This window comes from Photinus pyralis, unplaced genomic scaffold, assembly GCF_008802855.1.
Source record: "Photinus pyralis isolate 1611_PpyrPB1 unplaced genomic scaffold, Ppyr1.3 Ppyr1.4_LG5, whole genome shotgun sequence".
Lineage (NCBI taxonomy): Eukaryota > Metazoa > Arthropoda > Insecta > Coleoptera > Lampyridae > Photinus > Photinus pyralis.
This window is the reverse complement of record NW_022170596.1, coordinates 27,405,009-27,475,419: the sequence shown is the minus strand read 5'-3', so window position 1 is coordinate 27,475,419 and position 70,411 is coordinate 27,405,009. Positions and strand designations below refer to the sequence as shown.

The window sequence follows — 70,411 nt, the reverse complement described above, 5'->3', positions numbered from 1 at the left end:
CTAAGAATTCCCCGGCTAAATAAGGAGACTTCTACGAAATTAACGAACTCGTTAAGTATCTTTCTCAAACACGTTTTCGGTTTTAACAAATTAGTAATACACCTACACGTTTCACGACGATTAGACCTGATGGCACGGCGATTATGAAAATGAACGTAAGCGGCAGGAAAACCTCTGCCCATGTAAGGCAAGCAAATTGGAACTGGGTTAATTATTAACACTTTCTTAGTGGCATTTGAGGATTTTTGGTTTATACAAACAGTACATGGAGTTTCCCAATGACTGCTTTCTCCGTAATTTCTTGCGCTTGAGCATTTTTTGGAATAAGCAGCAGACACTGAACATTCAATTATCAAAAATTTGAATCTTTAACATACATATAATCGAGCAGATAATCAACCATTCTTACCAAGTCTATTACAGTATTTTGTCTGTGCTATTCGAGGTGCTATTACTTACCTCCAAATGTGAGGCTTGTAGCCGTTTTCACAACTGTTGCAATTAAGGCACGGTCGTCCATCATCCAATTCCTTCACCTGAGCACCCTGAAAGAAGATACTATATGAGATATACTGTTACATATAAACAAGATCAGGAAACATCAAACAGCCCTCACAGATCTTGTGAGCAGTAAATAACTTTATTTTTGTCATCAATTCATCCCTTAAACCTGAAGAAGAACCAATCCAAACATTACTCAGTACGAAGTATGTATGATCGAAAGCATAAATTGCGTGTTAAGTTGGTCACGCAGATTTTGTTTTGAAAAGAAGAAAAACTCGAATCGCTAAGGTATCGTGTCAGGTGTATATTGTTACAAGCATCATAAATGAGTGTAACAAATAACATTTACGTGGTTGGGTATCGATTACCTCCTTCGGCAAATGAAACCCTCACATTACACCCACGGAATACTCAAGTTAAAGAAACAATGAATGTAGAAAGTTGTCTCTTTAAAACTCGAGATTAGTCAATTTGGTTTGCGGGACTGGTACGGCATGTGCCAGATGCGATACTTGTTACGAAATATTTACAGTAAATTAATCTATCAAGTAAATATGTGTAGAGGAACTTGCACTGTAATTATAATTTTGAGTTCAGGTGTCCCATAAATTATACTTTATAATTGGTAGTAGACAGGTAATAATTATAGAAAATTTGATTTATCAATCTAAGCTAAGCTACCTCAATTAATTTATTTAATTAATTTAATGAAAACACCATTAAGTGTTAGTAAAAAGGTGCACTTTGGGATCATAAAGTAGGTTTTGCCTAAAATCCAGGGTTGGAGGCCGCAAGTCAATAAGAATTCTTCAATTTTTTCTGCAACTCTTTCGTTCGCCCATACTGTTTCGATTTTAATCTTCGAAATCCATGTAGCAATCGCCAGTAAATACAGATAAATGTCTTCCGTGCGGTTAACATTATGAACTAGTGGCTCTTCAAAACCTCCGATGCTCTTTGAGGAAGTAGGTGTTACTTTGTTCGAGCTCCCATTAGCAGTATCTTCGGACGAGGGCATACCAGTAATATTTTGGGTCTCATATGATTTATTAACATCTTGTAATTTTTTTCAGTAAATGATCATTTACTAGAACAATTAGTTTTTTTGCATCGCCAATATATGTGTCTCGCCTAGACGATCTTTCCGCCCTTTGAGAGTACCCTCCTCCGCGAGCTCCTCCGACACTCCGTTTTGACAGCACCAATAGTATGTCTAGTCCTGACCTTCCTCTTGCCCTATGAGTACCCTCTTGCGACAATACGTTCTTAAGATATAAGGAATTATATCCGATCACGATAAGGGGTCGAGGAGAAGGACTATGGCTCGGACTATGGTTGATAGAAATTAATTCCTTTCGTTGAAACCTTTCATTCGAGTACCACTCGGAGTACCATGAAGGATAAAACCAGTCCCCCCCACCCCTCTCTTTTGATGAAATTTAATCCTTCTCCGTTCGGTCGAATTACTCAAATTATTCAATCGTCTGAAGATCAGGTACTTAGACACTTCCCTCAACTTAAAAAGTAGGTAACCTATCGGCGAACTTATCGACAGAACGGATAATAGTCGCAATCTGTCATACTAGATGGCGCCTCTGTTGACAAAGATGTACATAATTGTGGATATAATTTATTAATCGATGCGGCGGATCAGGTTGAAAATTCGACGAACATGCCCGAAAATTCCACAAAAAATACACAAAAATTGCAAAAAACGATAGTTCTAAAAAATTCACGGTACACCTTGTACATTTTTGGATTCTACAGACAGTTTTACACCTAAATAAATAATTAATAATTTACCGATTTTATTTTACTTATTACTTATTTTTTTGTTTAATCGTAGATTATCTAATGTAATCATTTGAAATATATACACGGTGTCCATTTTTCGAGTGCCACTATGGGGATCTCGCTTACCTGAAGAGATAGAGAGTTGGTTAAATGGGGGCAAAGTTGCGAATTTTCGTGCTGAATAATAATCTGAAAGGAAATTAGAAATATTTTTAGTAGTTTTGAAAATATCGCAAAAAAAACAAAAATGTCTGACCTTCGTTTTTAATTTTTTCATGGTAAACTAATCATACTAGACATTTCTAATTATCACATTATTCAGACACTTTTTAATTTTTTGGGAAGAGTGCTTTGGAAAAACAAAACGTTCTTTTATCGTGAACAAAAGTTTGACAGTTTGATCCATCTGTCTGGTTGGAGCGTTGGCAGGGAACTAGTTGTGTTGAGACAATTCGATTTTCATCTGAATAGAATTGAACCTTCGTTTTGCAAGCAAATTATAATTCAAATTAGAACAAAAATACATAAGAATAAATAATATTTTCGCAATAAATCTAGCACAAACGTAAATAAGTCAACCTTTTGTTCACAACAAAAGAACGTTTTGTTTTTCCAAAGCATTCTTCGAAGAAAATGAAAATTGTAATTTTAGGAAAAATGTGTTACTGAACCACCATGTGTGATATATCGTTGTAAAGAGAAAAAAAGACCTAATCTCAAAATGTCAAAATCCAAAACGGCGCCCATAAAAAAATTAAAGTTGCCACGTGTTTCTCCGTCCTCTTAAAAGTTATTGAAAACGGGTTGCCAGATTCGAAATCTCCATTAAAAAGTGTCTGAATTCAAATGTGTTAATTAGAAATGTCCAGAACGATTAGTTTACTATGAAAAAATTAAAAACGAAAATCAGAAATTTTCTTTTTTTTTTGCGATATTTTCAAAACTTTTGAAGATATTTTAAATTTCTTTTTAGGTTATTATTCATCACGAAAATTCACAACTTTGTCCCCATTTAACCAAATGTCTATCTCTTAAGATAAGCGAGATCCCCATAGTGGCACTCGAAAAATGGACACCGTGTATACAGGGCGCTTCAAACTCCCCAGGTGAGACACTGTAATCCTATTTGAAAAATTGACTTACGGACATTAAAAAATAGAATTTGACTATGTTTTGGTCCTCGTAGTCGTATAAATGACCGAAAACAGCCTCGAAAACAGCATATTAGGTGTAAAATTTTGGTTATACCATTGTATAAATTGTTTAAGTATTTAAACAATGGTTATACCAAATTTCATGGAATCGGGAATTTGTGTGTAGGATGCCCACATCAGGAACGGTATTCTATTTCCATATTTTTTGAGAATTCTATGTAACGTACCAACCTATTTAAGGGGATATTTTTCCGTTTTAGTTTCGTGTGACTGTGGCATTTGAACGTACCTCGGAACTTACCGTTTACTTAATTTCAAAGTAAGCGCTTGATATTTTCATTCCGTGAAGTATATAGGGGGGTTTGTTTTCTTTGTTTCGTTTTCCTGTAGCTAGTATGTAGATACCGTTAATTAATTTGTGCTTCCGCGGGTTCCGCTCCGATTTGGTAGGCCATCTTAGAAATCTGCATTTGCCTCGACCCATTAAGTAATAATTGCCCTCGAGATTGCCCTTGAGCTTGATAATCTGGATGGTCTCTATTTACCACTAAGTGACCCATTTATAAGGAAAATAAAATCCTTTTTTTTTCGTTATTTAATAATTCCACAACAGAATTTCTCGATATTTATGCGCATTTAATCACTTATAATTGCACAAGAGGTTTGTATTTTACCGAATAAATTTGGGTTGTTAAGGTAATGAAAATCTGTTGCCTAGCAATTAGACGAGAAAAACTGTCAACTAATAAAAATGCGACACCGAAGGTGGAGCATTTTTAGTTTGACAGTTTTTCGAGTTCAATTGCTAAAAGGAAACAGATTTGAATTGCAACAACCCAAATTTACTCGGTTTAAATATAAACCTCGAGTGTAATTCGGCAGGACAATTTAACTAACAAGAAATTCACCAAACTAGTCAATTATTGACAGACGTCAAGCTAATCATATGGGAAAGGATAATGCGATAATTGTTCCAAAATGAAAAGTGAAAAAACCACTAGTGCATTTGTCGCTGGAAAAGTTGCAGGTAACTTTTGCCGCTGTCAAAGTGACAATTGCACTGCGGCTTATGCGATTTTTTATACATGAGTTGAATTGTCTCTATAATTATAACGGTGTCTGCGAGGGTGTCTCTATGAGCCCATCTGGACTTGCACCATGGCCAGACTTATCGAGCCATATTTCATTTTCATATTTTGTCATACCTTCCGGTCGAGAGCTCGAAACGCTCATTCCTGCAGAGCGTGTTTTTCATTATCGCGACCCCATTCAATACTTTTAATCCCGTTTTATTCCATTCTAATTACTTATAACGTCCTACAAACGACAAAATAATGAAGATGCGTTTACTTCCAATTCAATATTTCGTTACCCCTCAAATATGTAAATGATAAAGGGAGATATTTTTTTCTTCTACATGCTTGTAATCTCGCTTGTAATTATCTCAAAACGGTTGGCGCTCGGGTTGGCGTTAACCTGTTTTTGCGTATAAACAGCAAATTTTCATTTTCTGGCTGACCTTTGGTTCAATTTTTAACAGACACTTTGTACGAAGCAATTTTATTTTATTTGTGGCAAACTCTCAATGCTGAGATCTAAAACGTCTAAAACCTTTTACGAACTATATCACATAGTTTCATCGAGATAGCCATGGAAGGTACAAAGTCTCGGTACAAATGTAGGTGAGTGAAATTAACAGTATCATGTGCAATATGATATTATACAGGACATTAGAGCATGGAATTAGGATGGGATTTAAGTTAGAATGGCAGCAAGATTACTAAATTTACAATGGTATTAACTAGGGATTAATTATGTCATTTCGTTGACCTCTAGCTCTAGGTCAAAACATTTATTGGGAGCCCAATTTTGGCGGGAAAAAATCATTTCATATACGTGTAGCGCTAAATAAATAAATGCAGACAATTTCATTTTACAACAGCTGACCAAGTCGGTTTACAAAATAATAAATAAACCGAAATTGTCCTCGTCTGCAAGGCCAAAATTGTCACTTTTCAATTTGAACAAGTTTTTGATTTAAAATCAGGCACGGGATAATTAGTTCAACGACATTAAACTGAACAGTGTAATAAACTAACCGAGCAATATCGTAATGGACTTCCTTTAACAGGAAGTAAAAATGTCACTCAAAGGCTATAGAGGTGGATAAATAAATAAGTTTCCTGGTTTGGCGCAGCTTGACTTTTACCCAACTTCACAAGAATGTTAAAATGCACCTCAAAATATTGAGGGAGTGGGTGCCTTTGCCTTATCAGAGGGATCGTGACTTTTCATTATTATCCCACTGAGAATAATCCAAGGCAACTATCGACTACCACAGCGACTTGATTTGATTAACCGATTCATCGTCATCTGGACACGGCATAACCGGTAGGGTTAAACGTGTGGGTGCACCATATGTAAAATATCGAAATTCATCAATATGGCACTTAATCATCATACTTTAATATAGAAATGATATCATGCACTCTTCAAATGAATGCAGTTGGATAACTTAATCCCGAAGTTTAGTCACGAATTCTAATTAACCCCGCAGACAATTCTCAGACGAGCAAACGTTAGGCGCCTGCCGCTTTAATTTATCACCTCACTATTTAATAAATTAAACGTGCACTGCACGGGCCTTACCTCAGGGTAAAATCTCTCCTCGGTCATTCGAATATTAGTGCCGTCCATCTCGGAGGGAATCAAAGAACACAGATGTACACGACACAAAAAGCGACACACAAATTAAGGATTCAATCAAAATGAAAATAATCGGCGGTATATTATTTATAAAAACATGTTATAGTTAAAAACAAAACCAAGAACAGTTTATAGGTTAGAATAAACGGAAAAATTAAACCTACCACATTCTACACACGCACCAACACAACTAAAATTCTAAAATCAAATTCGTCGCCTGATACCGGCGAATACCGACATTCGAACTGCCCTGCTCAACCGCTTGCATAACTCGCATTCGTAATCATGAAATGATAAATTCCAAGACGATAGGAATATGAAAAACTGTCATCAATTATTTGCATTGCACATTTACGATTAAACAATGCGCTATTATTTACTATATGAACTGAAAGAGATCCATCGCTTAGCCCCCTCCCCAAACTTTTTCCGTTTTATGGGCTCAGTTCATGGGAGTAGGCAACTTCCCCAAATATCAATCCCGGTGTTCGCGTTTGCACAAACCATAGCTTTTGAAACGAGAGTTATAGAAGGGTGAATTACTAAATTATCGTCAATAACTACCCTTCTTAAAAATAATTTCAAATTGTAACCTCCCCGGCCAATTATGGGTTGTTCTGAAAATCACAAACTCAACGCAATTAACAAGCTGGATCAGCAAAGTTCTTGTTCTATGAACAGGTGGGGCGAAGTTCCCTGGCTGCCGAGTTTTAGAGGGCGAGAATTTGCATTCCTGCATAAAGAAATGCCCGAAGCGTCGCAAATAACAATAGATACATTAACATGCGGATGCCCTTGCAATAGACACTTATTACAACCCCTTCCTAGACGAGTTTCTATCAAAAACACTTCTTCATATGGGTAACATACAGTTATTGCGCTTGCCTGATGTTAGAAATAAGAGATTGGAGTAATATAGGTAGGTACGTTGAACCACCAAAAAGCTTTGGTTGAATGATAATTTCTAAAGTCTCTTGGATCCTTCGCGAATAAATATGCCATTTCCCTATGGCCCGTTCTATCTGGGACACACTGTATGTATCGAAATGAATAAAATCGGATACCGAGCTACCTTAGAAAACAAGGAAAACCTCCAAAAAATATTTTTGAAGAAATGTTGCCTGTATACGGAGATGATTGCTCTTCTAAGTCAACTATTTGCGAGTGGTCAAAATTGATTAAACATGGTCGAGATGTTCCCCATCTAGGGTACCCTGTTAACGTGATCACTTGAGATGTAGAAAAAAACCAAGTCTTTGGTATTGGAGGATGTAAGACCAAAGAAACGACAATTGGCAGCTTCCCTAGGAGTTTTTTTGAGTTCCTTATTGACAAGTATTCCGTGTCGTACAACTGACGCTCGAAGACATATTGAAGATGGGTCAACCTTTGTTTTCGCCGATGATGGGAAGCCCTAATAAGTACCTTAAATTTTCGCGTGTCACTTGCGAATCCTGTACTTTCGAGGTAAAAAGGTAGTGTATGAGACGGATCACAAACCCTTATAGTGGCCTCCTTTGTGCAAATTTTTCAAACAATAAAGAGCTTGCTTTCCCCAAGATTGCAGACTACTGTCCAGTACACCTAGGAAAAAATCTTGTAATACTTATAAGTTGTTATATACCTATATTTTTGCGTTTGCGTAAGGGACAGTTTTATAAATTATATCATGACTTAAAGGCCCATCTGAAATAGTATATTACGTATTTGTATTTGTATATTTTTATATTGCCAATTGTAACAGCAGAAATTACATAGAAAAGAATAACAACTAACAAGATTGACAAATTACCAATATAACATAATGTAAATATAAATAATATGAAACAATATAAATAAAAATAAAATTATCTACAGATACCTATACTAACATGCCAACATAACTACGGAAAGCGTTTTCTTTTTTTTTTCAGGAAAAGGCAACGACAACAAAGGTCTTACGCCTAATTTATTCGTGTTAATCGTTACTTCTTATTTATAGCGTTTTAAATAAATTGATATTTTTTAGGAAATTTCGATAACGAGATGTAGTCACTTAAGCAATAAAATGTATATTGGAGTAAAAACTGTTTGAGTTTTAACCTAAACTGTCTAAAGGTAGGGATATTTTTAATTGCGTCTGGTAATACATTAAAAATTTTGCAGCATTATTGATAAATTAAATTATTCTGGAATAATGCTGTCCTATGTTTACCAGGGTTTAGATTAGTTTTATGTCGGGTGCTATAATTATGTACAGGTTGAATAAAGCGAGTCTTATTTTTATACCCGAAGCAGCATATTTCCAAAATGTACGTGTCTACAACTGTTAGTATATTTAATTCTTTAAAATATGATCGGCAGGAAGTTCTGAAGGGTAGATTGCAGATGGTTCTAATCGCCTGTTTTTGTAGTATCAGCACGCGTTGTACTTGAGCACTACCACCCCAGTTTATTATATTGTACATAATGTGCGAGTGAAAGTTCGAATGATACAGGGTGAGAAGCGTAGATCTAGTGCAAAGATTTTTAAAGCATTTAGAGAGTAGCAACAATTTCGCAATTTTTTACATACGTTATCAATATGCAAGGACCATGTAACATCCTGACAAACAGTCAGGCCAAGTATTTTTGGCAGTTCCAAGATTGGGCTACTAGTTCAATCGAAAAAGTACGAATTGTTTTGGATTCTACGCACCAAAATTAATAAGAAAAAGTGTTTTCCCGAGAAATTTTGGTGCAGTCGATTTTTGGTAAANAAAAAAAATTGTCTCAGATCGACCCGGGAAAAAAATTTTCTTATAGAATGTGGCCTGTAGAATCCATAATTTCAAACAGTTCCAAGATTGGGCTACTATTTCAAAAGTTAAAGCTCTATGAATTTTCTTTCGAAATTGGTTTCTAGTCTATAACTTTTGATTGAGAAGTCGGATCGAAAAAGTACGAATTGTTTTGGATTCTACGCATCAAAATTAATAAGAAAAAGTGTTTTCCCGAGAAATTTGGTGCAGTCAATTTTTGGTCAAAAAGGAAGGTTATACACTGCCTTTTTTGGAGGCCCGCTCAAAAAATTGTCTCAGATCGACCCGGGAAAAAAATTTTCTTATAGAATGTGGCCTGTAGAATCCATAATTTCAAACAGTTCCAAGATTGGGCTACTATTTCAAAAGTTAAAGCTCTATGAATTTTCTTTCGAAATTGGTTTCTAGTCTATAACTTTTGATTGAGAAGTCGGATCGAAAAAGTACGAATTGTTTTGGATTCTACGCACCAAAATTGATAAGAAAAAGTGTTATCCCGAGAAATTTTGATGTAGTCGAATTTTGGTAAAAAAGGAAGGTTATACACTGCCTTTTTTTGAGGCCCGCAAAAAAAATGTCTCAGATCGACCCGGAAAAAAATTTTCTTATAGAATGTGGCCTGTAGAATCCATAATTTCCACCAGTTCCAAGATTGGGCTACTAGTTCAAAAGTTACAGCCCTTTGAATTTTTTTCTAGTCTATAACTTTTGATTGAGAAGTCTGATCGAAAAAGTACAAATTGATTTGGATTCTACGCACCCAAATTAATAAGAAAAGTGTTTTCCCGAGAAATTTTGGTGCAATCGATTTTTGGTAAAAAAGGAAGGTTATACAATGCCTTTTTTTGAACCCCGAAAAAAAAATTCTCAGATCGACCCGAAAAAAAAATTTTCGTATTGAATGTGTCCTGTAGAATCCATAATTACAAACAGTTCCGAGATTGGGGTACTAGTTCAAAAGTTATAGCCCTTTGAATTTTTTTTCGAAATTGGTTTCTAGTCTATAACTTTTGATTGAGAAGTCTGATCGAAAAAGTACGAATTGTTTTGGATTCTACGCACCAAAATTAATAAGAAAAAAGTGTTTTCTCGAGAAATTTTGGTGCAGTCGATTTTTGGTAAAAAAGGAAGGTTGTACACTGCCTTTTTTTGAGGCCCTCAAAAAAAATTGGTCTCAGATCGACCCGGAAAAAAATTTTCTTATAGAATGTGGCCTGTAGAATCCATAATTTCAAACAGTTCCAAGATTGGGCTACTAGTTCAAAAGTTACAGCCCTTTGAATTTTTTTCGAAATTGGTTTCTAGTCTATAACTTTTGATTGAGAAGTCTGATCGAAAAAGTACGAATTGATTTGGATTCTACGCACCCAAATTAATAAGAAAAAAGTGTTTTCCCGAGAATTTTGGTGTAGTCGATTTTTGGTAAAAAAGGAGGGTAATAACTGCTTTTTTTGAGCCCCGAAAAAAAAATTCTCAGATCGCCCCGGAAAAAAAATTTCTTATAAAATGTGGCCTGTAGAATCCATAATTTCAAACAGTTCCAAGATTGGGCTACTAGTTCAAAAGTTACAGCCCTTTGAATTTTTTTTCGAAATTGGTTTCTAGTCTATAACTTTTGACTGAGAAGTCTAATCGAAAAAGTACGAATTGTTTTGGATTCTACGCACCAAAATTAATAAGAAAAAATTTTTTCCCGAGAAATTTTGGTGCAGTCGATTTTTGGTAAAAAAGGAAGGTTATACACTGCCTTTTTTTGAACCCCGAAATAAAAATTGTCTCAGATCGACCCGGAAAAAAAATTTTCTTATAGAATGTGGCCTGTAGAATCCATAATTTCAAACAGTTCCAAGATTGGGCTACTAGTTCAAAAGTTACAACCCTTTGAATTTTTGTTCGAAATTGGTTTCTAGTCTATAACTTTTGATTGAGAAGTCTGATCGAAAAAGTATGAATTGATTTGGATTCTACGCACCCAACCCAAATTAATAAGAATAAGTGTTTTCCCGAGAAATTTTGGTGGTATTTTGGTAAAAAAGGAAGGTTATACACAGGGGCGGACTGGGTACTTACGGGCCATTAAAGTATTAGTGTAGTAATGAAGGTGGCGAGGGGGGGGGGTAGCTCTGAGGTGCACCACAAAAACATTTTAAAGTACTCCTTTTCTCGAAAATCAATTACCATGCAGTTTTTTTTTAAATTGCAACTGATAATTAAAAGTAACAAAATATACAATCCACACGAGGTGCGTCGCCTATCATTGTATTTCAGCACTTTCAAAATACTGCGACAAAAAATGATAAATTCATTGTAAAACACTTCAATTAAAACAGAATTTTTAAACAACCCAACATCAACCCCAATTAGAGAAACGTGTTAATAATTTATTAATAGTGCAAGAAACTAGATACAGCACATACTTATAAATTCCCAACGGGCCATTATGATCTACAGGCTAGAGGTGACAATCGCCACCCGCCCCCCCGTGCCAGTCCGCCCCTGAGTCACTCTACATCCATGGAAGAATCACTTTTCGCCATTAAAAATAAGTAAGGAATTAAATGTGTAGCACAAGGGAATAAACTCAAGAATAAACTAATCGCAATGTTAGCGAGTTTGACGTACGCCTACTACGTTGATGTTACAAGAAGATTAGACTACTACGAAAGCAAAACGTAACATGCGATTTGCTTTCTACTATATGGTAAACCTTATGAGAAAGCAAATCACACGGGTGCGTTTTGTTTTCCGTTACATTTTACCATAAGTGAGCGAAATTGTCAATTTTCAAGTTAACATAATTGTACGACATATCACATATGTCATTTTCAATGTCTAGGAAAAAGTGTTTGGTTGCCCGGATTTGCAGTTGCGTGTGCGCGCGTTTCTGTTTGAGCCCATGGTAATCATCTGGTGCAGCCGAACTGAATATTGCATGTGGGCGTCTTTAATTTCAAAAAATACAATTTTTTTAAGATAATATTTTGATCTAGTACTAACTAATCTTCAAAAAGGTTGTAAAAATGTCAATTAGATTAAACGGTCGGTTCCCGTTAGCACCTTCTATGGGCCCTTTTTTCTTAGAATCTGAATCTGTTACCAAGATTTCCATAGCACGCTAGATGTAGAAGCTACAGCCTATATTTTCTTATGGACGCCATACTGGAGTTTTACGGAATTAGAGGACAAAAAAAATGATGACGTGTCACACTCTGCCTTTGTCATTCCGTAAAAATTCAATATGGGGCCCATAAGAAAAGGGTAACATGTAGCCTTTACATCTAGAGGGCTATGGAAATTCTGATATCAGATTCTCCAAAAAAAAAGTACCCATAGACGGTGCTAACAGGAACCGTCATTTAAGCTAGGAAGTCAAAACGAAATTTGACATTTTCAAAGATTCTAATGTTTTTTAGTCACAAAACGGGTTAACTTTGCCCCCATTTAACCTACACTGTGTCTCTCATAATTACCAAGATCCCACTGGTGAGCCACAAAAACCACCCTATACACCAGAATTCAAAAAGCAAGCAGATATTCTTAAAAATATAACAAATGACCTTTAGGCACATTTTGCTAGCTTTTAAGTCTCTGATGGAATCCTATCGCATGGCACCAAAACTCTTATTAGAGAACTTGCTACATAGAAAAGAGGGTCCAGAACTTAACGGGGGTGGGGTGCACAACACGTTACCAAAGTAAAAAAAATTATGCCAATACAGAATCGTCTTTAATAAACATACTGGATCCAAACTGTACAGAAAGAAATACGTATTGTTTGTACAATAAAATAAGTAATATAAAATCAAAACTATCTATTTGAATTGAATGTGCAATGTACCTACTTTCGATACATTAACTCGACAGGGTCAGTAATTTACGGAATGACAAAAAAAACTTACATCCACACATAAAAACTAATTGTACAATCAAATTACTAGAATCAAGTAGCAGTTTTCTCTTATTATAGCACAATATTTTACTCAGATTTATCACTGGAGTTCAGCCTCTTCATTGACTTAAGAGCTTTTTCTCGCAGCTTCTTTTCATCTTCGTTTATTATTTCTAAATCGCTATTTTCAGACTCGTCGGACTCTACCTTCTTTTTCTTATGTTTCTTGTGCTTCTTCGAGTGCTTCTTTCGTTTTTTATGTTTCTTATCCTTTTTTCTTTTCTTTATCTCTAACTCTTCTTCCGAGTCGGAACCCGACTTACTCGCTTTAACCTTCTTATGCTTCTTCTTTTTACTAGAATCGTCTTCGCTATCGGACGACGATTCTTTCTTATGCTTCTTGGACTTCTCTACCTTTTCGGGTTTCTCAACCTCTGAATCAATGTCGGAACTGTCATCTCGTTTCTTACTTTTCTTTTCAACTCTCGGCTCGTCACTATCACTCGAGTCATCTTTACGAGAGCGCCTCACCTTCTCAACCTCGGAACTGCCGGATCTACCACGTTTACGTTTGTATTTCTTTTCCTCTTCCGTATCTGAACTAACGTGCCGTTTTCTGCGTGGCTTCTCCTCACTGCTGTCGCGTTTTGATTTTCTGTCTTTCTTTTTCGTTTCTTCTTCTCGATCTTTCTTGTTCCGCGGAACTTCAACCTCGCTTTCACTACTGCTTGTTTCGCGTTTCTTAGATCGCTTCTTAGTTCGTACCTTTTTCCTGCTCTCTTTCTCCCGAACCGGCTCACTTTCAGAGCTGCTTGAATCTGTATCCGACTCGCTTTTCTTTTTTGTGACTTTTTTAACTTTAGCTTCAATTTTGCTATCAGATTTCTCTTTGACATCTTTCGATTTCTTGATTTCATCTTTGGCGCTGGCGGATGATACTTTCGCAGACTTTGGCGGGAATTCATTGGCTTTTATAAATGGCGAGGGAGTTCGTGATAAACTTCTAGAATATCTAGGGGGCCCGTAAGGCGGAATAAGTCTTTGTTTATCCGCACTTCTACTTCTAGATTTAGACTTTTTCTTTTCTTTAGTTTTAGATGTTTCGCTAATCGCATGGATATCGGACGCACTACTTTTGCGCTTTTCCTCAATTTTTTCCAGCTTTTTATCGATTTTGCGGACTTCGTCAATTTTATGTAAATCGTCAGTTTTGCGCGACTCAACTATTTTTTTACTTTCTACTTTTTTAACTAACGGTTTCTTTTCTCTCGATTCGTCAGGGATTTCCTTACGTTCGGTCCGTCGCACAGGACTAGGGCTCGGTTTCGGTATGGGTTTCTCTCTCGATTTTGCGCGGACAATAGAGCCTCTCGGGATATTTATTCTATCCTTCGAAGGTCTTCCTTTCTCCATCGAACGGCGCTCCTTAGATCGTGAACGGCGATTGTCACGTGACGGTCTGGGGAAATTTCTGCCTCTGCTACGACTTCGACGTATTGGTCTACAAAAGAAGAAACAAAACAGTGTAACGCCCGAAGAAAAAAACGATCAATACAAAATAAATAGGTATCAATATAAATTGCAATGAAGACCAAAGGTTTACAACAAAATCGTAGTAAATTACAATCTGAAGAAGCAATTTAGCTTTGGTCAAGAATAACGGGAATATAAGGAAAAGGAGAGGCGTTTCTCTAAGTAAAGCACCAACCTATCTCTGCTTCTCCTGCGACTAAGACTACGCCTGCGCCTGCTTGGACTGCGACGGCTCCTGCTTCTGCGACTTCTACGCCTGCTAATGCTTCTTCGCCTACTTGGACTGCGCTTCCTACTGTAGCTTCGTCTTCTCCTGCTTTGACTTCGTCTTCGGGACATGCTGCGACCGCTACGTCGTCGCGTGGCGCTGTATCTCGTTCGGGAAGGGCTGCGCCGCCGTCTGCTTAAACTACGCCTACCCCTGGAAGGACTTCGTCTGCAAAACAATCTTTCGTCATCTCGCAAATATGAAACAATTTTAATCTAAAATTAAAGAATAAAGAAAAAATATTACTTTCTTGAAAGACTCCTTTTACGACTTGTACTCCTTTTAGAATAACTGCGTCTGCGCGATAAACTTCGTTTTCGCTTCACAAGTCTGTCGACACTTTTTTTACGTTTAGGCGATCTAGAAATCGATTTTCGTTTCTTAAGTTTGTCATTATCGATATCACTGTCAGACGTGTCTTTGTTAGAGCGATAATGACGCTTCTTCTGAACACTGTTCTCCTTCTTGTGAATTTCGAAGTCACTTTTGGAACCGGATGACGATCGCGATCGTTTCTTTTCCTTTGCTTCCTTGATCCGCGCGTGGATGTCACGGCCCTTCGAAATAGACTTGGATCGGCGAGAACGACTTGAAGACCTCGATTTGGACTTCGATCTAGATTTGCTGTGTGACTTTGAACGCGATCGAGATTTGCTTCGAGATCGTGAGTTGGATCTTGAACGCGAACTCGAAGCCGACTTCCTGGCGTTGCTTCCCGACATTGACATTAGCTTTGCTTGCAATTTTGATACGGACTGAACAGTATCGCTATTAAAAAGAAGCATACTTATAATTAACTAATACTACTTTTGACCCCCCCAAACCCCTTCCATACAGTACAACTATTATTCTTATCTGAAACAGTACTATACAAACTAACTTAAAAATAGTAAAATAAAATACTAAATCCTTACTGATGTTTTAGGCTTGGAGCGTTGTCCGACTTGGCCGAACTAGACCTTCCATTCTTCTCCCTATCCTCATTGACTTTGTCGCCTTTGTCGCTTGGGCTCACATTGCCATTTTCTTCATTACTATCCATCTTCATTTTGTCAATACTTTTAGTTTGCGATCGCCTGTCCTTCAACTTTTCAGGTTCCTTAACACGATCAAGCTCTTTCACCTTTTCCAAAGATCGTCGACGCTGTCTAGACCTCGACCGTGATCTTCGCGATCGTGATCTATCGCGATCTCTATCTTTATATTTTTTCTCCTTATCTAACTTATCCCTATCCTTCTCTCTTTCTTTGTCACGCTCTTTGTCCTCTTTATCCTGAAATCATGAATGTTTGGTTGTGTATGGACCTACAAATTATGATGCCTGTCACAATATATGGCTCACCGTGTAAGAAAATTACTCATTAAACATTAAATTGAGATGTCCACAATCAGTATGTATCTTGGTAGTGATGCACTAAAAATAAAGTCAGGCATAAACTTGAAGTAGGTAGTAATATTGATAGAATGGAGTAATTTCATCAGGTTAATGTAGGTAGAATGAGGTAGATCACATGTTAGGTTTTACTGAAATGGCGGTGGTATCTGTCGATAATTAGTCTAGGGCCTAGGCCCACGCTTCTCACACACCTCATTACCTACATTGATTTTTTTGTATTGTATCCTTTTTAATAAAACATTTTTTCAAACCAGAGCTGATAAATAAATTGACCCCCCCCCCCTTCCACTAAAGCTAGGTGGGCCGCCAAATGCTGCTGTTTTATCAAGTGGGTCGCGCTTCCAAAAAGATTGGGAAGCACTGGTCTAGGCTATATAATATTTTTTTTCTATTTCGGTGTCACAATGATGATTTTGTACAATTGTTTTCGGCCGAAAACAGTTGGACAAAGACAGTGATTATAGTCGTTTTTTTTTGGGAACTCATCTCTTAAGTTGGCAGTTACTATTTAGTACAAGTAGGTACTTCGTTGGGTACTTCCATGTTTAAACTTCAAAATGTCAGTCTTACTACTCTGCCAACCTAAAACTTAACGGCATAAAAAGTGTTCCCAACATAAAACATGTTAGTTCTAATGTTTCCTATAGTTTCTGATAATGATTTTTTTAATTAAATTAAAGCACCGAAATAGAAAAAATAGTATGAAAAACGCGTGTTACAATGCTTGATTGTAATACTCCTATCTTGCGGACACTCGTGGCTACGCTTCGCGTCGCCACTCGTGCCACAAGATAGTCGTATTACAATAGGTCGCATTGTAACACTTGTCTTTCAATATACTATTTTCATCGTTCAGAGGTGCGCGGGGTAGCAAAATTTTCGGGAAGACTTATATTTTAATAAATAAAAAAATATTATTCCGATAGCAAAAAATCGAGAAAATCGCCAAAAACCGGAAAAACAGTTTTAAGATATACACGGTTTTTGACTTGATAAATCAACATGTTGGATGTTAATAAAGATTTTTTCGAAATCTCTCTTCTTCTTTCCCTTTAATGTTTGCCTAAATATTCTCTTTTGTTATCTTATGCTCAACTGTTTTAGTTAAAACATCATTATTATTTCTTTTTTCTGCATTTTTACCGCAATAAAAGCAATTCGCAATAAAATCGAATTATGTATCTTGCTTCCTGATTCTTGAACAATTTATTTTTGTTCACTGACTCTTCTTCCTGCTTGTTTTATAGCTGATGCAATTGCGTTGGGCCTGTTGATAAACTTGCAAAATCTGTAATAAGAACGTTGGTTTTATCGGCCAAAAGCAAATGATTTGAGATGTCAAACCTGCAAGAATAAACTTTATGAGGATTTTATTCATAATTCCTGTAAATTAACGATCAACAGGCCCAGCTTAATCCCATCAGCTGTAAAACAGGCAGGAAGAGAGAAAGTGAACAAAAGCATATTGTTCAAGAAGCAAAAAAATTCGATTTTACTTCGAATTGCTTTTATTGCAGTAAAAATGCGCAGAAAAAAGTAATAATAAAGATGTTTTATTAAGGCAGCTGGGCACTGGGAAACAAAAGAAAATATTTTAGCAACATTAAAGAGGAGAGAGAAGACAGATTTCCAAAACTTTTTATTAACGCGGATCCAACACGTTAATTTATTTGCAAAAAAGCCTACTGTCAAAAACGGTGTATCTTAAAACTGTTCCCCCCGTTTTTGCCGCTTTTCTTGAAATTTGTCTATTGGAATAATATTTTTTATTTTTGATTATTAAAATGTAAGTCGTTACGAAAATTTTGCTACCCTGCGCACCTCTGTACGATGAAAAAAAATAGATTTTTCATCACCTTGAAAAAGAAGTGATTTTTTACAGAAATCGTGAGATCTTGGAAACGGTTCAACTTTATGGGCCCCAACAATTATCTTCTGTTTTATCATAAAACAGGTTATGTTACCTCCAAATTTCAAATCCCTACATTTTTTCGCAAAAATAAGAATAAAAAACGAAAAAAGCAGTTTTTCCGGTTTTTCTAGGAAAATTGGAGGTTATGTGAAAATAGTGCAGATACAAAATTTGCTCATTTTTTTAATCTCTATAACTTTTACATTCAACATTTTCGTCTAAAATCAATAGTTTTGCCACAATTTGCAAAATACCACTTCCCACCCCCGTGATTTCACCCGCGGAAAAATTCAGCTGTTTTAATTATTTTTTCCCAATTCCAGCTGCCTGAAAAACCCGGTTTCGCCCAGTAACTAATTTTTTTTGAAAATAAATCATTTTAGAGCTATTTAGCCTGGACTAAATGTAGAAATTCATCTAACATGTGACGTTACCTTGTACTGATTATGTGCCAATACAAATCCGTCTAAAGCGCACAATGGAGCAGTCACAGACACATAAGAAAGAAAGAGAAACCACTCCTCCTTGTACAGGTAGACAAAAGTCAGTAGAAAAGTAATGGCGTACCGAAGAAATATAATTTGCATGTAACCAATGTGAAGGCAGAATCTTCACTGAAAGGAAGTGCAGCGAATCCGTATGAAAAAAAAAGGGTTGGCATTAAGTGCAAAAAGGTACAAAGCGTGAACTCCAGGGAAAAGACAAAGATGTATTGTAAAAGAAACCATTAACACTCGAATGGTCTCTAGCGGCGTAAAGAGTGAACTAGGGTAATAACAAACTTACTGCAGGGAATACCTAGATGGCGTAATAATTTACATAAGAAAATCGAAAGGTTACTTAAATGGAATTTAAATCGAGAATATCAATTGGTAAAATTTATATTTACAAATTCTCGAATTAACGTTTCTGCTTCCATGTAATTAGCTCATAATTTCTACTTAATACAATACAAATGATTTGTATCATAAACATGTGTAATTCCACTTTACAATCGTTTTCAAAGAAATTTTAACACACCCACAGCGCGAGTTTTTGAGGTCACAATCTCCCCGGAATTATTCACCTCATTTCCGGAGAGATGCATGCGCACAAAAATCTAAACTATTAAAGATAATGATTTAAAGCTGTGGCTTGAATGTAATGGAGTTCCTATTCCAGATGAACATTATATCGTCCACCAATCCCCCATAGGGCATTGATGACCCATTAGAACATTGAAATCAAAAAACCACTTTTTCCCAAATAACTCCGCAGACTATAAAAAATTGTCTAACCTCAATGTATGTTTACAACTTATTGATACCGACAAGTCTGCAGAGAAAAGCGAGGCACCTAAACACATGCCAATGGTAGGTCCAACTATTCAGACATGTTTTTAATAAATGTGTGATTATTCGCTGGCCAACCAGAGTCCACTTACCTGCTAATAATACATTTGTACAAAAGGCACATAAGATGCAAATATAACTCGACAACAAATTCGTTAGTAAATAGTCAATTCTTATAACATAGCTATAAAAACAAATAAATAAAACAATTACAAAGAAAAATAAAAAATATCTATTCCGTCGCATTACGAAAATGAAACAAGCCATATATTGTGAAAAGCAATCCCATGAATTTGAAACTTACGCGCTTCTTTAGCAGCTCCTCCTTTTTTAATTCCAGCAAGGAATCCGGTATGCCAGTCGGATTTTCCTGCGCCGATATCAGCAACTTCCACAGCTCCGCCATAAACTCTCGAGCATTTTTCCCATGCAGGAAGCCGGTCAGATTAATTTGTATCTTCTTCGGATCGGGATACTAAAACAAATTTTCCCAATGCAACTCTTTGTACAGTAACAAACAGTTTGAAAAAATTTAAACTTCATCCATTGCAATTCTTAAAACTTTACATTTAACAGTTTAGAAAAAAAAAAAACAAAAGACAGTGTAAGGCAAACCAATTCCGATGGCCAATGTTTGCGTTGTGGGCACAACTGTCCATACTTCCGCTTTGAAGGTCGGGTGGCAGTTGGTACCAGCAAAGCTGCAAAAAGAAAAAAAGTAATAGAGTGCAATAATACAAATGTTGAAAAATGAAGGTTTGCAATACTATCGAACTGCTACTGATCATGTGGCTGGAGATGATCCATTTGGTCACAGAATGTTGTACGCTGTACTAGGACGCTTACATTTCAATGCAGGATCTTGCAATCTATACAGATGTGGCAGGAATTGTTGATTGATTGGATGAAGTAGACGACTGCTTGGTATGGTGTAGTTGATCCGTGATGGTGACTAACTTGTATGGGTCTTCTCTCTTCTTATTTCGTTCTTCGCAAATTTGAATAATTTGCAAGCAAAGGTTCATTCTTGGTGCTGTTAACCGAAAGCAGGTAACAGTTGAGTGATGTTCCAGGAGATGAAGGTAGGCTGAGAGATGTTTGGCCCTGCGGATGCTGTTTCAGCGTGTATTCTTCCTATGCAGCTTGAGAGGAGTCTGAACCTGCAGTGCTGTTGATTTGATGTCTGCTGGAACAGGCACAATGACGGTCCTCGACTGCTCAGCTTAGATGATGGCACTGAAGACATCACCCAAACGCGTTGCAGTATGGACAATTTACTGAAGGTCTCTAGAAGCTACTACATAAATTATAATTTTAAGAATTGCTCATGGAAGAATGCTGTTTAATTACAGTAGAATCCAGGTTATTCCATTTTTTGATTGACAGAATATTTAGACTGATCTGATTGCAATAGTTGTGCTATGTTTACTATAATCAAGATTCTACTGCGCGCAAAGTACCACAGTGGCGATGTATAAATATATCACACACGTAAAAGATTTGCGTGACAGTGGGCGCTCCAGGGATTTGTTTATTATGAGATCTGCGTCGTTCATGGAAAGGCAAAGCACATAGTACTCATTTTCATTGCTATTGCAACATGTTCATCAATACTGATGATTGTTCTTTTTCTGTTGATATAGGTACTCTAATGAACAATCAAAAGTGGTATAAAATGCTAAAAGAAGTAGCCCAATATAACTTCAGATATACAATTGGAACAACCATGAGAACCAAGCACAGGAGTCTCTCGGATGTACTAAATCTTTGACCTTTGATTTTTGCGCTTTTAGATCAAAAATTATTAGCCCTGCAGAAAGCAATATTCCAACAATTTCTATTCTCACAAGTTTGCATCTATTATTGCTCTCGATTCATCTCCTGCAATTTGCCTATTTCTGATCACTAACGTAAAATTGTGCGCTCAACATTTCAAATTTACTCTAAATCAAGTGAAGATGATTTAAATGGTTTTAAAATTATAACCGATGACACATAAAACAGATTTGAGCAAGTAGATCGCCAGATTTGACCATTTCTGATTTTGATTTGTCAGGCTCTGTCACGAGTAAAGTGTACATAACTCAATCAAAAACTGTGGACAAATTAAAACGGAGTTCAGGGTTAAATTGGCAGTATTCCAGCTGAAATGTTGCAGAGGCCGATGCCCTTTTTCAAGATGTACGTCATCTTTCTTCTTTGAGGCACCCTGTATACTACAATATTTTTACACTATGCGCGTTTAAAAATATGTTGTACAGTATTTTTTTATTTTGCCTTTATTTTTGAGTGGAGAGATTTAAAAAAATCATATTTGTGAGTGTATATGGGGCCCCAATTAGATGCACTACTCGCAAAAAAACTGTTAATTATTCACGACAGAAAAAAAGGCAAAGAGATATACGACATTGCTCTTGGTTTTTTTCAAGGACCTGCTAGGGCTTGATAAACTGTATGTTAGCGATTTCATAACTGTCACAGTTACACTGCCATTGATACAACCAAAGAAACACGGTGTGGATCAACAACAAGAAGTTAATAATATACACTGTGTCCAAGATAGAGGGGGGGGGGGGATTTCCGAAACTATAGAAGATACGACGATGGTCAAACTAGGACTGGAAAGAAAACCAGAAAATTCCGATTACTTCCGAAGATGTGCCAAAAAAACCGTAATTCGTCGATTTTGTTTTTGCTTTCTGCTGATGTTATTTGAACAGATACAAAAAAGTTAAAAACACTTTCTTATTGCTAGTTTTGAAGCTCTACAAGACACAGTTGCGAGATTTTCAATACAAATCAAATCAAATCATTTATTGTCAGAGTACCAATGTGGCTTTGACATGTCAATAATGCAACTGTATTATATATTAAGTAGCATTTTTTATTATGAAACAACGATGTACGGCGCAAAAAAAACAAAAGTTGGAAACTGTTGGTTTCAACAGGATGGTGCACCTACGTACATCATCAAAAATCATGCGAGAATACCTATAGGACAAATTTCCTGGGAAATGAAAAATATGTTCGGTAGGTATTCTCGCACGATTAGGGTGTTGTGTGGGGTGCACCATCCTGTTGAAATCAACAGCTTCTAACTTTTGATTTTTTCTGTGTGCCGTACATCGTATTAGTAATAAAATCTGCCACTCAATACAATCCAAAAAAGTATATAGAGAAAATTATAACCGATTTGTGAAGTTTATTTATTTCATTTGGCGATGCTTTTTATTGCTGTTATAGACAGTTTAAATTCATAATAGTCAATAACCCAATTCTAAAATTTCAGAAGGAATAGGTAGACTGACTGCCAGGCACAAGACTGAAAGTGAAAGATTCCCTATAAAAAATTCGCCGGGGCTAGCACAGAAGCCTACTGCCCCCCCTCGCATACTGGATTCGGCCCAAAATCTTTTCAGTGTCTCCTTTTATGTCTAACAATGTGTGCACCAAATTCGGTTCTGATCGGTTTGGCCATTTAGCCGGAACAGTACAGACAGACAAACCGACAGACATCCAGATATTGTTTGATTCAAATTCTTGGAACTCTAAAACCTGTATTTCCGCCAAAACGGGGGGGGGGGGCATTTTTTTACCTGCGGATGGTAAAAATATGGCAGTTTAAAAGATTTTTGAGGAACTGTTTGGGAATATTATTAATTTAAATTAAAGGAGAGTGTAGGTACTGGAAGACAAACATGCAATACAAAAACCCGTTGTTCTAATATCGCACTCATAATAAAAAATTCAGTGTTTGAAATTTATAATGTTAGATACTTACCTTATACCACCCATGTTAAGTTAGGAACACCTCTCTGGCAATAGATTTGCATATTTACACTAAAGTTAGTAATAACTATTGAGCCCTAAATATACAAAAAGGTCCGAATCATAATCCTTTTTTTTTATTTTTTAGAACGTTGGAGTGGTTCAGGTAAGATACATAGAATTGTATTTGATCTCCCAATCCCAAGACTTTTATTAAACACCATGCAAAGCAAACATTTGAAATACTTTAAAGACAAAATTAGTATATTAGGAGTTGGGGTGAATTACATTTTATAATCGTGTTAAGGTAGAATAAATTAGAAGATTGTATTTGGAAAGGAAAAGTTGATATTTATGTACTATCCAACAGAGCAGACATGTTACATATAGAAATATAATCATATTGTGTGCTGTATTTTGTTCACATTTTTATTGCCTTAAGCCGGCCCTACATTACATGGCAAACTAGACTAACGTTGGTGATGTAATGAATTTGCCACATAATGTGTACAAGTCGCACATGGCCAATGTTTGCCTGGAAGTCGGTAAAGGAGGGGGTAACCTTCAAAGGACATTCAGCAGAAACATTTGCAATAATGTTATCAAGTATACAAGTTCGACACGTAATGTGTATGAACCACTTGACAAGCTTTCATTTGACAACGAAACTTGTACATATCGCAAACATTGGCGTTTGCTTAGTGTTCCATGTACCTAATATAGAACCAGCTTTACCCGTACTCCTTAAAATTTCACCTCAATATTGTGAAACATTAAACCTGTGATAACAATTTCTGTGCCGCCCTTTCCTAGGGGCTATGCAAATCTTATGCGTAGTGTAGCACTCAAGCAGGTTTGTCAAACAAATTGATATAACTTGTCCTTGTATTTAAAAAGGCTGTAACGCAGATATAGTGCACAAGGCTACAACTTCAGCTGCTTCCGTGATCATTAATGTTTGGTATATGCAACTAATGCAACATGTAATTTTATTTGCAATAAAACAAGTGGTAAACATAATTCATTAAAATGAGAGTAGGTACTTGTCTTTCCTTATCTCAAACAAATCCAATGCAATTGGGAAAAATTGATTGTAGAAAAACCTGTTTTCACACTTACTTCAACTTTACAAATGAGCAATTTGTTTTGTTCTCATTCTCAATTTAAGTATGAAGGGAACAAAGTATAAATCTCATTGCAAAGTTTTCCTACAAAGAATGTGTACTTCAAAAGTTATATATCGCAAAGATGGTTAACTAAATAAATACGTAACAAAAGAAACATATTCACTTAGAAAACCGTTTACCTTCTCGTCAAGTTGATTATAAACAAAATCTACGACCACATCGTCGTCGATCTTCAAGATTTCTGTGATTTTGTCTTGAATCCAAGGTTTGATTACATCCAATTTTATCTTCGACATGTCAACCTAGAACGAATGTAATTACGAAGATAATCACTTTCGTCTTACGAACCCTTTGACTTAGACAATCGCTAAACTTCATTTGTTTAAGCAACTTCTTCTCCTTGTCGCTGAAGCGATTGTCCTGTTCGGTGTTCGTACCCTACAAACAAAGGTGATGGTGACGACAAAGTAATATAAAGCAGTGTTAGTACTTACAGTGTACATCATCATGAAGGTTTAAATGTAAACTTCAACCTTTCGAATAGAACTAATCCACCAAAAACACACACTAAGAGAAAAAAGTTAGGGGGGGTAAGAATTCCGACGTTAACGTGCCGGTTTCACACGTCCACAAAAGTTAGATCACCTTAGGTATTGAAATACATTATAAAGTTAGATTGAAACTTAGAAACGAGATAACTAAGTATAAAAAATGATCATATCTTAACATCATTCAATACACACAATCTCGAAAATCCATGCTACGGTACAAAATGGCGTGGCGTCAAAAACAGATAATGAAATTGGCGGACTCTACTTTATCGACCGAGTTATATCTTGATTTATTTATACAGGATGCGAAAATCGTACACACTTATTAATCAACATTCCATTGATTATACACTCATTACTTAGGAAAGCGATTACTTATAAGCCGAGATTTCGTAATTTGACGGAGATTTTTTATGGCACGAAGCGATATTTTTGGGTGATGTTTTGAATAAACGGGAAGCTGCAAATAGTGGGATTCCGTTACGTATTTAATCAGAGGGTGCATTCTAAAATCTTTCAAGAGCCTTGTAAAACTCATCTGCAAAGCAATCTCTAATAACTTCTAGGTGCTTTAGTGAACTTTATATCGCCTCTACTATCGCCCTTCCACACATTTTCACACCTTTTACAGTTTGATAGTCAAAGATATCTAGTTTACGGTCTTTCGAAGAGACTTTACGGCCTTTCTAGAGCTATTTTTACTTTTTCTAAACTTTTCTTGATTCGATTACCTCTAAAAATGATTATGACCTATAAGTCGTGGAAATTAAGGTCTAAAATACCCTGCAAGAGACTAGACACATTTCATTTGAACGGATTAAACAATTTGAAAAACTCACTAAAATGCTTTTCAGCGTACCTATAAGTGCTTACAAGAGCGGAGCAATTAATTGGTTTGCAATGCAACAAAAACCTTCCAAAGCTTTATCGTCTTTACAGAGCACATATACCTAGCTATACTTTGATTAGAGGTAGAGTGGACAAACTATACCAAGAAGTACCTATATGGCAATTTTTCAATTTTTTAGATTTTCGAAATTGCCGATTACTATCATAGAAGGTGGTTTTTGGGGGTTAAAAATTTTCTAATTCATCATTGTATCGCTAAGAATTTTGATGTTTTAAATTTATTTACGAGGAAACCCTAGGCGGAAGAGGTTCTAAAAGCTCTTTTCAGAGATGTTAAACATATCTTTCCAGAATATTTTACGTTATTCCGAAACGACCCGGGTGCTGTTTAGACAATTATTTATTTTTATTTGTGTGAAACTTATATGCATACCTTCTGAAGCGTCCCAGAGCATTCTCAAAACTTTCCAAAGTCAGAGTCAGAGAGCCTTTTATGCGTTTTTTTAATGGATTTTCGGTGACCTACCAACTTATTTGTTTTATAATTTAATATTTCCCATAGAAGCAAAAGGTTCATGTATTTGTTAAAAATCTTGCCACTAAATTTATGATCTGTCCCCTATTTTCAACTTCCAGTTAAGTATAATCATTGAATAAGCACCTTATCTATATCAAAACACTCTTAGATTATTATTTATCTATAGATGTACCTATATATTAATATTTCCATGTTTCATATCTTATACATATACACAGTGTTTATAATTATATGCTTTTCACAATTATTTATCCAGCTCGGACTCAAAAGTAATCATTTTTCTATAGTAATCTCTCTCTCTGTTTTATTAAAGAAAACATACTTTGTATCTATGATACCAAATAGGTACAAACCCATAAATGAATATTACTTTCGAAAGAGCGGTGCATTATATTTTGCATTGAGGTCTTCTTTTAGTTAAAACAAAGTAAAAAACTTTAGTGTGGGGTATGCTATTTTAACCAGAAAAAAACTCTCTCCCTATTAACCATTCCCAAAATACAATTTGGCCACCACTAAAAGCTATTTGCCATAGTGTAGATGTGCAGGTTTTAGTCTATTTTGAGTTAGATTACTCGCGAGATAGATAATTTTAAACTTTGCTGATTTACAACTTGTTTATAAACGTATGGCATTGCCGGCTTCAGTGTTGTAAGTCCTAAGAACTTATGGTAGGCAAAGCACTGATGAGAATTAAGTTTTTACCTAGAGCAGATTATATTGATTGGGTTCCCACACGTTTCCCAGCCTCACTTTTAAAATAGGAATAGCTTTTGCAACAATGAATACATAAGTTACAAAACTGAAAGGTAGGTTATAGTAGTGTTGCCTGTTGGAGATGCAGTCAAGAGCACGGACGTCCTACACCAACTACCAAGTTCCTGACTACACTGAAAAAAGTTTGAAAATTTCCTAATTTTTTGGGATTTACTCATGCGTATGATTATTGAAAAAATGTTTTCAAAAAATGATATCTGAATCGTAGTGTATGCGTGGATCAGAAAGTTGAGTTTAGCATTTGTACTTACCAATTCTGTACATTTTCGTTTCTCTTACAAAATTATCCAATATTTATTAATAAATACCTAAATACATAGAAATATCAATCACTAAACTTAAAATTATATACATTACAACAGACAATTAAAACAATATTAGCACTTTTAGACCATGACACATTATTCCAACTTCAAGATAAACTATAGTACAGAAATAATTGTTTACAGTCTAGGTATCGAAGTCATCGCGTTGGCTTCTTGATTTGTGTGAGAAGCGTACTTTGGTCTACATACACAACCGCTTTCCACTAATACATAATCCTGGCCCGTTAGTGTGACTGGTCCCAGTGGAATGACCAAAAATAGATATGGTACATAGGTTTGGGTACATTCACCTCTCACCACGTCACATTCCGAACTTTCGCATACCTAAAAAATATCTCAGTTTATTGAAATTGTCCCTTTTGAACACGGTTGAATCTGCAATTATCCAGTCAAAAAGGGGACAAGTTGGTTGAAAAATGGCAGAGCATTTTTGGAAAAAGAAGGAGTAACAGAGATGTGGGGATGCAAAACAAACTGCATCAAGAAGACATCAGAAAGAGGGTTAATAATAAGCTTATTAAGATATGGGAAAGATTAATTTACAAATTATTCAGTGTAAGCGTTGAATATTGCTAAAGAGGATACAAAAAACCTCGCAAAAAACGTAGGTATCGTTGCAAATTGGAGAGTTTGTATGGAAAGCTATATGGATCTGAGACCACACCAAAATTATGCCACCACAACATTAATTCCTATCATGGTATTGAGCGATGGAGTTGAGAATGAGATACTTGCAGGTCTTCTTATGACACAGTTTACATTCGCAGTATACCTAACAAGTCCGCTGCATGAAGAGCCGCAGAATGGGCAATTAGTGTAGGTAATTACAAGCCATTAAATTTCATGGTTTTCTTACCTCAAACACCACCTGTTGCAAAAGATCTGGAAACTTCTGCACAATGGTAACCGGTTGTCCTGAAGTGAGAGAAACTCCATACAGTGGAGCAGTTGTATTATATCGCGTCTTACATAGACGGGATGGCGTAGAAAAACAAGACGTTTGTGTAGTCCCAGCAGCTCTCGCTGTAAGACAATAGGAACATTAGACTAAATTAACTGTGAGATTAATTAACACTGTTCATTTTTTCACATAAATTAGCAGCTCTTAATAACTGTAATTGAAAGAAACAAGCAAGATTCTTTCATTGTTAATTTTACATTATATAATGCAGTTAGATAACCTACATTTTACCGTAATTTGACCTTTACCTTACTGGAATTATCTAATTTAAGTGCACTACTTTACCACCAACTCGAAATGTGAAAAATCTCACCTGTCCGAGAAATGGTCGACGGCTCTCCTACGCCGGAATTGAGCTCGTAGGCCGACAAAAGTGCCTTTCTAGTTATAAAGGGGTCAATTGTCTTCTGTGATCTACCGGTCCTCGAGCTTCCCGACCACAAATTTGTACTTCGAAACGATCTGTTAATTGCCGATCTAGAAAAATAAAAGCGTTATTCAGATATGGCATAGATTTCGCGGTTCACTTACGATGGATAGGGTAAATTATTTGGACCTATGCAATCGTGTGAATCAGACAGCGCGTCACCCCAGAGGTATTTTAAGCCGGAAGCCCCTTCGCATTTCGTTGCATGCGTTGCGTATGTATAAGTAGCATAACAGACAATTACCTGGAAACAAATTTGCATGCATCATTATTGAAGTTCAGGAATTCGAAACGATGTAAAATCATACAAAGTAAAAAAATTTCAAATTAATTGGAGCGACCTACACCTACTTTTATTAGAAAAATATGTGTACCAGTTTTACTTTAATGAGTAATTTTGCAAACTATACCAGATCAAAAGCTGTACTGTGATTCAGCACTATAACAATAATATTAACTTGTTTGTTATTAAGAACGCGTTTAAAAACTATTGTATATGACAAACGACCTAATTAAGGTGAAAATCGTGACTATAATGCAAAGGACTAGCGATTTGCAGGTACCTACCTACTGAAATACATTCAGAATTTAATTTCACCTGGATTCTAAAGAATACGTAACATTACAATTACCCATCGATCAAAATATGTAATTTGTATCATTATCTTTTGATCAAAATTTAAACAAGTGAAGTATTACCATTGTATTTATATAAATAAATGACCATTGTATTACCATTGTTTAAAAGTATTTATAAACAATGGTAAGCTTTTAAAAAAGTTATAGGATTCATCGATGTCCGCATAGCCAATAAGGGTCATTCGGTCTACTTTGCCATTTTAGTAGAGTAATAAAAATTGACACTTATTTACACAAAATTTGAACTATGTTACAGTAACAATGTTTAGTTAGCAATCTAAACAAATTGTATGGGTTTTATGTTTTTAAAAAGCGAAGGGTATTTTGAGACATTTTAATAATTGAACAAATTAGTCCCGTAAACCATATACAGTACCTACAGTATATATACAGTACCAAAAATAATGGAAACATAACCGAAATGCGAGCCGAAAACGAAATGTCATCTTTTCTTCGAATTTTGACTATTTTAACACTAACAAAAAAAGCAGTAAAGCATTCGCATTAAAACCATAATAAACGCGAACTCGATCAACTTTGAAATGCCGTATTTCTGAACTCCGTTGGTCAACAAAAAGGTCTTAAATTGAATCTAAGATTCTCTAAATTTGAATCAATATCAGAAACAACTCATCAATCAGGTATACCGCATCTGATACAAAGGCAACCGTCCTTTAAAGGACATAGCGTTACGGAATTATACAATGTGGCGGTCAAAATATGGAACAAATTCATTTAAAAATCAGGTGCTATGTTTCAGAAAATGCTTACATTTTGTCAAAAAAAGGCTAATTTGTGTAAGAGTATCTATCTACTTGAATAATTGCTATCTAGCAAAAGATCCATAGATTTTGGTATTTACACGATATTTCATTTAAAATAATATTATGTCTTAGCATAGAACTAGAAAATAATATTACAACCAGTAATTACATGGGCTCGAATCAGAATCATCAATACATACGATTTTAATGAGGGTAGGTACAACAAAGACTTCTGTATGTGAACAATATTTAGTGGCAGTTGCGTCCCAATTAAAGAGTATAAATGGTAGGACTTTTTACATTCAGTCTTTTGGTTAACTTATGGGGTTATGGATTATTCCAACCAATCCCAATGAAACACTTAATACCGAACGATCCTCGTGTTCGTGTTTGGGCTGTAAATTGTTAGCCAGTTAGTCTACGTACCTGAAATAACACCCTTTCTTATATCCTTAAGAACGTGTGTACCGATTTTCGAAGCGACCTTTCTAAACAAAGTGTTCGTGCGCACGAACAGACAGACAGACGAACTCGCACATTAGAATTATTTGTTTCCATGGGGTTAATTGGAATAAACCAAGTTAGCAAATCTGTCGCGTAAATGAAATTCAAACAACTGGAATATCACATGTTCTTATTGAATTAAAGCGATATGGAAATCAAAAGTAATGTAAGGTCCGATTAGTGAATTGAATAAACTTTAAAATAACGTCCATGTGCCACCAAAACTATTTTGGAAGGTGGGTACCAAATCTAAAGGGACGAAATATAAGCAAATGGGTTTACATTTGGTCCCCTTCGACATCTAATATCATTGAATATCCAGAGTTGGACATTCATTGCTAATATCCACAAATTCCTGCAATTTTTAGTGCATTTTATAAGAATTAAACATTTAGGGGAATTGTCCTAGTCTCCTGAAATGTTTATACCTTGAAAGTGTGCCACATGGCCATCAAATATCGTTGTCTTAATTTCATAAGAAAGAAAATTATCCACACGCCATTCCTAAAGAGTCACTTCTACATGAATTTATGTGAAATACATCATTACAAAAGATTTTTTCAACTTTTCTATGAACATTTCATGATTTACTGCTACAACAGTTACAAATAAGTTGTGTGGTTTTACCAAAAACGGGTGTAACAAGCCCTTTTAGCGCTCACCCTATAGGTACATCACAAGGGTAATCAGCGGTTAGTTTTGCGAGAGAACAAAATGTATGGAAGCGAGGGGCCTAGAGGAGTTACTTATTCAATGATACCACCAAGTAAAGGAGAATTCTATGATCCACTTTCGAAAATCATTATTATCTTTGCTCAGACGAATGAAATATGATGTGATGCTGGAGGTCCATCCGGCCCTCTGGTTGTATGTTTTTACTATAAACGGGATAACAGTCCCTTATAGTGCTCACCCTATACATCACGAGGGTAATCGGGGTTAAAGTTTTGCGAGAGAACAAAACGGATAGAAGCGGAGAGTCTGGGGGTATGTATGCAATACCACCCAGTAAAGGAGAATTCTATGATCTATTTTTTACAATCATTATAAAATCATTTGTATACTGAGACGAATTAAATATACGTATGCTGTTGGGTTTTCTATACCCCCAGAACCCACGGTTGTATATGACTTTACTCGCTGAAACGAAATGCCAGTTCTATTGGCTTACGTTAGTAGCGTGTAGTTTCGAAACCCATTTATCTAACGTTAAAAATATCATAAAAAAATGTGCGATGGCAGCGCCATGTTTATTAAACACAGGAGGGGCGTTTGAGGAAATTTCAAAGAATATAGATATACAATGTAATTTTTTACAAGAGAAATTGAACACACGGTTCATGACGATCAGTAAATGGTAGGTACCTACTTCAAATTGTCTTATACAACCAATGTTAGGTACCTACCTACTTCCGGTAGAAACAAATAAGAACACTTCTTTTTCAAAAAAGAAAAACGATAGTCTTCCTAAACATTGCGTAATCATAACTAATTTACTGAACTACATAAAAATTAAAAAAATCAAGAATGATTGGGTGAAGAGAGAAGACCATCTTGAACTTTCCTTACCGGTACCATTGAATAAGTAATTAGGTATACTTATTCACAGAGACCACTAAAAATTATGGGAACGCTTTGAAGAAGAATTAAGTTTAGTTATAAATTCAATGGTCATAGTTCCTTGTGAACATTACCTGATTACTCTTTCAGAAGTGATATTTGTGAAATAAATAAAATCCCATGTTTTAAAAAATAAACGGGCGATTGGCTTGCATAGATCAATTTTGTTATTCTCAAATTGTACTGGTATTATCAATGGTTAAAAGACGAAAAATTAGTATTCTGTAAGTATTTTAAAGCTTGAAAACTATGAGAATGTCAATGTTGGTGCAAAATAAATAACACAACATTATAGATGCAATGAAATATTTGAACCAGTTCCCGCTTAGATCATACGGTACATTGGTCAAGAGTTTCACTTTAGTAGCGGAAGTGGCAAATCCTTAGGAACTTTTGGCGAATATTAATTAAACCGCGTCTTTGGGAACAAGTTCGTTTATATTTGGCCAGGGTCTACAACCCCTAACTTTCATAATAACTCTATAGGTACCTGAAGTGCAAAAGCGTATCCTCTGGTACACCGTCCAGTTCCCATAAGGAAAAAATGTTAGGTTGATGACTTTGATCTATTCTTAATCTAAAGAATTTTTTTAATAATTACTACAGCACCTAAAACCATATAATTTCGGCATGTTAATAGCGCACAATGTCTGTTGTGGAATTTGCTGCATCATTGTTGTATTATAGATAGGCAGTAGTACCTATATATTTATATAGGTACCATGTAAGTGCCTACAGAGGGGGGACGCTATTTAAATCCAATTTAGTGAAAATTTTCCTTAAAATCCGGAAAATTGGTCTTCGTAAATGGTGTATAATGTCGCGTTCTTAGACAGATTGTCATTGACATCTTTTTACCTGACATCTCTTAATCTGATGGGAATGACCTGAGTTTAGAAGAATGCAAGTTTTTTACTCGCAATTGTATAATTCTGCAGTTTAAAAAGTGAAATATTTTACACTTTCAAGCTCAACCACCTTATTCTTTAGTAAAATGAAAATTCACTGTATAACGGCATCGCAATCATTTAATTTAGTAAATTAAACGGCAATTATTAATATAACTCGCAGTACATTACCTATAGTGACTTATTTCTTTAGTGAGGTATTCTGAGCATTGACCTCACATAATAACTGTACTTCAGAGCTCGATGTGGGCTCCTGCTTTAAATTTACATATTCATTTTGGTTAAAAATGCGCTTGCAATTGTGCATAAAAATTATAAACGTTTAAAAAATCAATGCAGAAGGGTAGGTATATACTTACAGCTATCAAACATGAACATATATTTTTATCCATAGTATTTTGAAAAATGTTATTAGGATGATGAATGTCACTTGAAATGTATCTTCAGTTTAACATTATCACCAACTACTAAGCACCGTATTATTATATCGTTCTAATTATTAGACAATTAGTGATTTAATGTCTTCATATAATGGACAAATGGTGTTTCAACAACTAACAGTTCTTAAGAGAAATTTGCGAGTATTCTTTACAGAGGAAGCCGCTCAAGTATGTCACAGTACTAAACTCAGCCTTGTTCTTGAACTTGACAGAAATTACTGTTTACTTGGAAGGAGAATCAAGTACTACAAACAGGTGTAACAAGGTAGAAAAGTAACCACTTCCTATCGCATTTTACTGTAGGCAGGTACTACCGTACCTATATTTATGCATGCCACATTTTCAATAAAACAATAAAAAAATCACCAATACTTAATTTATACCTTTATATTTGAATATGATAGGTCTACATTTAGGTACAAGATTTTTCATCCCATCAGTAATATTGCTGGCAGAGAAACAAATTTATTCTATCCTTACAAAAAGAACTGAATCCTTGCTGCCTTTTGGAATACCTATATCCGATTATAATTCCCTAAATTTCGATTACAATTTATGTTTTCCAACTGTGATTCACGAAAAGAATATCTACTAAAAAATCAATACTTCTTTAGAGTGATTTAGAATGACATTACTAAGACATGCGACTTAATATAACACCCAAATGTTTAGTAGGTATAGGCTTTGAATATAATATTCAAAGGTACCTATAGGTACTCGTACCTAAACCTAATAGATGTACAGAAAAGTTTAAAACCATTGCGAAATTGTAGATATGTAAGCAACTCGGAGTAGCCCATATAGGCATCCCGTTTTTAGCGCATTTTCACAAAAATAAAAAAAATGCGCTATTGTGGCCACTTTGTCCGTCCGTTCGTTCGTTGAGACGCTACTAGTTCTTTGTTCTACTTTTTTCGCTATTTGGTTCGTTATGGTATCGAGGCTTGCACCAAAAAAGGAATTTTTTCTGCGTTTAATGCTAAAAAAGTTATTGTATAAAAAAACCGTTTTTTACATGTTCCATAATTTTACACTTTTGCCGTTTATTAACGATCCGAGAGATCGTTTATAATTTTGTATTGCTGTCTGTCGTCTGTTTGTTGGTCTGTTCCTCTGTCTGTCTGTCCCTCTATCTGTCCGTGTGAACGATAATTTTGTTTAGAAATGTCCGATCGCTTTTAGATCTCCGTTAGTTATGAACTCGGTTATGAACTGAATTGCATGAAATTCAATATGGGCATAGCTTTACAGTCCATTGAAAAGTTACATTTAGGGTTGCGTTTATCAGAGGAGGCAATTTTATTTTTCAGATATCAAAAGGGGGGCTAGTCTAAAGTTAAATCCGAGTTTGTGGGGTTGCAGCCCTTGTCCCGCGGCCGCCATCTTGAAAAAAGGGGTGCAAATGGTTTTTATGGTTTATCTGACAAACTATTGGTCCCACAAAAAATTTATTCAGACATTTTTGAATAAAAATAGAATTTTCTACATCTTTGGTTCGGTAACTTTTAGTCATAGAACCAAAAATAACAAAGCTATAAACGAAAATTGATGAACATTTTGTAAACAATTTTGAATTGGTCCTTATAACTTTTTTTCTGGTCATTTTACAAAAAAATGACTTCAGATCATTTTTATAGAGGGGTTTTCATGGAATAATTTTTATAACAAACTTTTTCAATTTTATACATTAATTAAAATTTTACAGCGCTGCGAAACTAATACAATTTTCTAGTATTCCTAATCAGAAATTTCTTGGTAGAAGAACAAGGCTAATTTCATTGTACTTCTCAAAACTTCATTCTCAGAGGTGGGTTTCACTGTCGACCAAGCACAATCCGATGCAGACACTCTCATTATTCATTCTGCTTTTGCCGCATTCCAATCGTTTGAGTTACTATTGTAGCTGAAGATATCCACATACTTGTGTTGCTCACAGCTTTTGGAGCAAAGAGATCAAATATATATTTTTTGAAACCGTCAAAAAGACGTATAGCCGAACAATTGTATTCTCCGTCAAGTTTATGCACGAACACGTCATTGTGGATAATTTGCAGCACCATAATGCACATATCAAAATTAATTGAAGAAAATGATTTTGAAGATGAACCGCCGACAATGACGCCATTTTCTTCTCTGGTTTTCCCTCAACTATTTGATATTGAAAATCAACAAAATCATGATCTGCAAAAAAACCAAGGAAGTAATAATGTCATGTCATTTAGATTTTAGAACATTAGGAAGTTACGTTAAATCATTAATATTTATGTACTTACAGTTTAATACTGGAGCGCTATAAAATCTTAATGAATGAGTAAAATTGAAAGTTTGTAATGAAGATTATTCCTTGAAAACCCCTCTATTAAAATGCTCTGATGTCGTTTTTTTGTAAAATGACCAGAAAAAGTTATAACGACCAGTTGAAAATTATTTACAAAATGTTCATCAATTTTCGTTTATAATTTTGTTATTTTTGGTTCTACGACTAAAAGTTCAAAAATGTCTGAATAAATTTTTTGTGAGACCAATAGTTTGCCAGATAAACCATAAAAACCATTTGCACCCCTTTTTTCAAGATGGCGGCCGCGGGACAAGGGCTGCAACCCCACAAACTTGGATTTAACTTTAGACTAACCCCCCCTTGATATCTAAAAAATAAAATTGCGTCCTCTGACAAACGCACGCTAAGCCCAAAAAAATGTAACATTTCAATGGACTATTAGCCATATAATATGCAATGCCAAAAGTTGAGTCGAATCGATTCAAAATTCACACTGCCCTTTTCGCATCTCGACCATTTATAAACCGAATTGCAAACTTTTTTATTTATAAAAGTATTTGAATGAAATTTGATACATAGACACTTGGAATAAATGGCACTTTTTCGTAAATAACTAAACAGTGGCCCATACCAAAAAATGTTGTTATACTTAAGTAATCTACATAAAATTCTCCACGAGAAGGGGTCTATACACACTATTTTGCTGGCATCAATATTTAAAAAATTATTTAAGGGGGGAAAATTAATTATAATCAATTCTACCCATAATGTTGCATTAATAAGTCTAAAAGAAAGACACAAGCCACATGAAAAGAGAGCCTGTTTTTTAAAGTGGAGAACAGCACCTATTTCCGGCTATCATGGCAATGGAGATTCACAAATGGATCTGCCGCAATCCTCAGTACTTTTAGTATGTTGTTTACAATACCTTCACCTATACCAAAATTCACATTTCTACAAATTATTTCGTCTATGATTCCTTTGTTGAGTGGACTATAAAGCACCTTTAAAGCCCGCTTGACATGGAGCAATAAAAATTGCAATTGCATGCAAGTTGCAAGAAAAATTGCGAAAGGCATGCGCAGTTCAAAGCCAGCTGATCAATTGCTGCAAGAGACTTGCATGCAATTTTTATAGGACCGGTGCTATGTTTCTTGCATGAATCGTGCAATTCTAGGGATAAATCAAGTTGTTTTTGTGGCACCAACCTAGTAAAATACAGCGGCGGCAACTGTGATGCTGAGAGACGCACTCATTACTTGTTTTTACTAATCTTATTTATTCTTGTAATTTTCATGTTTCTTCAAGCAATCAGAATTTAATTTTCATTTGAGGTTAACAACTTTGTTGACAAATCCATATGTTTCTTCTGTTGGCAGACATGTGGCAATTGAAATAGAATTGGACCATGTCAAATACCATGCAATGCTTATTGCATGCAAGGATTTGACCTTGCAATTTCTTTCTGCAAGTTCTTGCGCGTAGTATTGCTCCATGTCAAGCGGCCTTAAGCTTTTTATAAAACAAGATTGAAGTATAACATAGTGTATTCTTTACACTATGGAAAGTGTCAGTTCTATTCATTAATACAGTTTATGCTGTTATCCTATTAATAATGTAATTACACTATTCTTAAGTTAATTTGAAACAAATAAAATACAAAAAGTTTGTTCACTTTAATTCAATCATAAACAGAAAAGTACTGTTTAAACGTAACACTAAATGACACATAAAATATGCTTATATTAAAACTTATAACTAATCATCGAGCTTCATTTTTTTAGCTTGTGGATGTGGACTTGGAAACTCACGGCTATTCCTATTGTTAAAATTTCCTCTGCCACGGAAACCATCGTGCCCCCTAAATCCTCCACGGCCCTGCCCACGTCCACCACCTCGCCCACGTCCGCCACGATTGTCGTTAAACCTACCACGAAAACCTCCCCTGTTGCCGCCTCTAAAATTCCCCCTGAAACCCCCACCTCCTCCCTCGCCCCGTCCACGCCCGCCACCTCTATTGAAACCTCCTCTGCCTCTAAATCCTCCCCTCCCCCTTTTAAAATCGAAGTCGGCTTCATGTTTAGGTCCCGAATTCATCTGGAAAAAAATTACCGAGTAGAAATGCAGGTGGTACAATTTATTAATGAATTACCATGTGTTTAGCCGGTTGTTCGTCTGGTTTGTCATCAGAATCTTCTTCCTCTTCGTCTGAATTGTCCCCTTCTGCATTTAATGTGTCTGCTTTCGCATTTAAACTATCATCTTTGGCATCTGCCTCGTCACTCTCATCATCTGAATCGTCACTTTCCTCTCCCAAATCTGAGTCTAACTCATCAGCATCATCATTTTGTTCTTGACCTTGACCGTTATCTTGTGTATTAACATCGGCATCTTCATCATCAGAATCGTCATCTTCCTCTTCGCTTTCATCATCATCAGGCTCGGTTATTGACTGTGAACTTGTGTTTGCTTTTTTATCCGGAATGATAGGTGAACTGACAACAGCATGTGCTTTGTCATCACTGATGTTATTCGACTGACGTTTAGCATTAGCTTTTGAGAGGTTTGATGTGAAACTATTCTGCTGTGCTTTCTGTACGTTCTCATCACTATCGTCATCAACTGCGTTCAGTTTGAGTTTCTTAGAAAGGGGATTAGTCTTAACGAAGTGGTTAAATATAACTTGAATTTCCGGTGAACCCTTTGAAAGTGTGAGCTGGAATTTTAAAAGGGAATCCGCACGTGAATTGATGTTTAGTTTGGAAAGCATTTCGAACTTACCGCATTTGTTTTTTTTCTAAACTCCTTCGCCAATTTTCCATCTACTTTTTGTAAGTAATTTAAAACTACGGAGGAAATGATAACATCCACCGTGCCCATGTTAGAAGTCATTATCAATCAACGAACACACGAGGACGGAAAACACAAAATGAGGGTATGTAAATCGTGACGCGAATAGAGGTTAAGTTTGTAAACCACATGTGGTAGAGATGCTATATACATGGTCGGGCATTTCATCATGTCGTGACCGTTTTAGAGCTAACTTCATATAACTAACTAGGTATACTTGGATGTAATTAAAGTATATGTACTTGCAAAAATGGATTTATGGATCCATTTGGGGGTAGATAGGTACTATCTATAAATAATTGATACCTACTATCTTGTTTTCCCAAATTATATGTAAATTGAAGTTTATATAAATAATTTAGAGAGAGACAACATTGCATCTATTATTTTCCTGTAGAGATTTCATACAAAACACAACAATAAACTGAAAATATTGAATGAAAAGCGTTATGAAGGAACGGTGGAACCACGGTCGTATACACAGGTCTGGAAACTCGAGCCTGTTTCCTATGGAGAAATAAGTCTAGGAATGCTATCTGGCAACTGTCATGGCTGACTCTGACTATATCTCTGGGAGCACTGCATAACGGTTACTTCCGGTTATTTTAAGGATCACTTCCGGCCATGTTTATTATAAATTTTACCTAATAACGCTTTTTTGTTTGAAACATTTTTCGATAACAAACGTCCACAAACGGAACGGTACTGGAATATTTGATTATATACTACTAATCAGACTGGAATAATTGTGGCCATTTTGGATGACGTCATACTGACGGGGGTAGAGAATGTCAACACAAACTTTTTTGCTTCCTATACACCCAAGCCACATTAGGCCAATGGACTACTCTACAAAGAATTTTCTCTATACGCATACTTGCACACAGAAATGTTGTGAGCTTCAAGGACTATGGCCGTTTGCACCGACAAATTTAAGTGGAGCTTAGCTTAAGCGTAGCTTAAAATCCATGGCAACGATTATTGAGACATGCCATGGATTTTAAGCTAAGCTCCACTTAAATTTGTCGGTGCAAACGGCCATAAGACAAGGAATTCAGACATCCAGTTAAGGCTGGTTTATAATTGGCCTAACCGTATTCTATAACCGTAACTGTAAAAATTCAAACATGACAAATCAATGTATCTGTTCCCAATGCTAGGGAATAATCTCTTAACTTATTCCATAACCGTAAAATATGGTGATATTTTATAAATTAGGGAATAAAGAATACAGACAGCCAATAGGAACGCTTCCTGATCACGTGTGTGCTGTCGCAAAGCAACGCTAACTTCGTTTCAAAACTAAATTATCATAACCCAACTTTAACTTTCCGATCCCAACATGATAAACATGAAAGAGGCTACTGCTATATCTTATTATCTTCCTCCAATACATCCATGTTCGACGATTTTATTTAACAACTTAATGAATAAATAGGTAGAATTTCAACAATTGTATACAAAAACCAAAAACTTCACTTTGACATGGTTATTTTTTGGAGAGCCAATAGTGAGAATGAAATCCCCCAGAATCGTTCGCAATTTTTAGGTTGATTATGAACCGAGCATGCCAGTTTTACGGATTAAAGATTGTAGATTAAAGTTACAGATTACGGTTAGGCCAATTATAAACCAGCCTTTACTCTATTTACATCCGTGTTAGGGGAAGAGGCTTCAATCAACTAATACACACATAATTTGATACACCTTGTATATTAAACGATAATGTAGTCAACTGTTTTATAAGTTTTTGCTTTTGCGCCATAAAAATCTTCTTTCTTGTAAACATGGCGAACAACACAGAGGTGCTAGCTTCAGCTATAGTGTATGATTTCTTATTAAAAGTAGATAAAAACATAGCAAATAATTTTAAAAAGAAAACAGCAACGGTAAGAATGTAAATGGAATTAACATTTCAGTTATAACACTTTATTGGTCATGTTTGTTTAAGGATTGTGCACTTGCAAAAAGCACGTGGTTGCCACACACCACGATTATTACTTCCCTAAAATTTGAATTTGTGCTTTGTTACAGTCAGTGAAAGGCTCCCCGTTGAATTATATCGTCAACCACTTTGTAAAAACTAGTAAAAGTGCAGAATTAAATCAAATTAAATCGACTTTAAAACTAAATTCATCTGAGTCGGATGATAGCAGCGAAGAAGAAGATCCTAAAACTGCATTAGTCAATGGTAAAGTTGGTAAGCCCACAGTTGCTAAAAAAGATAGTAGTTCAGAAGAGTCCAGCTCGGAAGAGGAGGAGACCGTCAAGGTTCCACCAAAACCGGCAGCGACAGCTAAACCTCCAGTAGCAAAGAAACCAGCAAGTAGTAGCTCAGAGGAATCTTCGGAAGAAGAAGACAATGCACCTCAGGTTAAGAAACCTACACAAGTTGCGAACAAACAAGCAGTTGCGAAACAAAATCAGGCAGTAGCGAAACCAGTTGCAAAAAAAGATGAGAGTAGTTCTGACGAGTCGTCTTCAGAAGAAGATGAGCCTCCTAAAAAAATTGCACAACCTTCTAAACCACAGCCGGCAAAAGCACCTACAACACACCAAAAAAAAGAGGAAATGAGTAGCTCCGAGGAAGAATCATCCGAGGAGGAGGCTCCTAGTCCAGCCAAAACTGCCGTTAAGCCGCAACAACCACTTAAACCAGTCCCGGTTCCCAAAGAGAGCAGTTCAGAGGAGTCCTCATCTGAGGAAGACGAACCGGCCAAGAAACCACAGGCTGTAAAGCCCGTAGCAAAAGTCACCCCTCAGAAGACTGCTGAAAGCAGTTCCGAGGAAGAATCCTCTTCAGAGGAGGAAACAAATGTAAAAGTAAACGGAAAGCCGCCCGTTGCTAAACGACCTGTAAATAGTAAACCGGCAGAAGAAAGTAGTTCAGAGGAGTCCGATTCTGAACCGACAAAAACTGTCGTGCAACCCAAGAAACCTGTAACGCAACCGCCCGCAGTATCTAAGAAGAAGGAGGAGAGTAGTTCGGAGGAGGAGTCAAGCGAGGATGAAAAGCCACCCGCCAAAGTGCCGCCGAAACCGGTGCAGTTTGTTAAAGCAGCTAAAAAGGAGAGTTCGTCGGAGGAGAGTAGTTCTGAAGAAGAAGCGCCGGCTGTAAAAGCTCCTGCAGTTGCTGCAAAAAAGGTTTGTATACGTACATATCGAATGTAACTGTCTAAAATGTGTTCAGATTTAAAATGAATTGTTTAAACACGGTTTAATATTCAATAAAATGTGCAGGCTGCCGCAAATGCAGACTCATCGTCCGATAGTTCCGATGATGAAGAAGAAGAGGGTCCTGCAAGTAAACCGGTACCGAAGAAACGCGAAGCAGAGGCTGATGCAAACGAAAATTCATTTGCAAAGAAACCGAAATTCAACAACTTTAACAAGAACAATAGTTTTTCAGGAAATGGAAAGGTATCCCTTTTTTTTGTGTTTTTTAATGTTCAATTCTTTTTTTTGTGATGCATTTGTTAATGCTAGGTACTGTAGACCCTTGTTTTTAAAACCTTTTCAATTTAATTGAAACATACCATTTGCCCATCACAGATTTTGTAAATTAACGAACAAAAAACATTAGCAAATGCCCACTAGATCACTATTGGTTTGTGATTTTGTTTTTGTTTTCAAATAGTCCAATACACCTTTCCGTCGTATAAATGATGAAGCGGTACGCATCGATCCAAGACTACAAAATAATTCATTCGAAGCCAAGGTAACGTGCGATCTCATTGCGGTCAGTTTGATAGGCATGTATGTTTGCGTCATTCTCGTTTAAATTGAATCAGTGAGTTCGCACGTTTTCCTTAATATGCCTCTACGAACATACCTGCCTGTTTTACTGACATGTTTTTTCTCTTTTTTTTCATGGTTTGTTTCATCGTCTTGCAAAATGCCATTTCTCTTATTAAAATTTAGTCTGACGGTGATACTGACATGAGCTCGAATCGGTTCGGGAATAGAGGCGGCGGTTGGGGAGGGGGTAATTATAGAGGTGGACGAGGAGGCGGCGGTTTTCAAGGAGGGCGGGGCGGGCGCGATGGTGGATTTAGAGGTGGTTTCAGGGGGGGTCGCGGAGGTGGCGGTTTTAGAGGAGGACGCGACGACGAAGGCGGACGGGGAGGGCGCGGTGGTTTTAGGGGCCGAGGTGGTGGTGGATTTAGGGGAGGGCAAGACGGTTTCAGAAAATCATTCGGTGGTAACAATGATGGTGGCAATTTTAATAAGAGAAACAGTTTTGCTGACACGTCACCGACGAACAAGAAAATCAAGTTTGACGATTAATAATTGTGCATTGTAAGTATGACGTCGATCATCCATTATTCTGCCATCTTGAGCAAACAGGTCGTTTTTTATTTTCATTAGCTTTGGAGTTTGAACCTTCCTTTTCTCAGATGTCAATCTTTCTAAAGAAATGTGGGTGACTACCTCCAAAAATCCATTCAAACAAATAAAAAAAAGTAAATACATCTTTTTGCTTAGGATGACCATGTAATGTTAAGTAGCAAAGATATTGATCTCAGTTTTATTACAGAAAAATGCCCGAGGCTCTTGGGGAGAAAGAGCAAATTATGATTTAAAGAACACCCGTGGAAAAATGTTTAAACATGAGAAAACTAAAAAGAAACGTGGTTCGTATCGCGGTGGTACAATAGACTTGGGCGTGAATTCTATAAAATTTGACTAAAATGTGTGCATAATTCGGCTGCGTTATCGATATTAGTTTTTCTATATAATTTTTAGTATTAGAGTTATAATGTAATATTACATTAAGTTGTGCTATAGACTGGTTAAGTTTTCTACGACGTAAAGTTTTAATATGTTTTATGTAAGTGGCACCTTACAATGTTCGTCAACTTTAAGTAAAAGTATTTATATTCGTAATTTCTTTTTTTTCCATGTGACTGGTGGTCTTGAAAGAACGCTGTGCAAATATATGGTGGACAAATGAGCTTGAGTGACGCAAGGAATGTATAAGTTCATCCCCTCATCTGGAATAGGAACAACATCAACCTTATTTTTGTTTTCTCTTACTGTCTTAAGAGTGCATTTGTCAACTGACTAGTCATAGGCATTATATTACACTTACTTGCACAACCTATCATGTCACACTAAAAATTAACACCCCTTTCTGAAAATATTTTAAAGTGCACTTGTCACATCCACTCAACATTGCCACAAACAGCATAATTGATTACAGTATGCACTCAAATATAAGTATCACTATCCCTTTGCCGGTCAAATTTACGCATTTTTTGCCTAAACTCTTAGAACAGTCTTCTGGATTCAACACCAAGCAATGGTCTTAAGAATCATCAACTTCATATCTACACAGATTTTTTAAGGTAGGTTAAACTTATTTTTAGAAGACATACTGACATAGAATTTTCTTTTTAACTGTTTACTGGCAAAACTATAGAAAAATGCATGAGTATAGGTGAAAGTTGTATTGCACCACAGTTCGTATCGTATGACACCTCTAAACAAAATTGAACAACAAACATTCAACGACGACAACACAACAAAAAAACACTAAATGTAGCTTTTGGAATTTAGTGTGTTGCGTTTTAGCTAAATAGCTACGAACTGTTTCAGTGATGCCCAAGTGTTTAAATGGTCATGGGCCTACTACGTTTTGGGTTTTTTATACGACAAGGTGGGTGCAGTATTGGAGGTTGTGGAGTGGAAAGTGTGAGGAGTAAAAGAATCGGCCCAGCAGTTCTGGGTGATGGTTTTACTCTAGCGCATTCAGATGTTGAAGAGGACAGTTGTCTAAAATACTTGTGGTGAGTGTTTTTGCGGGCCATAGTAGATAGTAGTTCTAAATGAAGCGTTATTTCGATGGGCTTAGGTGCTCATGATCCTTTTTTTCATGTTTATTTCTTTAACTTTAAATAAAATGAAAAAATCTAGTAGTTTAGATAATTATATAGGGTGAGTTTTTTCCAATGTTTAGTATGGGGATCTCGTAAACCTTAAGAGATACAAAGCCGAGATCTCCATACTAAACATCGGGAAAAACTCACCCTGTATATCATTTTAGCAGTATTATTGATAAAGAAATTAGCTTGAAGATATTAAAACCTTTAAGACATAATAATAATAATAATGTCTTTATTAGATGTTGATCTAAAGGGCGAAGTTCACCTAGGGGCAACATCGCCACCAGGTGTGTCTTTAATGCTTGTCCAATGCAAGGTATATTTCCGAACTGTGTCAATCACACAAGGGTAGTGCCTTTACATAAAAAAGGAAATACAAGTAACCCTGGAAATTATCGTCCAATTTCAAATGTATCCGTTGTAGGCAAAGTAAAAGATAGCTAGGTTATAGAAATTTTTAGAGAAACAAGCCAATATGGTTTTAGGGAGACCATACATGCCGTTACTAAAGTTGTTGAATATGTGGTTGATGGGCTTGAGAAAGGCGGGCATCACGATGTGTGATTTAAGTAAGGCATTTGCTTGTACATCGCACAACATATTGATAAATAATCTCCAAAAATACGGGATCAGAGATGTGCCTTTAAAATTAATAAAATCTTCCCTAAGTAATAGAAAACGCATCACCTTTTGGACCAGTGGCCCATGGTGTACCACAAGGATCTGTTGTGGGACCACTGGTATATACATAAACGACTTTCCTAATATCCTGAAACCCAGTAATAGTGTTCTATGTATGCAGATGATGCAACTTTGATCTCAAATGCTATCACTTGTACAGTTTTAGAAAATAAAATGTCATTCTTACAAGAAATAGGTCTGACAGTTGGTTTATAGCTAAAATTAAATAGTAGCAAAATCGAGAGCAAAATCAAAAGTCAGAATGTAACTAGTCGTAACACCACACTTAACAACAATTTAAATTAGAAAGGACATATTGATGGCTTAGTAGGAAAGCTGGCCTCCGTTCTTTTTGTCATTAGAGTATTTGTCCTACCTTCCTGGCGTTAGTCCCGCATAATTGCAGAGTGCGCTCTTCTACATAGCCCTCTCCATTCGGTTCGGTTCATTGCATCTTCGGGTGCGGCGCCAACTGTCCTATCCTCGCCACGTCGAACCATCGTTTCCGTGGTCTACCGCGGGGGCGTTGACCAGGTGGGTTGAGGCGTATCGCTGTGTTGGCACCGGAGTGGTCGTCACTGCGCATGACGTGGCCGCACCCCACGCATCTTCTCATCAATTCGCGCCACTACCGAGCGTGTTGATGACGCGGTTGAGTTTCGTCAGGTTCAAAATTTTTCGAAGCGTGCGCATTTCGCGCGGCGATTCTGGCGTGAACGTCATAGGGAGATGTCGCCGGCACTGCGGATGGTGGCGCCGAGATACTATGCGATCAAAAATGAGTTGCTGTCGAGTCACCTTTGGAATTTTTGTTTACATGATATGAAAAATGATAGAAGAGTAGGTAGGTACTTGCCAGCAATCACGAGGGACGTGTTCTGGTTTTAGTTCCGGTTTTTTCGCTTTTTGTTTACTAAAAATTATAGATATTTCTGTCAGCATCTATAATCTCTGAATGTGTTTTGGATGTAGGTATATGCCTTAGAGAGAAAAACTGAAAAATGGCTGATTCCTTCAATTTGCTGTAACTTCGAAGCTGAACAAAATCGCTTTAGCATGATTCAAGATTCAGGCACTTTTTAATAAAAAAAAGAGCACTGACTTATCTTGAATGGTTTAAGAGATATGTATTTTTGAATAGATCCTTGTATCTCCAATTAGAGAAAAATTGATTTATGTCAAAAACTATGACAGATAGGTACACAACTCTTAAATGCGTCAAATTCACCATTGAAATAAAAGACTAAATTCACAATAAAAAGGCGCATTTAGAAAAAGATGTTTCCAAGTTAAAAAAAACCAAGATGGCGTAATTTCCGGTAGTTACGCATATATAAGAGATAGACCGGGAGATGATGACACTTTTTGTAGTGTGATTTGCTACAAGTATGGCGACCATTCAAAGGTTTAATTGAGTACTCCTCAAAACCAAAATGATGCTAACTCTCTGGGAGTGGGGCCGTTATTGCGTGACGATTGTTTAAACATGGAAAATTTAATGATTTTGGACAATTTGCTACACAAAATTCTTTGGATTTTCTGATAGTCGGTGACAAAACAAATGACGGAAACGAAATGACTTACTTTTCCGGTGGGCCTTATAGCCCGCCATACTCATTTGAACGTGTCGATTGATCGTTTTTTTTTGGGTGATTTGCTACAAGCTCATTTTTTTATGGGCATCAAGTCCTCCATCAGTCATTCACGAAAATCAACCTGCCATACCGCAGCGACAGGCCCGCATACCCGCCATACCGGCACAAAGATTTCATTTTTGTTAATAATTTTGGGTGATTTGCTACAGAATGGCATTTGGATTTTCCGAAAGATCATCCTCCACTTTTATCCATGATATATGTGCCATACTCGTCATGAAGGCTTAAGATGGCGCCATACTCGAAAATCTGTTTTCCAAAACATCTTTGTGCTATAACTGGGACAAGCAAGGTAGGTACCTTGAAAACGATCTTCTCGCGAACTTCAGAAAAATGATTTTATTATTAAAAATTGGTAACACAATCCATTCAAAAGAATAATTATTCTAAATTCATTAACTTATCCCGACAAGGTATAATATCGTACTCGCGATTAACAATTACTCGTCATCGGTATCTTCTGTTTCCTTCCCATTACCCTCGTCACTACTCAAATCGATTTTATTTTCATTGTAACAACAGGTGCAAAATTTGGTTTTGCACATCAGCTATAGCCATACCCAGGAGCTCGTTTGCTATATTTGTTTAAACGTTTATTAATATAATAATTATTATTCGTGTTACTTTAATTTGCATAATGTGTAAATTTTCATCGGTTCGTCATTCTAAATGAAAATTTTATCAAAATTGATCAAAGTACACTGGGTGTTCAGATACTTATGGCGGGTAGTATAAACTTGACGGAAGTTGCGATCCATTGAATGCAATTCAGAACACAACGACCCAAACCGGGACCTCTACAACTTGACTAAGAGGTTCGAGTGGGGCGGAGAATATTAAGCGATATAACATCTCGTGACAAAACAAGATTGGCCTCGGATTCATGTTTGAAACTTGATATTTACTTTTATTACCCCTCAAACTGTCACGAAAAATTGGTGCCATACTGTAGCAAATTGTCCAAATTTTCCGAAAATTCTTACATTTTTGAAAAAATATTATACATAATTGGCCCATGCCACAGGTATGGTGTATCGAAATTTCTATTTCTGACTATAAAAATAACTGGTGGAAAAATTTATAGGGTGTAGCAAATCGCTCAAAATTATTAACAAAATTGACATCTTTGTGCCGGTATGGCGGTTATGCGGGCCCGTCGCTGCGGTATGGCAGGTTGATTTTCGTGATTTACTGATTGAGGACTTGATGCTCATACAAAAATGAGCTTGTAGCAAATCACCCAAAAAAAAACAAACAATCGACAAGTTCCAATGAATATGGCGGGCTATAAGCACAGATCTAGATCTGTGCTATAAGGCCCACCGGAAAAGTATGGCATTTCGTTTCCGTCATTTGTTTTGTCACCGACTACCAGAAAATTCAAAGAATTTTGTGTAGCAAATTGTCCAAAATCATTAAATTTTCCAACATGTTTAAAAAATCGTCACGCAATAACGGCCCACTCCCAGAGCACCATTTTCGTTTTGAGGAATTAAACCTTTGAATGGTCGCCATTCTTGTAGCAAATCACAGCACAAAAAGTTTCACCATCTCCCGGTCTAAGAAGTATATGCAGTTACAGAAGCGGCGCCATCTTGAAATTATTTTATTTCAATTCGCAATGCTCGATTATACCTGTGAAGCAAGTTTCAAGTGTCTACTTCAACTGCAAGTTTAAACATTTAATGAACGGCCTAATAATTTTTCCTGTAGAAATTAATCAAAGCAACGCATCAAAGTGTAAAATTGTACTACAAACTTTCTCTTTTGGGCAGGTTTGAGCAAAATGTAAACTTTCGAGTGCAAGCGCAGCACACCAATCCAAATACAAAAAACCCCATATGGGATCAATTGGAAAAAGATGTAAAATTTCATGCAAAAATGGATGTAATAAAGAACAATGGAAAAATACAAAAATTTAAAACAAATAAAATACTCTTAAAAAATACAAAAATTTAAAACAAATAAAATACTCTTAAATTAGATTGGGCTCGATGAAGAACGTGAGAGACGATAGGAACCCATATGAGCTGTGGCATTATCGAGCTCCGTTTCCAATTCTCGACCATCATTCTCCTGTATCATCTTCGCAAGATCTTCATGGTCGTTACCAAATGCAACCTGTGTCAGTGTCTGTCCTTGGCTGTTGTGAGCATTAGTCACAGCTAAAAATGCATCCAGGTTTTCTTCTCTAACCATTTCTAATTCTTTAATGATTGCGCAGTTACCATCTTTCGCTTTGTCAAATAATTGACCAATCCGCTGTAAGAGATTGACAATTTCGATATTGTTGGCGGTTTGAGCACAGTCTTGTGGTGTGCTACCGTCTTCACCACTGACGGCGTCAAACATTGCACCGTGTTTTAGTAGAGAGAACACAATTTCCAGATTATTAAACTTCGCAGCAAAGTGGAGAGGACAGACCTTGTCCTTGTTGCTGAAGTTTACGTTGGCACCATTCGTTAGCAATAGGTTAACAATGGTGGTGTAGCCTTTCCATGATGCGTAGATTAATGGGGTTTGGAAATGAACACTTCTAATATTAACTAATGCTCCTTGTTTAAGACTATTTTCAACTTCTAAGTGATTGTTCTCCATTGTAGCAGTGAATAACTTTTCAGTCAATCTAAATAATTTAATTAATCTTGAATTACGACTTTTCTTAGCAAGCTGTGATGGCAAAACATGTGGAGCTGTTTGAGCCTCTGCATCAAAATATGCTCCACTCATAAGAAGAAATTTAACCATTTCCAAATTACCATGTTGTGCACCTAAGTGTAAAGGTGTATAATTGCCACGCATTGTTGCGTTAACCACTGCTCCATTCCTAATTAGAGTTTTAACTACCTGAGGATGGTTATAGATAGCTGCAAGATGGAGGGGTGTGTATTTTCTAATATTTTCAACTAAACTGGGGTTGGCACCATATTTTAATAACATCGTAACAACTGAATCATTACCTGTTTCAGCTGCCAAATGCAAAGGTGTCCAATTTTCCTCATCTAAAGTATTAGCATTTGCTCCACTTTCCAACAAACAGCTTACTATTCCTAAATGACCCTCTGCTACTGCGATGTGAAGAGGTGTTCCGCCTTCAGTTATTCTGACATGAATGTCTGCATTATTTTTTACCAGTAGCTCAACTACCTGTAAATGACCCACCAGACACACAGTGTGTAAAGGTGCAACATTATTGTGGTCTTTAGGATTAACGTCTATTCCATTTGCAAGCAGTAGACACTTAGTGACTTCAAGATAATTCCGTTCAGTTGCCATGTGCAAAGGTGTAACATTTTCAAAATCCTTGGCATTAACGTTACATTTCGCTTCGAGTAAAGCCTTTACTACCTCGACAAAGCCACCTCGACAGGCAAAATGCAAAGATGTAATTTTATGTTGTGTTATTGCATCACAATTTGCTCCTGCTTTCAGCAGTACCTTAACAATATCGGATCTACCAAGTTTTGCTCCTAAATGTAAAGCTGTAACGTTGAAGTCAACTGTATGATCTGAATATCTAGTTATAATCAAAGATAAGATGGTGCAACCCGCATTAATATCAGATCCATGAGAAATAAGAGTCTTGATTACCTCAAGATTACCACTTTGTACTGCATGATGTAAAGGTCTTGTTCGAGCTCTACTCGCAGCGTTAACGTCTGATCCATTTTTTACTAGCACATTTATTGTGTCTAGATGACCACCCCCTGCTGCGAGATGTAAAGGTGTGTAAAGATCATCTGATTTCGTGTTGAGATCGGCTCCATGTGCAATTAAAGTATTGACAATATCCAGGTGGCCCTCTTGACAAGCATAACTTAGAGGCATGAAGCCTTTTTGAACTTTATGTTTTAGGTCAGCTCCACGAGCAATAAGAAAATTGACCATCTCTAAGCGATTGTTTTTAATTGCAAAATACAGTGGTGTATACCGATAGTATTTGATCTCGCAGTTGACAGATAAACCTTCTGCTAACGAGCTCCTTGCTAAAGACAGATCGCCAACACTTGCTGCCACATGTAATCCTGTAATACTAGCGCGTATTTCAGCTTCTTGTTCCATACTTAAATATTCTTGGGATTGGGTGTAGGGAAATGGTATGAGACTTTGACTATGAATGTTGCCCATATCTAAAATGGTACACGTGTGAATATTCCTAAAGAATGTGATTTTTACACGTACTGAGCAGTTCTGCTTGAAAAAGATATATAAAAATTGTAACTATTGTTTGCTGCGTAATAGATTACGCTGTAGACACAAACTTTGATTATATCTTTGTTAAAAACAATGATTATATACCGTTAACCGTAGGATAATGCGCTGATTAATCAATTAATGCGGTGCAAAGTGCAACACCTCAAAAAAACTTTGAACATACCATGGTATGAACACAGTAAACGGAATCAGTATAGACACTCCCACAACTGTCTCTATGGACTCTGGTATATGTCATGCCACATTGTCCAGTGGTACCTCACTTTGTCAAGAGGGCGTTGTAAGGTTGTCAGCATTTTGACTTAGCTAGGGCTCTATGCACGGGCACAAGTACCTACCTAAGATTCTACCTGACTTCATAACAAGTAATTTAGATACCTATACCTACACGCAAGATCGAAAAAAAGGTAAAGTATCTAAACATTGTTATATAAAGTCATCAGTGTGTAGTTTCCAACTTTTAATTATTTTTTGGTAGGTATGCTGTACATTGTCGTATTCGTAATAAAAATGCTACTCAATACAGTATCTTTTTTACGGGTCATAAAAAATGAAGTTGATGATTTCTCTGAAACGAAACGTTGTATTAAAAATCTCTCAAGGCTGTCTTGTAGAGTTCCGAAAGTGGCAATGAGAAAGGTTTTTTTTAGTTTTCTACGTATGCTCAAATAACATAAGAAGAAAATAAAAACAAAATCGGAGAATGTTGGTTTTTCTGACATATCTTCGAAAGTAATCGGAATTTTCGGGTACATACATACCAGCATGATAATTGTTTAATTGCCCAACTTTTTTGACCATCATCGTATCTTTTATGGTTTCCGAGATCCCAATGATAGACATCCTTATCTTGAATATAGGGTATACAGAGCTGGGCAGTATTCGATTTTGTAAATACTTTTTAGTATTCAAATCCTTTAAAGTATTCAAATACTTTGTAATTAAATACTTTTATGGAAGCAGTATTTGTATTTGTAACTCAAATACTTTCACAAATATTTAGTATTCGAATACTTCGCAAAGTATTTGGATACTTCGTAAAGTATTCGACTACTCGCAAGGTATTTGAATACTTTGAGAAGTATTCGAATACTTCGCATAGTATTTGAATTGAACCGACCAAAAATCGACTCCAAAATTTCTCGGGAAAACACTTTTTCTTATTAATTTTGGTGCGTAGAATCCAAAACAATTCGTACTTTTTCGATTAGACTTCTCAATCAAAAGTTATAGACTAGAAACCAATTTCGCAAGAAAATTCAAAGGGCTGTAACTTTTGAACTAGTAGCCCAATCTTGGAACTGTTTGAAATTATGGATTCTACAGGCCACATTCTATAAGAAAATTTTTTTTCCGGGTCGTTCTAAGACAATTTTTTTTTTCGGGGCTCAAAAAAAGGCAGTGTATAACCTTCCCTTTTTACCAAAAATCGACTGCACCAAAATTTCTCGGGAAAACACTTTTTCTTATTAATTTTGGTGCGTAGAATCCCAAACAATTCGTACTTTTTCGATCAGACTTCTCAATCAAAAGTTATAGACTAGAAACCAATTTCGAAAGAAAATTCAAAGGGCTGTGACTTTTGAACTAGTAGCCCAATCTGGGAACTGTTTGAAATTATGGATTCTACAGGCCCCATTCTATAAGAAAATTTTTTTCCGAGTCGATCTGAGACAATTTTTTTTCGGGCCTCAAAAAAAGACAGTGTATAACCTTCCTTTTTTACCAAAAAACGACTGCATCAAAATTTCTCGGGAAAACACTTTTTCCTATTAATTTTGGTGCGTAATATCCAAAACAATTCGTACTTTTTCGATCAGGCTTCTCAATCAAAAGTTATAGACTAGAAACCAATTTCGAAAGAAAATTCAAAGGGCTGTAACTTTTGAACTAGTAGCCCAATCTTGGGACTGTTTGAAATTATGGACTCTACAGGCCACATTCTATAAGAAATTTTTTTCCGGGTCGATCTGAGACAATTTTTTTTTCGGGCCTCAAAAAAAGGCAGTGTATAACCTTCCTTTTTTACCAAAAATCGACTACACCAAAATTTCTCGGGAAAACACTTTTTCTTATTAATTTTGGTGCGTAGAATCCAAAACAATTCGTACTTTTTCGATCAGACTTCTCAATCAAAAGTTATAGACTAGAAACCAATTTCGAAAAAAAATTCAAAGGGCTGTAACTTTTGAACTAGTAGCCCAATCTTGGAACTGTTTGAAATTATGGATTCTACAGGCCACATTCTATAAGAAAAATTTTTTCCGGGTCGATCTGAGACAATTTTTTTTTGGGGCCTCAAAAAAAGGCAGTGTATAACCTTCCTTTTTTACCAAAAATCGACTGCACCAAAATTTCTCGGGAAAACACTTTTTCTTATTAATTTTGGTGCGTAGAATCCAAAACAATTCGTACTTTTTCGATCAGACTTCTCAATCAAAAGTTATAGACTAGAAACCAATTTCGAAAAAAAATTCAAAGGGCTGAAACTTTTGAACTAGTAGCCCAATCTTGGAACTGTTTGAAATTATTGATTCTACAGGCCACATTCTATAAGAAAATTTTTTCCGGATCGATCTGAGTCAATTTTTTTTTCGGGTCTCAAAAAAGGCAGTGTATAACCTTCCTTTTTTACCAAAAATCGACTGCACCAAAATTTCTCGGGAAAACACTTTTTCTTATTAATTTTGGTGCGTAGAATCCAAAACAATTCGTACTTTTTCGATCAGACTTCTCAATCAAAAGTTATAGACTAGAAACCAATTTCGAAAGAAAATTCAAAGGGCTGTAACTTTTGAACTAGTAGCCGAATCTTGGAACTGTTTGAAATTATGGATTCTACAGGCCACATTCTATAAGAAAATTTTTTTCCGGGTCGATCTGAGACAATTTTTTTTTCAGGCCTCAAAAAAAGGCAGTGTACAACCTTTCTTTTTTACCAAAAATCGACTGCACCAAAATTTGTGTAAAGTATTTACTATTCAAATACTTTTTGAAAGTATTCTGCCCAGCTCTGAGGGTATATAACTCAAAGTATATAGCCCAACTGCATTTCAAAACGAACAACTAACTCGCAATCTAAATCTAGGGGTGTTCAAGCATTATCCGGAAACTAATTGATTAGGGGGTACAAATAGGTACACAACATTTTTTGGTCAACAGATTAATACTTTAACCAAAAAGTTCTCACTTTTAATTATTTTAGACACTACAATATTGATTATAGGCGGCATGTTCATTACAAAAAAAAGAAAGCTTGTGCGATGCTATGCTGGATACGATAAAAAGTGCATGTTTCTGACATTTTTTTGTAAAGTTTTACAAGAATCTTTTCTCGTACCATATTTTTTGCGCGCTTTAATAATAATAATAATAGTAATTATTACTATTATTATTTATCATTATTACTAAGTAATAATTATTGATTAGGAAAAATTGGTTCCTACACCATAACCAATAGGTTCAGGGTCAGATAAACCATTCGGTTATATGTTCTTCCTCCTGTACCCCTAGAAACATAAAGTATATATTACTACATGTAGATTCTACGAAATAAAACAATTACCAGAGTTCGATTTTGATTGTAAACAAGCACCCATCTACTAAGTAACTACCTACCAAGAAAAAAGACAAAATCAAACAAAATTATGTTAAATTTCGCTATCTGATTAATAATTTTTTAATTTTCCGTTTAAAGGCATCTTCGGACACTGCCTGTAAAACGGGGGGAATGGGAAAGGAAATGTTTTGCACTTGTCACCAACCTTTTTAAATCCATAAATGATTGGACCACTTGTTTCAATGGTTCAACCTCGTCTGTGTGTACTAAAGTCAGTTCCATCATCAAAGAATTCGGTTTCACATCCTTAGCAAAATGAAAAAAAATGTGAGTAAGAAAGTAGAAGAAGGCCTGCAGATGGGAATATTCATGAAGCTCCATCGTTCCCAATACCTCTAATGTGAAACCTCTGGTCAGTCTGTTCCGGAAGATCTAAGCAAGAGGTTTTCGCTTTCGAGAAGAAAGAAGTTTTTTCCTTGTGGTTCAGTTATTGGTTATTGGACGGTCTTCGGTCACAAATCCTGAAGGATACACTTTCTTCGAGCTTTGGAGTTAACCCTATAGATTCGCTACCTGCTATGTTGTCGGGTCAAATTCCGACCGAAATCTGCCCTATTCTATTCGTAGGATCACTCGCAGCTCAGAACTGAACATTTAGTATTTGGGATGGAAAGCTCAAGGACACGGCTATAGCAAAGTGAGACCTTGAATGATAGCAAATGCCAAGTCCTTTCATACAGATCCAAGATGAGGCAAAACAGAAATGTCGAAGTTCTCCGGGAATGTAGTTGATGACACCTGAAAAATTTACTCTTGTGGGTGCTCCACGTAAGCCGGGCGAACGAAAATAAAAATACGGAACCCAAAGCAATAATATTCCCATTAATTAATATGAGAGCAAAGCCTTACTTTTTTGTTATTTTGGTTGTATAAAATTAGGCCTCGTTCAGAAGAGTTTTTGCCATTTAAAACTGAACATAGGAAATCCCTGTCTACTTCTAAATGAGTATCACCTGTATACCCAGACATTCAGAATCTGTACATGAATTGCTAAGTTATTGGAAAGTAGTAACAAGAAGTTTGAGGTGGTTCATATTTAGTGCAGGATGGAATGTCCTCTTGGATCTTAACAGTAGCCAGGTGTCCAGTGACCTATGCAGATATAGAATCATTTCACTTCCCTTCAAATAGTGGAAAAACAAATCATAAAAACACAACTGCTTCATAAATTGTAGCAGAAGTTTTAAGAATGCAACTGATTTGCATCGTGTTCATGTTGGCAATGTGCATCGGCTGCTGCCTGAGTGTAGCCAACCGTCCCAGGCAGCTTGAACACAGGAGTTTTGAATTCTAGCTCCAATGTTGAGCCTATTTTGGAAATCACATCAGTAATATTCCAATAAAAACGGATATACCAGTTAAGCGTCAGTTGTGCACTAATTCCGAGTGTTTGTAAAATGCAAAATATTTCTATATTTGTTGGATAGATATACAGCAATAATACAGTTAACAAAATAAAAGAACAATTCAAACTTAAAAAATCATAGGTCTACATGCAGTATAAAAATATGAATATCATGAGATACGAACTGAACATTACTCAGCTTGAGTTTCAGGTACCTGTACCAATTCTGGATGGGAACTTGTAACATTTTTATTGCGACTGGCACGTTCGACTTGTATAAGCGTTTTCATTTGACCGTTTCGAGCATTGGTAACAGCTATATATTCCTTAGGGTTGTGGTCTCTAATTGTTTTTAATTTTGTAACAATTGAATTGCCACTTTTAGCTTCTTCAAACAAATGATCGACCAACTGCAAAAGATTGGCAATATCAATATTGCCGGCAACTTGGGCACAGTCCAGCGGTGTATTACGGCCTGTAGTACTAACCACATCGAACATTGCACCGTGCTCGAGTAAAGAGTATACAATTTCAATATGATTATACTTGGCAGCATAATGGATTGGAAAGACATTGTTGTTGTTAGTGAAATTTACATTTGCACGATATTTTAATAGAAGGTCAACGATGTTGACGTATCCTTTCCACGATGCGTAGATCAATGGGGTTTTGAAATGAATGCTTCTACTATTTACGAATGCTCCACGTTTAAGGCAAGTTTCCACTGCTAAGTGATCGTTTTCTTTCGTAGCATTGAATAGCTGTTCAGATAGTCGGAGCATTGCAATTATATCCAAATTTCTTACTGCACGATGCAATGGTAAATGAGGGCTGACGTCATAGTATGCTCCATTCGCAAGTAGAGACTTTGCTATACCTACATTTCCATTTACCGCCACCATGTATAAAGGTGTAAAATTGTTGATCATTGTTGCATTAACGTCTGCTCCATTTTCAATAAGGATTTTAGCCACCTTGGACTGATCATAGTGGAGTGCAAGATGTAAAGCTGTCATTTTGCTTCGAATTTCTTGTACATTTGGGTCAGCATCATGTATTAACAAGACAGTGACAATCTCATCAAAGCCTTGCAGAGTTGCAACATGTAAAGGAGTTACATTCATACAATCTACTACATTAACATCTATCCCGCTTTCAATTAAAAAATTTATTATTCCTAAATGGTCGCGCTGTGCTGCCAAATGTAAAGCGCTCTCACCCACACTTCCTTTAGCATTAATGTTGGCATGGTGTTTTATTAGCAACTTAACTACTTCCAAATGGCCCTTCTCACAGCCTACCAGCAAAGCTGTAAAATTTTGGGGGCCTTTAGAGTCGACGTCAATTCCACTTGCAAGAAGTAGATGCTTAACTACTTCAACGTAATTTCGTGCAGCTGCTAGGATCAATGGTGTGCAATTGTCGTTATTCTTCGCATTAATATTCGACTTTGCTGCAAGTAACGCTTTTATTGACTCGATAGAGCCACCTACAGATGCTAAATGCAAAGGTGTAACTCCGCGTTTTGTTGTTGCATTAGGATTTGCTCCCGCTTCCAGCAGAACCTTAACTATATCTGACCTACGAAATGATGTTCCCAAATGTAATGGGGTAACATTTGAGTCATACGAGTCGTCTGCGTTACTTGATGGGTATAGACTCACGTTCAAACCTTCAGCAATGCAACCGGCATTAATGTCAGATCCACGAGAGATCAGTGTTTTAATTATTTCGAGATTACCGTTTAGTACTGCATAATGCAAAGGCCTCCCTTGATCCTTATTTACTGCATCGACATCTAATCCTATTTCAATGAGAACATTTATCAGATCCACATGACCTTGCCTTGCAGCTAAATGCAACGCTGTAGAAAATGTATCTGTTTTAATGTTGATATCTGCTCCATGCTTAATTAAGGTGTTGACAATATCCAAACGACCTCGCAGAGCTGCATAATGTAAAGGCGTGAATCCTGTATTTGATTTATGATTTAGTTTTGCTCCATTCGCAATTAGAAAATGAACCATTTCCAAGCGATTTCCTTCTATTGCACAGAACAGGGGTGTAAGGCAATCCTCTACAGTCTCAGAGTTAATGGATAAACCTTGTGCTAACAGGGTTCGGACTGTGGACAAGTTGCCATTTCCTGCTGCCATATGTAATGGAGGGAATTGATTCATTATACCAAACAGTTCTTCATCCAAGCGTAATGGATTTATGCTGTGAGTGTTACCCATTCTATCAGCCTAAGGTTTAATAGCTCAGAAGAATTTCGGGGAAGATAATAATTATTCTACTTACCCAGAAGACAAGTCTATGTTGATAAGATTAAAACTACGACACCACAAGCTTGATGCTGTGCAAGCAACTTTTGCCTTCTTTGACCAAGACCAACCACAGAACATGAATACTTTGAACTTTGAACAAAGCGTGAGAAAGAGAAATGGACCACTGAGAGAAATGAAAGAGCGTAGCAGCGAACAACAAAATGTTTGTACAAAAATTAGTGGTAAAAGTATAATTACGTAAGGTAAGGTGAGGCACGCCGCAAGGTTTTAGTACCTAATTTCGGCTTAGTTCAACTTTCATCAGTCATTAAAAGTTCATTTGGGGAATTCAATTAAGCACCTTTACATTATCATTTCTTTGATGTTTTAGGAATTTGTACCTACAGAGAATATTATACTATATCATCTACTAAACTAACTAAACACTTCCCGCATGTTCGGCTGAGATTATTTACTTGATGTTTTTCTAAAACCTCTTATTTGAAGTTTCTATCTTCCCGGTTTTTGAATGAAACATTAAGATTAGGTACCATGTATATTACTGTAACATAAACATAAATCAATTAATAAGTATTGTAATTTATATAGGTAAGTACTGTATATTGAGTACCTATACCATACAAAATCAATATCAAACTTGATCAAACGCCGCTTTGTTACTGGCTAAGAAACTGTCAACACGATATTCTCTCAAGCGATACCAACTCAAACTCTTCAGGAGTTTTCTATGCCAATATTATTGCTGGTTGGGATTCTTCCATTCTTCTCTTTTTCGCATTGTATTCGTGTAAACAACCATGCGCATGCGTGTAGAAGCCGTCAGAGCTGGGCAGTATTCGATTTTGTAAATACTTTTTAGTATTCAAATCCTTTAAAGTATTCAAATACTTTTATGGAAGCAGTATTTGTTTTTGTAACTCAAATACTTTCACAAATATTTAGTATTCGAATACTTCGCATAGTATTTGGATACTTCGTAAAGTATTCGAATACTTCGCAAGGTATTTGAACAAATGAACACTTTGAGAAGTATTCAAATACTGGATTCTACAGGCCACATTCTATGAGAAAATTTTGTTCCGGGTCGATCTGAGACAATTTTTTTTTCGAGCCTCAAAAAGAGGCAGTCTTTTTTTCCAAAAATCGACTACACCAAAATTTTTCGGGAAAACACTTTTTCTTATTAATTTGGGTGCGTAGAATCCAAAACAATTCGTACTTTTTCGATCAGACTTCTCAATCAAAAGTTATAGACTAGAAACCAATTTCGAAAGAAAATTCAAAGGGCTGTAACTTTTGAACTAGTAGCCCAATCTTCAAACTGTTTAAAATTATGGACTCTCGATCGATCTCGATCTCAGACAATTTTTTTCCGGCCTCAAAAAAAGGCAGTACTTTTAAGTTATTCAAATATTTGAGAACAATTTAGAAATGTTTAGGGAAAGTTTCCATTGTCACAAAATCAAATATAAAAATCCGATACATCTGAATACCGAACTCGATAGTCTACGTAACTTAAAAACAATAGGGACTTTTCTTATATCCTTAAGACCATTTGTACCATAATTTTCAAAGCGATCGCACGTTTCTAAACAAGTTATCATGCACACGGACAAGCGTATGGTCAAAAATGGATCTGTTCCAAAATCGCTAGGATTAATTTCAGAAAGGCGTACGTATCATGTGCACGACGTACGATCGCTTTGAAAACTGGTACACGTATTCTTAAGGATATAACTGGTTTAAGAAAGGTCCTGGTAGGTACCTCCTATATAATAATATAATAATATAATAATAATAATAATAATACGCTTTTACTCCCCTTAAATTTGTATATAACAATAGAAATATAAAAAAAGCTAACCCCATACAAAGTATAACGTGATTTTTTAAGTAGTATTAAGCCTTTTATCTAGTATACTATTTTAAATTTTTAATGTTTTTGAGTGACAAGTATTTGAATACTTTTTACTGTATTCGAATAGGTACTTATTTTTCAAAGTAAGATAATGAAATACTTTTCAAAGGATTCGAATACTTTTTATAGTATTCGAATACTTATTTTTTTAAGTATTTGAATACTTTTCAATGTATCTGTAGGTATCTAGTATTCGCTTGTGCTGGACGTAAAAGTTTTTAGTATTCAAATACCTTTGATTTGTGTAAAGTATTTACTATTTAGTATTCAAATACTTTTTGAAAGTATTCTGCCCAGCTCTGGAAGCCGTTGAGGTTGCATGCCTCTTGCGATGCCTCCAACAATGCGACAAATCCGGTCTCCGCAGTTGACACTTTAACAGTGAAAGACGAATTTGTTTCCGACATGCCCATGATACAGTATCGAGTCGAGTTCCTTTAGTTAGCATGACCTTTCTCTACACAATCGGGTGCAGACCAGCGCCTCCTTTAGCGTCTTCTGCTTCTCCAGAACTCCCGTTTCTGTCGCAGAAGCGAGCAGGCAGTTGTCCTGGCAGACCTCAAGGTATTCTCTTCAACAGGCGTTGCATCTTCCCAGACGCTCTCTTCATCCTGACCCGCTACGGGAACTGTGGCATACTGAGACACATACACTCAGATAGAGCCACAGCTCATAAAGTTCAGGTCTTTAGCTTTGCAACGCTATGTAACAGCTTTAAACAAAGGCAACAGTAAACGTCAACGCCGAAGGGATGAACGTGGCTTCGATTTGGTTTTGCTCCATACCAGCGTTCAATGGTGTCACAGGGATCGTACTAGAATTAAGGGAGACAATTTTGAAGATAGTTCGTAGTTGCTATGGCTTTATCCCAGAACCGATAGTAGAGTTCGGCCTCGATTAACATGCTCCGAGCCATCTCTACTAAATAACACGCGACCATCATATTATGTACCTCCTTTGCGCTGGTCAGTTATGTCGACTTGACTTATCATAAAACAGAAGAGACGATGTCAGTTTTGTTTTATTACGCCACTGCCAATTATGCCGCGTTTCTCCCCACTCTTATAACTTCCTTTTTATCCATCTCCTGCACTTTTAATGCAAGGTTCTTTTTTTATTTTTTACTCGTAGCATTTTAGGTTGCCACTAATCTCCACAATCACGAATAAGTGAAGTGACGTCACTCACTGGACGTTCATGAACCGAAATTTATTTTTTCAAACGCAGAGTCTCGTAACTTTTCCATTTGTGGAGGTTTTTTAGTGATTCTTTCGAATTTTTGTTTCATTTTCCTTCAATTTTTATAATTAATTTATAAGAAAAAACTGGAAACTTCCATCTATTGCCAAATGTTAATAATAATAATAAACACCTAAGAATTTTAAGAAATCGAAACATTTATTCGACCACCTACAACATTGGATGATTACGATATATTACATATTAAATGATATGATAATAATCAAAACGAAGAGGAAGTATATCCTGTCAAAATAACGATACTATAACTTTATGAGAAATTCTCAAGAGACAAAATAAAAAAAGGATTTGGCCTTAAAGGCTAGCGCATTTTCTATGAATTTATCAGTACTTCCCGAAACGTCATGTAACTATTTATGTACAAAGGAAAATAAGTTATGGCAAAATAATATAAATAAGAAACTTAGCATTGCGCAGTCTGAAAATATGTGATATGTTCGTCTTTACTAGAAGAATCTTTGCTTAAAATTAAAAAAAAAATCTCTGCAAATAAGAAAGTTGATATTGCGCAATGCGCACCTTAATCGTAAAATTTTTCTTGCCCGAGGTGCCAGAGCTAGGAATAAGCTACCGAATGCAAAACGGACGAACTGAATATCTTGAAAATTGTAAGTCGTTAAGGCCTCGGACGGTTGGAAAATGGACTAAAAATGGAAATTTGAAATTGTCAATACACAAAGCTTGGGATTGTATGACATGAGAAACGAAATAGAATTTACGACTTAGATTTTTTAATTCGCTGTAAACCTGTTTCTCAAGGAATGGATAAAATTTTAAGTTCATCAGAAAATTGCTTCAATAGTCCTCGTAACTTCCTAGTAGGAAGTGTATTACTTATTTGTATAGTCTTACATACATTTATGCGTCCATTTTTTAAAATTCAGTTTAGAACACCTTTTCTCGGCCGTAACGCTACAATATTCTAAGAAGATTTCGACTATTAACGCCTAGGCCTTAGGTGTTGCTAGCGAGTAACCTTGGGAACAGGAAAATAGTAATAACAGAGATAGCCAATGGCACTAAAAGCTCTAGGGTGCAAGAAGTGAACTCTGATTTAGTGTTGGGGTATAACTGAAGTGGATGGAATGCATTCAAAACCTGAACCCTCTTACAGACGATATGGGTACCCATTAAAGGGTAATGAAATTGCCATAAGGTCGACAGGCGCTTTTTATAGAAGCCCAACCGTATGTAGAATTGTACAAATAACGGTAGGAAGCTAAGGTTCTACAAAAAGTGCCCTCTGCCTAAAGAGCTAAAGGTCAGTAGGAATGATACAATCTTTTGGTATGTCTCCAAAAAGAAACCTCCACAATATAGGCCTTGAAGCCTCCTTTGCAGGTGCTGTCTGGAGGAAAACTTCTTTTCATCTGTTGTTGCGACACACAAGTTCCTTGGAACTAATAAAGATGCACATGGGAATACTAAAAGATGCAGCTTCCAGAACGGTTTTAGATTTCTTCAAAAATCGACATCTTAAGGGAGCGAGACTGCAACTTGCTGGTACAATAGGCTGATGGGCCTTACCATGGCGGTTGAAGCAACTATACGAAATCTTTTAACTTTATCAAATGGCTTCTTTACGTAAACACACCATTTTTCTTTCTATTTCAAGCTGCATTGTAGTAAATGAAATATTAATCGTGCACATTTTCTATATTTGAACAAATACATATTAAAAGTGATAAGAATAATAAATAAGTATTAAATTCCTCAATCAACAAAAAAACTCTATCATTAAAAATATCATCAATAAAATAAAAAATGAATGTAAAATTCTTTCCATAAATGGTACAAACTAAAATTGTTTCTAACGAAGAAAATCATGAAATTAGCCATTAAAACATCATTAACATTTTGGATTCTATTATGAATTATTATGCTCCTGTATAATTTTTAGAAGAGAATTCGCAATATCTTTATGGTTGTTACTCAAAGCAGTCTGTATTAGTGTTTGTCCTTGATTGTTACAAGCATTTACCATAGCTAAAAATTTGTGGGGATTGTCGTTCCTGACCATTTTCAACTCATCAAGAATTTCGCAGTTACCGTTTTTGGCTTCATCAAATAATTTACCAATTTTCAACAACACACTGGCGATGTCCGTGTTTTTACGCTTTTGAGCACAGTCTAGTGGCTTTACACCGCGTTTGTGGCTACGTACATCGAACATTGCACCATGTTCTAATAGAGAATACACTACTTCGAGGTGATTAAACTTAGAGGCATAATGCAGTGGAGTTACATTGTTATCATTACCAAAGTTGACATTTGCATTGTTTTGAAGGAGAACGTTAACAGTGTCGATGTATCCCTTCCATGATGCATATATTAATGGTGTTTCAAAATGAATACTTCTGCTGTTGACTAACGCACCCTGTTTAATGCAACGTTCGACTTTTGAGTGGTCATTTTCCGTTGTAGCTTTGAACAGGTTGTCAATTAGTTTTAACAATTTTACCAGCTCTTGGTAGTGGAATCTCTCTGCAAATTGTAATGGCAAACCATATTCGCCTATATCAGCCTTTGGGTCAAAATATGCCTTATTCATAAGGAGAGATTTTACTATGTCTAAATTACCAACTTGTGCTGCCAAATGTAAAGGTGTGGCATTGTTATTCATTCTTGCATTAACATCGGCTCCATTTATAATAACGGTGGTAACTACTTTGGGATGAAGATATTGAATCGCCAAATGTAAAGGTGTGCATTTATTTTGATTTTCTTTTGCATTCAGATGGGCCCCATGTGTCACTAGGACGTTGGCAACCAGATCGTGACCTTTTTCTGCTGCAAAATGTAAAGAGGTCCAATTTGTATGATCCAAGGCATTAACATCTGCTCCATTTTTCAGAAGTAATTGAACCACTTGTAAGTGATTGTAGTCTACTGCAAAGTGTAAGGGTGTGGTCTTTTTATTCGTTTGTGCATTGACATCGACACCTCTATCAAGCAAAGATTGTGCAACATTTAAATTACCATCATATGCTGCATAATGAAGAGCGGTCCAACTCCTCTTGTCTACAGCCTTAACATCGGCTCCACTTTTGATTAGGAAATTAACTATCCTTAAGAAATCATGCTCTGCTGCCAAATGTAAAGCTGTCCTACCATCGTCTATTTTTGCATTTACTTTTGCTCCTTTTACAATTAATTTTTCAACAATTTCGGGAGAAAAACCATTGTATGCTGCATTATGTAAAGGACTCCAATTTTGATTGTCGAGTACGTGAATGTTTGCTCCATTATTAATTAAGAAGTCACAAACTTCAAAATGTTTTTGCTGAATTGCCTGATGTAAAGCTGTGAAACCTTCGTTTTGTTTAGCATTAATGTTGGCGTAATTTTTTATCAACAGTTGGACGATTTCATCATAACCATTCTGCGCTGCCATATGCAAAGCAGTAAAATCATTGCAGTCTTTAGCATTAACGTCAATTCCATTTACAAGTAGAAGCTTAACTATCTCAAGGTGATTTCGAGCTGTTGCCAAATGTAAAGGTGTAGCATTTTCATAATCCTTCACATTAACATTACATTTTGCTTCAAGTAAAATTTTTACAGATTCAACGAACCCACCTTGGGATGCCATGTGTAAAGGTGTGACTCTATCCATTGTTTTTGCATTAGGATTCCCTCCCGCTTCAATTAGAACTTTCACTATAGCGGAATTACCAGTCTGTGCCCCAAAATGTAATGGTGTCAGGTTGTAATCAAGCGCATCACTCTCATCCATAGCTGAACATCCAATATTAACATTGGATCCATGCAAAATCAGAATTTTAACCATCTCAAGATTGCCCTTTTGTACTGCCGAATGCAAGGGCGTTACTTGATGGTAATTTACAGCGTTAACTTCTAATCCTTTTTCCATGAGAACATTTACTATGTCCAGATGATTATTTTCAGCCGCTAAATGCAGAGGTGTATTTCGTTTTTCTGTTCTAATGTTACAATCTGCTTCATGTGCAATTAAGGTTTTGACAATTTCTGTGTGTCCTAGTTGGCATGCAGCATTTAAAGGTGTAAGCCCTGACACGATTTTATGATTTATGTCAGCACCACGTGCAATTAGAAAGTTAACCATTTCCAACTGATTTTCATAAATTGCAAAATACAATGGTGTAATGGAATCATATTTAATCTCGGCATTGACAGACAAACCTTGGGCTAACAGTGTGCGAACTAAAAGCACGTCTCCACGACTTGCTGCCAGGTGCATTGGTGTAACACTTCTGCGTTCCTCAAGCTCAGCATGATGAAGAAATAAATTGAATAATTCCATACATAATTGATACTGGTACAAGCTGCTATTAAAGGTATTGCCCATTTTGATTTCTGTAGATACCTGCACATTATAGGTTTCACATTTACTACTATAGCTCTAAGGATAATAATACTTACTCAACTTACTGTAAATCTACTTAAAAATAATAAGTGATGGAATGGATAACATCAGATAAGTATTTCAATACTGGCATGCTATGTAAGCACGATTGTATTATCATGCTATGCAAGCAACTTTTAGAGTTTAGACTTTTGCGTTCTTCGACCAACCACAGATCATGTACACTATGAAACATGAGAAGTTGAAATGGGCCACTTGAGTGAGATATGAAAGAGCGTACCAGGGAACAACAAAATGTTTGCACAAAAATCATAATCGACATCTTTGATCATAATCTATTATACAGGGCCCTGCAACAGTGCGTTGGTCTTTCCTAGCTCATACTGGTAAAAAATATAACAGAAATTATTTTTGAATGTACAGGGTGTTTTTACTGTGTAAATAGACAACTGATTTTTTTTTTAATGAAAGACCCCGTATATTTTTATCCTCTGCATGGAAGCTTATTCACTTTTTGTTTTTTTTTGTCAATGTTAAATTATTAATTTTTCCGAATACTTCCTCATAAGCAGGCTCCACTTTGATAAATCGTAGTGACCTTGATCTTAAAGTTAAGAAATACATTTGATCAATAATGTTAATCTGAATAAAAGCAAGACTTTGGTAATGAAAAAGTTGGATTTGATGATACACGCGGTGTTCACAAAAAAATTTCCAAATTAAACATTGAAGACAGGTTGAAAATGAAAAGAATGGTGCTGAAGTGACATTTTTTTGTCGGCGGACCCGAATATTAAAACGCTAAAATTAAGGGCACTTAAACCGGAGAGGGTGGTCTCATTAAAGACGACCATCCGGACAATTATTGACTAATTAAAGGTTGATTACACTTTTGAAATTTTTGACACATTGAAGATGGAATGTGTTGAAACTTAAATTTTACGGCACAGACAAATATTTAAATGCACCATTTAACGGCTCTAAAACCGAAGAGGGTGCCCTAATTAAAGACAACCAATCGAACGTTGAATTTTACATTGAACTTGGAAATTTTAAAGTTGAAAATATAACACATATTGGAAAAGGGGGGAAGCTACATACAGGTTTCAATTTTCAACTTCAAGTTCAATGTAAAATTCAACGTCCGATGGTTGTCTTTAATTAGGCCATCCTCTATATTATTATACAAATGATAACTAAATTAGGTCTACGATACATAAATAACTAACGATTGATGGCAGTTGAAAAAGGAGAGGATATTAAGTAAGCATATGAGGATAGCTAAATATTCACAGAAACTTGTGTACATAATTTGTTGTATGTTTAGGTATTGTGTACTGGGTTCTGATATTTCTAAGAGAAAAAGTATACAGTGTGTCCCAGATCGCGTGGGATTGCATGGGTAACTTTGTTACTATTAAAGATAGAGAATTGGTTAAATGGGCAATGTTTTGCAGTTTTGGATGCTTATTTAAAATTTCCTTATGGAAATTCAAAATGTAGCATAGGTTCGACGTAAATTCAAAAAAACTAAAATTGGTCATTTTCTTGAATGTCTTATATCATCGAAAGTATAAGAGATATAAAAAAAAGTGTTATATAAAAGTGACTGTCTTTGATACGCTTAATTTAGAATTGATGTAAAAAAAATTCAAGATAGCCACTTTTGAGGAATATTTACCAACTTCCTAAAGTTAAATGGGCACCATATTGGATTTTTAGATTACTTGATAGATTTTTAAATTCTCTTTTCAACGAGCTATTATAACATAAGATTGAAAATAACATACCAGTTATATTAACGGTTTTTGTATTTTAATCAAGTAGTCTGTGACGAATAAAAAAAAACAAAACAAAATCTATTCGAGGCAACAAAACAATGAAAATAATTCACCAGATGTTTAAAATACTGGCCATTATTAGTGAAACACACTTCAAGACAGTTTAGTTTAGGCAACGTGTTGCCATTGATGATGATTATTATTATTGTAGTGGTAGCTACTTCCACTTTACTTTTATTTTTTAATTAAGTACTTACTTTTATAATTTAATGTACTGTACATAATTCGTGAATTGTGACCAGTGCACACAGCTTATTGTTGGTAGGTAGCATAAACTAACCCTTTCTTCGAAACATACGTTGTCGAGAAAAATCCTTTAAGGAAGTTTATTGGACAATTTGTAAATAATGGTGAGCAGTTTCAGATCCAACGAAGATTACCGGCCAATTACATGACTTCCCATTATGCCATAAAATACATTAATTAAAAAAAATATTACTTGATTTCGGCGTGAAACTACAACATGTAGGTTTTCCTGTGACGAGAAGGTATAGTGTTCATTATGTCGATTTGAACACTCCGCAGTTAGAAAAATAAGATTCATATCTGTCCATATACTCGGACTGGTAAAACTGTTAGTTTCGATATTCTTGCGGATAAACCACCTACTGACCTACAAAATGTGACCTGGGACAATGCATCAATGGCAATACATTGTGTAAAATAAAGCAGTGTCTTGAAATATGTTTAACTGGATAATGGCATGACATTTTTTCGAGGGGATAAAGTATCCCCTATTATACCACCATTTGTAGGTATGTAAGTATGGATAATCAGATAGTCAATAAGTGATGATATAAAAATCAAAATTTTTCTAGGCCTACTTATATAAAATTTTGGAGGGAGTTGTAATGCCCAAAGCCCCCTCTCATGAGTGCATCCCTGATTTTTTAAACATCTGATGTAATTATTTTCATTGTTTTGTTGCCTCGAATAGATTTTGTTTTTTTTTTTTTAATTCATCACAGCCTACTTGATTAAAATACAAAAACCGTTGATATAACTGGTATCTTATTTTCAATCTTATGTTATGATAGCTCGTTGAAAAGAGAATGAAAAAATCTATCAAGTAATCTAAAAATCCCATATAGCGCCCATTTAACTTTAGGAAGTTGGTAAATGTTCCTCAAAAGTGGCCATCTTGAATTTTTTTTTGACACCAATTCTAAATTAAGCGTATCAAAGACAGTCACTTTTATATAAAACTTTTTTTTATATCTCTTATACTTTCGATGATATAAGACATTCAAGGAAATGACCAATTTTACTTTTTTTGAATTTACGTCGAACCTATGCGACATTTTGAATTTCCATAAGGAAATTTTAAATAAGCATCCAAAACTGCAAAACATTGCCCATTTAACCAATTCTTTATCTTTAATAATAACAAAGTTACCCATGCAATCCCACGCGATCTGGGACACACTGTATATCAGCTCCTTCTACTACCAATCTAACAAGATCTTCTGGAACAAACGTGTAAAGTACTTAACAATGTAGCAAACGTGAGTGAAACACTATTTTTTATTTTGAGAAAACCAAGCATATTAAGTGTAGTATGACGTAATATGCCTTTATTTTAGTCGCAATCATTTTTCTAATGTTTGGTGAAATGTAAGCTGGGTTCATAATTTTTACGTTTTGTAATACCATTGACTATAGGGGGTATTAGTCAATGGTAACACATATAATAAGTGCATGAATGTCGAACAGAAATATGTACTAGGTATGTTGATTATTTGAAAAATTGTATTTATCGTGTATTGAGTCAATTGTTTCCACACCATTCTAATTTATGGCACTTGTATCTATGGAAAAATATTCGGGATTAAATAATGAAAAATCTCTATAACAAAACTTCAGGTGCAGTGGGTTCCGAAAAAAAAGTAAGAAACATTGTGAGCTAAGAAGGATGTGTTAGGTTTAAACAGGATACGATGGGTATAGAGAGTTGGTTGCAGAAAAATTTGTTCGGAGTTGATCATGCATGCATGATTGATAGGTAGCTACACACCTTCATCAATGTCTTCCACAATCTTTTCTCTAAAGACAAATATATGGGTGAATTTTTTCCACTTTCACTATGAGGATCTCGTAAACCATGAGAGACAGTCCCCTTATCCAGAATTTATGTTGATTAATTATCCTATTCATAATTTCTTGTACCTCTACAAATAGCAAAGTTACAGAAAAAAAAAACCGAAAAACGTCCTTTTCGAAAATGCGCTGACGTTCATTTATTTTCAAAGATATCAACAAATAATTTTAACAAATCCATAGTGATATTTTCTCAGTAATAGATACATGCTCCAAGTAATTATATCTTTTTGTACGCCCTTGGAGTTACTTGAAAGTGAAAAGTGGGGATATCAATGAATATACTTCAATTTAAAATTGATTGCTACAGGTGAAGTGCAAATCAGATTTGTTTTGGTCGTAAATAACGCACTTTTCCTTTTTACGAAGTCTAGTTTTTTGCTTAAAATATTCACATTTTTCAATCCTATCGTTGATGTAGTTTCGTTGCCATCAGACATATAGATTTATTTTCCGATGCAGCTATATATGTAAAAATGTACAATTCACTTCTGAACGGTAAGTAAATTACAGTAGAGTTTTTTGTTAGCAAACTCAAAAACACCGCATGCTATCTTGAAAACAAACCAGGTAATTGAAGTTGTACAAATCAATCATGGCAGGTAAGCCGATATAGGTACCTACCTACAAGTTGAGAATTTCGTTTTCGACTTTATATGATTTTA

The 70,411-nt window shown here is 35.9% G+C and overlaps 7 protein-coding genes and 1 long non-coding RNA gene across 18 annotated transcripts in view; 1 reads left to right on the top strand and 7 right to left on the bottom strand.

The window, feature by feature from the left end:
• The window catches only part of LOC116172172, a 6,695-nt gene extending 332 nt beyond the window's left edge, over nt 1-6,363 (bottom strand). The window contains exons 1-2 of one of the 2 annotated variants that reach the window (XR_004145598.1): nt 6,102-6,363; nt 460-545 (exon numbers count right to left, since the gene is read on the bottom strand). This is a non-coding gene — a long non-coding RNA (uncharacterized LOC116172172). Of the gene's footprint in view, nt 1-458; nt 546-6,101 lie in introns of those variants that run through there. The other variant, XR_004145599.1, reaches the window with a different exon arrangement.
• A 6,283-nt stretch (nt 6,364-12,646) lies between these two features.
• On the bottom strand, nt 12,647-24,956 carry LOC116170320 (serine/arginine repetitive matrix protein 1). 5 transcript variants are annotated; one of them, XM_031486626.1, is made up of 8 exons: nt 24,657-24,956; nt 24,511-24,600; nt 24,342-24,464; nt 19,572-19,742; nt 15,543-15,901; nt 14,875-15,396; nt 14,536-14,796; nt 12,647-14,328 (listed from the first exon to the last, which is right to left on the bottom strand). In XM_031486626.1, the coding sequence occupies exons 1-8, from the start codon at nt 24,669-24,671 to the stop codon at nt 12,915-12,917; spliced, it is 2,955 nt and encodes a 984-aa protein (XP_031342486.1). In that variant the 5' UTR covers nt 24,672-24,956; the 3' UTR covers nt 12,647-12,914. The 5 variants fall into 5 exon arrangements, with proteins under 5 accessions (XP_031342486.1, XP_031342487.1, XP_031342489.1 ...); XM_031486627.1 differs by lacking the exons at nt 24,511-24,600; nt 24,657-24,956 and adding exons at nt 19,883-19,968; nt 20,114-20,564; XM_031486629.1 differs by lacking the exons at nt 24,511-24,600; nt 24,657-24,956 and adding exons at nt 19,883-19,968; nt 20,114-20,561.
• Nucleotides 24,957-27,152: 2,196 nt separating this feature from the next.
• On the bottom strand, nt 27,153-33,673 carry LOC116171564. Its single transcript, XM_031488478.1, has 5 exons — nt 33,386-33,673; nt 28,696-28,835; nt 28,478-28,641; nt 28,060-28,226; nt 27,153-27,527 (listed from the first exon to the last, which is right to left on the bottom strand). Exons 1-5 carry the CDS (start codon nt 33,416-33,418, stop codon nt 27,321-27,323), a joined length of 711 nt encoding a protein of 236 aa, XP_031344338.1. The 5' UTR covers nt 33,419-33,673; the 3' UTR covers nt 27,153-27,320.
• Nucleotides 33,674-37,401: 3,728 nt separating this feature from the next.
• Nucleotides 37,402-38,720, bottom strand: LOC116172396 (nucleolin-like). Of its 2 annotated transcripts, XM_031489608.1 has the most exons (4): nt 38,526-38,720; nt 38,025-38,460; nt 37,897-37,994; nt 37,402-37,841 (listed from the first exon to the last, which is right to left on the bottom strand). In XM_031489608.1, the coding sequence occupies exons 1-4, from the start codon at nt 38,634-38,636 to the stop codon at nt 37,503-37,505; spliced, it is 984 nt and encodes a 327-aa protein (XP_031345468.1). In that variant the 5' UTR covers nt 38,637-38,720; the 3' UTR covers nt 37,402-37,502. The 2 variants fall into 2 exon arrangements, with proteins under 2 accessions (XP_031345468.1, XP_031345467.1); XM_031489607.1 differs by having other exon boundaries at nt 37,897-38,460; nt 38,526-38,719.
• Nucleotides 38,721-40,340: 1,620 nt separating this feature from the next.
• LOC116171293 (nucleolar and coiled-body phosphoprotein 1-like) lies at nt 40,341-43,475 on the top strand. Of its 3 annotated transcripts, none has more exons than XM_031488050.1 (5): nt 40,341-40,483; nt 40,629-41,738; nt 41,835-42,014; nt 42,232-42,312; nt 43,132-43,475. In XM_031488050.1, exons 1-5 carry the CDS (start codon nt 40,382-40,384, stop codon nt 43,282-43,284), a joined length of 1,626 nt encoding a protein of 541 aa, XP_031343910.1. In that variant the 5' UTR covers nt 40,341-40,381; the 3' UTR covers nt 43,285-43,475. The 3 variants fall into 3 exon arrangements, with proteins under 3 accessions (XP_031343910.1, XP_031343908.1, XP_031343909.1); XM_031488048.1 differs by lacking the exon at nt 43,132-43,475 and adding an exon at nt 42,516-42,893 and having other exon boundaries at nt 42,232-42,267; XM_031488049.1 differs by lacking the exons at nt 42,232-42,312; nt 43,132-43,475 and adding an exon at nt 42,516-42,893.
• A 5,209-nt stretch (nt 43,476-48,684) lies between these two features.
• Nucleotides 48,685-51,093, bottom strand: LOC116172810 (ankyrin-1-like). 2 transcript variants are annotated; one of them, XM_031490095.1, is made up of 3 exons: nt 50,998-51,093; nt 49,080-50,945; nt 48,895-49,041 (listed from the first exon to the last, which is right to left on the bottom strand). In XM_031490095.1, exons 2-3 carry the CDS (start codon nt 50,941-50,943, stop codon nt 49,025-49,027), a joined length of 1,881 nt encoding a protein of 626 aa, XP_031345955.1. In that variant the 5' UTR covers nt 50,944-50,945; nt 50,998-51,093; the 3' UTR covers nt 48,895-49,024. The 2 variants fall into 2 exon arrangements, with proteins under 2 accessions (XP_031345954.1, XP_031345955.1); XM_031490094.1 differs by having other exon boundaries at nt 48,685-50,945.
• A 4,955-nt stretch (nt 51,094-56,048) lies between these two features.
• On the bottom strand, nt 56,049-58,424 carry LOC116172812 (ankyrin-1-like). Its single transcript, XM_031490096.1, has 2 exons — nt 58,296-58,424; nt 56,049-58,240 (listed from the first exon to the last, which is right to left on the bottom strand). Exon 2 carries the CDS (start codon nt 58,229-58,231, stop codon nt 56,186-56,188), a length of 2,046 nt encoding a protein of 681 aa, XP_031345956.1. The 5' UTR covers nt 58,232-58,240; nt 58,296-58,424; the 3' UTR covers nt 56,049-56,185.
• A 4,750-nt stretch (nt 58,425-63,174) lies between these two features.
• On the bottom strand, nt 63,175-66,105 carry LOC116171608 (ankyrin-1-like). 2 transcript variants are annotated; one of them, XM_031488551.1, is made up of 2 exons: nt 65,865-66,105; nt 63,175-65,808 (listed from the first exon to the last, which is right to left on the bottom strand). In XM_031488551.1, the coding sequence occupies exon 2, from the start codon at nt 65,788-65,790 to the stop codon at nt 63,328-63,330; it is 2,463 nt and encodes an 820-aa protein (XP_031344411.1). In that variant the 5' UTR covers nt 65,791-65,808; nt 65,865-66,105; the 3' UTR covers nt 63,175-63,327. The 2 variants fall into 2 exon arrangements, with proteins under 2 accessions (XP_031344411.1, XP_031344412.1); XM_031488552.1 differs by having other exon boundaries at nt 65,874-66,105.
• Nucleotides 66,106-70,411: the final 4,306 nt, after the last annotated feature.

Excerpts from the sequence above, each read along its gene's own strand:
- LOC116170320 (XM_031486626.1), bottom strand. Across the intron at positions 15,902-19,571 it reads AGGAGCTGCTAAAGAAGCGC|GATAAAGAGGACAAAGAGCG; the intron begins GTAAGTTTCAAA and ends TCATGATTTCAG. Across the intron at positions 14,797-14,874 it reads AAAAGGAGTCTTTCAAGAAA|ACGAAGTCCTTCCAGGGGTA; the intron begins GTAATATTTTTT and ends ATTGTTTTGCAG.
- LOC116171564 (XM_031488478.1), bottom strand. The coding sequence starts at position 33,418 with ATGGATAAAAATATATGTTCATGTTTGATAGCT. Across the intron at positions 28,836-33,385 it reads TATGTTCATGTTTGATAGCT|GTAATTGTCTGTTATGCTAC; the intron begins GTAAGTATATAC and ends ATTTGTTTCCAG. Across the intron at positions 28,642-28,695 it reads AATAATTTACCCTATCCATC|ATCGGCAATTAACAGATCGT; the intron begins GTAAGTGAACCG and ends TTATTTTTCTAG.
- LOC116172396 (XM_031489607.1), bottom strand. The coding sequence starts at position 38,636 with ATGACTTCTAACATGGGCACGGTGGATGTTATCATTTCCTCCGTAGTT. Across the intron at positions 38,461-38,525 it reads TTAGAAAAAAAACAAATGCG|CTCACACTTTCAAAGGGTTC; the intron begins GTAAGTTCGAAA and ends TTAAAATTCCAG. Across the intron at positions 37,842-37,896 it reads AACAACCGGCTAAACACATG|ATGAATTCGGGACCTAAACA; the intron begins GTAATTCATTAA and ends ATTTTTTTCCAG.
- LOC116171293 (XM_031488048.1), top strand. The coding sequence starts at position 40,382 with ATGGCGAACAACACAGAGGTGCTAGCTTCAGCTATAGTGTATGATTTC. Across the intron at positions 41,739-41,834 it reads CTGCAGTTGCTGCAAAAAAG|GCTGCCGCAAATGCAGACTC; the intron begins GTTTGTATACGT and ends TAAAATGTGCAG. Across the intron at positions 42,015-42,231 it reads GTTTTTCAGGAAATGGAAAG|TCCAATACACCTTTCCGTCG; the intron begins GTATCCCTTTTT and ends GTTTTCAAATAG.
- LOC116172810 (XM_031490094.1), bottom strand. The coding sequence starts at position 50,943 with ATGGGCAACATTCATAGTCAAAGTCTCATACCATTTCCCTACACCCAA.
- LOC116172812 (XM_031490096.1), bottom strand. The coding sequence starts at position 58,231 with ATGGGTAACACTCACAGCATAAATCCATTACGCTTGGATGAAGAACTG.
- LOC116171608 (XM_031488551.1), bottom strand. The coding sequence starts at position 65,790 with ATGGGCAATACCTTTAATAGCAGCTTGTACCAGTATCAATTATGTATG.